Source organism: Dermacentor albipictus, unplaced genomic scaffold (genome assembly GCF_038994185.2).
Source record: "Dermacentor albipictus isolate Rhodes 1998 colony unplaced genomic scaffold, USDA_Dalb.pri_finalv2 scaffold_19, whole genome shotgun sequence".
Taxonomy (NCBI): Eukaryota; Metazoa; Arthropoda; class Arachnida; order Ixodida; family Ixodidae; genus Dermacentor; species Dermacentor albipictus.
In genome coordinates this window covers 4,637,429-4,709,517 of record NW_027225573.1, presented here as the reverse complement: position 1 = coordinate 4,709,517, position 72,089 = coordinate 4,637,429, and the positions used below count along the sequence as shown (strand labels likewise).

The window sequence follows — 72,089 nt, the reverse complement described above, 5'->3', positions numbered from 1 at the left end:
GCGTTTGGCAGGTATTCTCAAATGATGAACTGCAGGTTTCTATCACCCCTCAAGAGAAAAGTGCATAACAGCTGTGTCTTAGCAGTACTCACCTACGCGGCAGAAACGTGTAGGCTTACGAAATGGATTCTCCTTAAATTGAGGATGGCGCAACGAGCTATGGAAAGAAGAATGATACATGTAACTATAAGGGGGGGATAAGAAGTGAGCTGATTGGGTGAGAGAACAAACGCGGGTTAATGACATTTTGGTTGAAATCAAGAAAAAGAAATGCGCATGGGCAGAGCATGTAATAAGGTGGGAAGACAACCGTTCGTCATTAAGGGTTATGGACTAGCACGGCCGCTCGATCCAAAAGCACAAGGTGCGGCCCGCTGCATCGCACCTGAACGGCGTATCGGGCCTAGTTCTCCGTGCGCCCGCTGCGGCTCCACCACTCGGGGATGGCTGCTGATAGAGAGCGCCTTCACAGCTGCGTCGGCACGCGAGATCTCCACTCCAGTCAAGGCGTAAATAGCGCTTTTCATAGTTGGAAATTGCAGACAAAATCTTTTAAGACGTCATTGGAAGGCTGATTACGCTACAGACGCCAACAGATTGTTACAGCGGTGGAAATCTGTTCTATAATACGACTGAACGCTATCCATGACGGTTGCCCGTACGATGCACGAACGGGTGATGCACTTCCATCGAGAGGTTCTGCTTGAAGCAGTCTATCAGTACTTTTGATGTAGTAGTTCTGCGGAAACCCGCAAGGTGGAGATAAGTAATGAATAAAGGGAAAATCAGACATCCACCCGTTCGTAGCAATTGCTACAAAGGAAACCCATATGGGTTCCTCCAAACGAAAGCCTCATAGTTGAAGAAAAGGCCCGGAAAGGCGGTGGTCCCGGGTTTGAGTCCCGGACCAAGACGAATTTTTCTTCAACTATGAGGCTTTCCTTTCGAGGAACCCGTATGGGTTTCCTTTGTAGCAATTGCTACGAACGGGTGGATGTCTGATTTTCCATTTATTCATTATCAGTACTTTTATTCACTTCTCGTGAACACGTACGCAAAGTAAAAAAAATTACATAGGGAGAACTTGTACGAGTTTCCCAAGTAATTCAAACTAACATAGATTAAATAAAAACGCTTACCATTCCAAATAATCATCAGTAGATTGTTTCTCATGAAAACGAAGCATATTGAGTGATGCTAGAGGTTATCTTAGGAGTGCGTCCCGTTTAAAGAAGCTTCAAAAGGCCTCTGCTTCGAACATGCTCATACCCTTTATTTGAGCACGCATTCTATAAAACACATTCCCGCAGGATTCTTTCATTGTAGGCAGGTTTATTTTTCCCTGAAGTGGCACTTGGTTGCTGATAAAAACAGCCGGCTTTGCCTCCTTTTTCCGTTCCTTGTAATACCTGAACAAAGGACTGAATTTTGTTGTTGTTTTCATAAACTAAGAGGTGGTTTTTCATTTCGTCCCTTTCGGACTGCAATTTTTTCAACTCTTCTCCTTAACGGGCAACTTTTCTTTTTCAACCTCGTGACTTCTTGCTTTGACTGTTCTAGGACGTCCACAATATCTAATGTAGTTTGGCAGGCCTGGTCAACAGAAAAACTACGTTCAGAACATAATTCTAAGGCAGTCTCTGGAACTAGAGTTTCCACCTCGTCGCTGAGAAGGCACTTTCGATGTTGGGGCTTTCTAGTGAGATGCCGCAATTACCGCTTGCCTCAACTTCTGTGTGATCAGTAAAGTTTCTTCGATGGCGTTTTTTGGGCTGCACATTCTCTTTTTGCAGGTACTGTGGATATTTGCAAAACACGGTCGGTACCGCATTCGGAAGCAGGAGCCTAAGTTTCGTGTTCGTTTTATTGTGACTTTCTGTAAAGTGCAGGCAAAATAGATAGACCTATCGCTCGGTTCCCACTTGCTTGCTTTTTCGGACACTCCTTGGCGAGAGATATTTTTTGCCATGCTTCTGAACCCTCCAAATCGCAGGGGAACTCGTGATATTTCACATCGGGTCCTTTTTAGGCATTTGTGTCGCAGAGTGGCACACAACAGTTGCGCAGCATCGCGCCACATGAACGAGGCTGGCTACGGCACACACGCACACCGAAGAGCGTTAACAAAGCACAGCAAGCACAGGCAAACTTGCTCACTCACACGCACGCGAAAAAGCACGAGATTAGCGCATAGAGCACGAGGCAAACACGTTCTGACGCGAGAACCAACACCCGCTTAGCCCCGCCGCGAAGTCGCGAACGCATCCCCGAGCAGTGGTGCCCTCACCAAGAAAAGCGGTCGCAACTGTAAACTCGGCCGAGACGCGCCAGCCTATTGTCCGCGCTGCGACGTAGCTGGCCGCACCTTGCTTTGCATAGAGCGGCCGTGGGACAATATTCCAAGAGAAGGGAAGCGTAGCAGGGGGCGGCAGAAAGTTAGGTGGACGGATGAGATTAAGAAGTTTGCTGGAACAACATTGCCACAATTAGCACATGACCGGGCTAGTTGGAGTAGTATGGGAGATGCCTTTGCCCGGCAGTGGGCGTAGCCAGGCTGCTGCTGACGATGATGACGCTGATATATATATATATATATATATATATATATATATGGCTAAAGCATCTGAAGATGACGAATGTAATAGAAAAATATATGAATACATCACTAAGGATACCCAACAAAAATAAACTGGAGACCCTGTTTTCCTCCTGGGAGACTTAAACTGCCATATAATGGAGCTTGAAGGCAAAGAAAAGGACGCAATGGGCGTCCGCAAACTAGTGGAACAATGCCACTTGTCTATAGCAAACCTAGACCCAATCTACCAACGCACCTACACGTGGACACGACACACTCAAAAAGCAGACATTGACTATGTGTTATACAACTACGCCCCTGCACTACACAATCAAATGAAAGCAATGCACATTGACAAAGACAAAACGGACAGTTGTGGTAGCGACCAGGGGCGCTATAACGTAAAACTATTTCAAACTTTTCTATTCCAATTCTGCAATCAGCCCTCCACAATTGGTCCAAAACTTGTTTGGACCACCCCTCTTCAGCTGTCTGTCACGCGACGTCATGAAAACCGCGATAGCTCTCCGTCTGATATGACGTGTACACACTGATTATGCATGAACTGACCGAACAAAATAGAAATAGTTATTTCTGATTCGATGCCTATTCGCGATTAGCCCTCGGCTATTGGCCAAAAGTTTTCGGGCTGCACCCACTCCACCTGCCCGTCACGCTACGTCACAAAACCGCGAATACTACCTTCGTCATGACGTGATCCGTTCCGAAAGGAATAAAAGATGGCTGCCGCTGATCGCTCAGGCACTGGCTACTCGCACCATCCAGAAAGCATGGGTTTATTTGCGTATTATGAAACTTCTTGCCTGGCCGTGTAACGTGTTTCAGCACTTTCGGCACCTTTATGACCTCGCCCTGCCAACTATTCTTTGCTGAGCATCCGTTTTACCGCCATTAAGCTTCCGTTGCATGCCGCTGCGATATTCGACCAGCCGCCGCAAGCTAAGTCAGGGAAAATGGACCAATCGCAGATGCCGGCACCGCCCTCTTCAACCGGTTATCAATTTTCAGTGAACTGGCTCGGCCCCATGGAGTTCCTCGCTACTTAGGCATGCTCCTTGCCTCTTGCCAGACAATTAGACAAGCCAAGGCGCAGAGTGTAGGAAATGTTATTCGTTTATTAAGCAAACAAAAGTGACCTCCTATGAACGAGGAGAGCGTTTGATTGGTCTGCTCAGACAACCCTGGGGGTCACCGCCAGATGCTTACGTCAGCGGTTACGCAAATTTGACGTCAGGAGATTGGAATAAAACCATATTGGAATAGTTTTACGTTATAGGGCCCCAGACTACAAATAAAATACTTCTAGGTACCCGTGCACCTCACACACAATACAAAAAAGACAACATACACAGCAAGGCACTGTAAGATGAGAGACAAAGACATATTAGAGCAGTTCGCATCACAGCCTAAAAATAGAAAATATCCAGTCCTATGGAGAGTTCATAGAAAAATGTCTACAAGTGGCAGATAAAACTCTTGACAAGACAAAAGGGATGAGTCGAACACGACCAACACACTGGTTCGACAAGGAAGTTAAATAAGAAATATCAAAACGCAAAAGACTATCCAGACTACACCACCATACAAATGATAAGAATACCACTGAAAAAGCCAATGCATGGCAAGCCTACTTAAACCAGAAACAAAACGTTAAACACTTGATAGCCGCAAAAGTCGACACTACCTTCAAGTAACAAGAAAGCCACATAATAAAGGAATGAAAACATTACAGTCCATGGTTCTAGATGTATATCGACTCCCTGCAACTACAACGAAAAGTAACCACAGCGAAAACAAGTGCTCTACACACTGCCTCTGGGCTTGTCTTTAAAACACAGGAAGAGGTGGAAACATACCAGGCGTCACATTTCAAAACACTCCAAGAAAATCCACAAGATCCCACACCGGAAGATTTAAACACAGCGACTGATAAGGTGAAGAGGACAGAGAAAGAACATTGCGTACTGAACCCAAAATCCACAACAGAAGTGAAACGAAGCATCAGCTACCTTAAAACCAAAAAGCAGTAGGCCCCGACGATACCCCTACGAATGCCTAAAAGCATTAAAGATAAAAGCAAGAGGGGCACTATAACACTACTTCAACAGCATCCTTGATTTAGGTCAAATCGCATCAGCATGGAAAGAGGCGAACGTGACCCTCATACACAAAGGCAAAGAAAACCAATTGAACAACTAAATTCTTACTGCCCGATATCTATACTGAGCAATGTACAAAATCTGTTCAGCGCAATTCTCAACCGAAGATTACATTAGTTCTGTGAATCAAATAACATACGCACAGAGTCTCAAAACTGCTTCAGAGTAAACCGCACAAGAGACTACATATTCACTCTCACCCAAGCTATGGAGATGAAAATTAAGGAAAACTCAACGCTATATCTGGCCTTCCTTGACATTGAAAGAGCCTATGACAGTCTTCCCCACTCGTGGCTTGGGTAAAAGCTACTGAACATTGGACTAGATTGTGAAAGCATAGACCTGCTCAAGAACATATACACGGATTGCACAACAGTGTACACACTACAAGAACTAAGGTGGAAGAAAGTCGAGCAAACGATAGAACTAAAACAAGGACGCCCTTTGTCCCCAACATTATTTAACATATACATCACACAACTCCTCCAAACATTAGACTATGAGGGACCCGGCCTCCGCCTGTCCACGATAATGACTGACAAGCAAGAATAATACTCCAAAATTTCATGTCTGGAATTCGCTGTCGATATTGTGCTGCTAGCAAAATCAGCAGCTGACCTCAAACACCAGCTAGAAATCTGCTCCCATTTGAGTTAGAGGAAATGACCAGCTAAGGTTCAAGATTGACAAAACACAGTGAATGGGAATAAACACAAGCAACACTAGCAAAGAATTCACCCTCCAAGAAGACCTCATCAAAAAAACCTCTGAATACAAACACCTCGGCGTAACTCTCATCGACCAACCAAATTTTCTGGATCCGCATCAAAACGCTTTAGCAAAAAATCTAATATCCTCAAAGGCCGCATCTGGCACTTGGCCAGACATTCATACGACCCATACACTGTCGGACGCACACTGTGGAAGGGAGTAGCAGTACCAGCGACTACATACGCAGATGATGTGCTGGCCTACTACAGTGAAACCATAAAATGCCTGGAGCGTCGCCAAAGTGAACTAGGCTGCTTGCTGCTAGGCGGTAGCGTAGCCAGTGTAAATGCAGCAAAAAGCGGGGAAATAAGCTGGTCCTCGTACAGGGGAAGAGAGGCGAGGTCCAAATAACAATACGCCGACAGACTCAAATTCATGGCAAACAAAAATAAGTCGCAAAATGTACCTACACCTAAGGTATAAAAGGATCAAGATGGTTTGGATTCGGAAATACACGTCCTTGGACAGGAAATACAACCAAAATTCCAAACACAACGACACTAAGAGAGAGTCAGAGTGGCACAAGGCAATCATCAAGGAAATCAATGATATTGAATGAAAAAAAAAACGATTTCGCGCAAGACAGTGAAAAAAACGCAAAGCCTGGCACTATATTACCACCAGAAGTCGGAACCATGCCCATCACCGCGCTACCGAGTAGATAGAGGCAGCGTCCCGCTGTTTCAAGCGCGCACTGGCGCTCTCCTCACAAACCAACACCGCCACGAACTATTCGGCGTGAATCCTACGTGTCGTCTGTGCGGCACACCAGAAGAAAGCCTTCTCCACGTGCTACAACCATGTCCGAGGCTTTCACCAGACCCCGATCGCGTCCCCGGGCCAAGAGCCTGGCGCCGACTAGTCTTCCCGAGGAGGACCGAGCTGCACGCGCAGAGACTGCGAAGACCCGGCTAGAACAGTGGGAATGAGGGGGCAGGCGAGCCGAAAATTTGGAGGAAAACCGCAGACAGACATCGCCCGACCAGAGCCGCTCAGTTACAGCGAGTGGCCGCCGACGCCGGCCACATCAGCTACACGAGCTACTACGACAGATCACGGCCGACTAGGCAGCAATGCGGCTGGGAAAAGGTATATGTAAACTGGTAGCGAAGGTTGCCCACATGTCAAGAAAATGGGATGGATGGATGGATCTTATGAGTGTCCCCTTTGGAAAGAGGTGGTTGGTTTCACCACCAAGCTCTTTTTATTATGCTGCCTAATGTCCTACCAATACTAAACAATAAAAAAAAAGCACCATGAACTTCCACGCCCAAATTTTCTTATCCCCTATTGCGAACTGTGCCTTTGTACGTCTCCGTTTTTTGTCGTTTCCCTATTTTTCTTCAACGAATCCACCAATCACCTCTTGCTAATGCCTATTGCGGACATGTTTGCTTTACCACTGCTCCCTCTGAACCGATGGGCTTCAAGGAGGCCAGTGGTGCCTGAGTCTATCGCTGGGTAGACGTCTTCACATTCTAATAAAACATGCTCCATAGTCTATCTAGCTTTCCCGCAGCAAGCACATGCTTCTTCCTTCTTATATCTCGCTTTATAGGTGCGTGTTCTAAGGCATCTCGACCTCGCTTCGAAAAGTAATGAGCTTCCCTTTGAGTTATCATAAATTATTTCTTTCCCGATTTCGTTTTTTCCTCTAAAGTAGTTCCTCATGGCAGGTTTCTTTTCCATTGCCGCCACCCATGGGATTATTTCAGCGTCTCTGGCTTTCCGCTTGACCTTCTTTGTTGCTGTATTGCCCGCCCTACAGGCCGTATACTTGCTGGTAAGCTTCCTAGTTTTTTTCCCCCACTGTGAATCAATGTTTTTCCTGTATGGATACCTGAACACTCTACCAGCCCATTTACTTTGGGGCTGGGGCTCGTTGTAACCGTCACCATCTACGTATCGTGGGGACAACTAACAGCGAGCAAAAAGTAAAAGAAAAATGACGTCACAACCGGAAATGGCAGTGACATGGCAAGATATTACGCTGCTCGGCGCGAATGATTGAATTTCTATAGCGTCCGGCATTACGGCCGCAGTTATTTTTCTTTTGAGGCTGAGGTGAGCTTGCGGCTCGCCTCAGCTGAAACCCCAGCGTGTCCTTAAACTATGAGAAGTGGCGTATGTCTTTATGCGAACGTAATTAGACTGTTTTTGACGGTGACTGCTCCAGTAGCTTTCTTAGGAAGTTGAGCAAATAGTATGGAAATAAATGACACTGCCAAAGAGTTTTCAAAATCAGCTTCACTTTTATTTGTCTTGAACAATGTAACCAATTTACCTGACCAAGCAAAACATGTTTCAATTATGAAAAGTACTGCAATTAGCACACAGTCGTAATGCATAGCAACCTATGCGAATACTTTTCACATCATCATTTGCGATTCCGTGCCACACCATGTATTCATATACTACAGTTACCAGAAAAGACAACATTGCCCCACATTATCATTTAGCTAAGCATTCGACTTGCAAATTTTGCTGCCCGTCGGACACTTACACTCCGTTTTACACAGAGTAAACGATCATAGCTCGACGTTTCTTCTTGGGGCGTTCCGCATTTAACGTCATGACGCGACAAGCTCATCGGATGCCGCCGCGTGAACTTGCACGATAGCAAAAAACCTGCACTCACACCTTTCGCCGACGAATGCAATGCGCTCGGTCACGCGAAACTTAAAGCGAAGCGCACTCCGCCATTTGAAACACGCAAGGAAAAAAAAACTCGTATGAAACCATCGCGTTTAAATTCGCAACGCCATTCCTCCTGATCTAACAGCTGGCGTGCACAGCCTTGCCAAGTTTTGCCCCAGAATCACTGGTTGGTAGGGGTCGCCAAGAAAGAAATACTAAATTGTGAAATATAAAAAAAATTGCATGCGTTCTTTTAGTGCAGGAAATATACCTAAATCTAACCATTGACTGGTATCTCAGCATTCTGATCACAAATTTTCGAACATTTTCTTTTTCGCACAAGTTTTCTAGTTTCAGTGCTAGTCCCCCCTCACCTTGTCGCGCTTAAATTGCGCACCACTAACTCATATCCCTGGCGATAGTTTTTGGCACGCTTTTGGTTCCAAGCTTCGCGACCTGTTTACATGGAGCTTGGATGGGACGCGCTGACTTGAACCGGCATGGCTGGCGGATTGGATCGTCTTGGCTTTGGCGAAATCCGAGACAGTGGAGCCTAGAATACAACGAACTGGACCAACAAGACGGACTCATAGGCACAGTCTGTGACAAAATTATGTTTTATGTTCTTTCTCTCCTTACTTTCTACGCCTTACTTTCTTTCCTTATCGTGCTTTCAACATCTCCTGTGGCGCTGACAAACGCCTGCACTGAGTCTAAAAGGACCAAGAAAACTTACTTTGCTGGCTTGGGCGAGCGCTGCATTTTGCACGGCAGGTATAGACCTTCTCGTAAAGCGAGATGGAAAGGGCGCGTGGAGAGCCGTTCCTCCTCTCTGGCTTGTGCGATCCGGTCTGGTGCGGCTTGAAAGTATTGCTGTCGCGTGCTGCAGAACAATTTCGAGATGTTTCAGATCATACTTTGTGAAAATTACGCAATGTCCCTTCATATAAGGTCATCAGGGAACCAATGTGTAGCCCTTCGATACATCGGTAACTACAGTATGCGGAAATATCTTTTTAGGGCGCAAACATGTGACGCGCATTATCAGCCGCGTTGTGTGTATGTATTGTGAACTATTGTTCGAATATCGATTTTATTTCAACGAAGAGAACCGGTGTCTCTGTATTACTAGCATGAAATGGTAAATCTGATCAGCGTCTGATCACTTGGCGTAGCGACTAAAACATCAAGCATATAAGCGCATGCTCGTGTACAGCCAAAATATAGAGGCAACCACGAAACGTCTAAGCGGCAGGCGCTATAAACTAATTGCGATATACCGGCATCGTTTTCACGCATTTCAAGTCTAGTAGGCTTGAGATCACTACCTTTACGCTAGCCTTCCTGCATGAGGCCGATGGCGCTGTTCAGCACAGCGATCACTGAGGTTGGTGAACCAGCCTGATACATGATGTTACGGGAAAGAAGAAGTGTGCGTCAATTTACAGATGGCTTTTGACCGCCGACCCAACGAGCGTAGAGAAGCAATAATACTAAGCTCTTCTTCGTCGTCTCCAAGGCCACCATCAGCGACCTCTTCTTCCAACATTACCGACTGACATCACCCTCGTCGGAAAAAGCACCCTATTGGTGCGGCTCATCGGTCTGAGAAAGGTGAGGTTTGAGGCTGTTGATGTGGATGATGTCAGAGAGAGCTGAAGGCAGGGTGGCATGCAGCGGATGCACTTCTTATGTGACAGGAGTCGCCTGGCGAAGGATGCGGAAAGGGCCACAGTATCGCGAGAGCAATTTCTCTGAAAGACCAACACGCCGAGTTGGATACAAAACTAGCGCAGGAGCACCTGGTTCGTAGTCCCCGTCGTGATGGTGCTGGCAGTAACGGCACTTCTGGCGTGTCTGTGAAACAGAAAGACGAATGTGGGCAATCTGGCGTGCTTGGGTCGCTGTGGCTATGACATCCCGAGTGTACTCTGTCAGCGAGTCGAGTGTGGTCGAAAGGAGAGTTTCGAAAGGCAAAGTCGGCTCACGGCCGAAGAGGACATAGAATGGTGAATAGCCAGATGTTCTTGCGTACTCCAGGGTAGCGTATCCTACTGCTCCCGAGTTGTAGCGACGCCTGCCTATCGAAGTTCGACTGACGTTACTTATTGGGTAGCGTGGCGTTGTCGGCCCGCTGCAGTCATCCGGTAGACCATGGCGACCAAGCAAGGGCGAGACGATTTCTAGTGCGAAACTTGCGCGGTTTATTCAAAGGTAGATGAAAGAAAATGAGAACAGCATGAAGTGATCAAAAGTACATTTCGGAGCCCCTTAAATCGGCTCTCTACAATCGTGGGAGGGATCTTGCTTCCGTCGACGTCCCGTGACCGGCACAGAAAGAGGGCGCTTCCTCCTTTGGTCATATCGAGTTTTTGGTTCCACTGAGTCTGCGGCAAGGTGGAGGTCGTCCCGCCTCCTGGAATTGTAGACGCCTAGCAGTATCTTCTGCGCGTTGCGGGTTCGTGGAAGTTGTCGTCTAGGTCCCAATTCGAGGAAAGGGTATCTCGAAACGCGCGCACACACACACACGCACGCACGCGCACGCGCACACGCGCACACATACACACAAAAGAGGACTGTGCACTACGGGGCTTCCGGCAGACACTCGAAATGGTCATGGCGAATTAGGAAGTCGCGCTTCATTTCGACGAGGCCTGGTGGAAGAAGGTCGGGTTAGAGAAAGCTCTTTCTGCACGAGGTGCCGGACGCCAACAATAGCAGGCGAAGTCACGCCTCATTTCGACGAGGCCGGGTGAGAGATGGTCGTTTGAAATTTCTTTCTGCACGTGGTGCCAGAAGCCAACCATAACAGCATCTCCGGTGGGAGAGGAAGATGCCGACGTGTAGGGGCCAGCAGCCGCTGTGCGAGGAATCGGCGTTTCAGTAGCAGAATTCCCCTTAGAGGTGACCAACCCTTAGTTCGTAGCTGGTAGAGTCCTGGGAGTGGTCCTCATTCCTCGTGGGGCTCTTGTGACTTTTCTCCCTGGTCCGGTCCGGTGAAATTGGTCTTGCAAGCAGGTCTCACAGCTTTTCGTCTCCTGCGTGCGCAAGCAATCACCCCAGAACTATGCTATGTCATCGAGATACCGAAGCGCAAAGTCCTCCATTCCTTGTAGCACCTGGTCAATAAGGCTAGAGAAGCAGTACGGCGCATTCTTCGATCGAAAGCTAAGGACTTACGGACGAAAGGTTCCCATCGGGGAAATAAACGCCGCAAGCCTGCTTGCCCTCTCGGTCAACGGAACCTGCCAATACCCTCTGACTAAATCTAGTGTAGAGATGAAATTAGCACTGCTCACTTTCTCAAGCCTTTCCTCGATATGCGGTATTGGATAAGTCTGGTCCTTCGTGACTAAATTGAGCCTGCGTTAGTCGATACATGGTCGCGGCTCCTTTCCTGAAACCTCAACCAAGATAAGAGGTGAGGTATACTCACTCTCTTCTGGCTCGAGTACACCTTGCTTTAACATATTCTTGATTTCAGCGGTCATGACTTCACGTTGACGAGGCGAAACGCGATAAGCTCTCGAATAAACTGGGTCTGACGTGGTTAACTCGATATCGTGAACGATCGCAGTGGTCCTTCCCGGTGCGTCTGAAAATATGTCTTTAAATTGAAACACGAATTCCCTCAGTTCGGCCCTTTGATTGGGATTCAACGCCGCCTGCTCTACTAACTTGTCAATGGTCTCGTGAATATCTTTTGTCTCTGTCACTGCTGTTAACTATGGAAAGTCGACAGGCATTTCGTCAGGTTGGTTAAGCGACATGTTCACAATGGCTTCCCTCTGCCGGAAGGGTTTAAGTAGATTGCTATGGTACACTTTGGTGGTTTCCTTCATTTTCCCGGTACCGTGATTACGTAGTTTGTTGCAGATAATTTCTGAATTATGTCAACCGGTCCTTCCCATTGAACCGCTAGTTTCTTTTTCAACGAGGGTTTCCGGATCATTACCTTTTCCTCCACTTCAAAGCGTCGCGTGCGAGCCGTCCTGTCATAGTAATGCTCAGCATTGCTTTGTTCCTTACGCATTTTCTGCTCAGCGATCATTGTGGCAGGGCTTACGTTTACTAACTTTCTCCTGCCTTGTGCCTCTCGAGGCATTTCAGGCTCCGGCGCATGCCTGACCTCTCCCTTGGCTGGTGCACTTTCCGCATTATCCCCTATAGGGCTGTCCTCTTTGGTGCTGGCTGACGAATGCTCCGTCAAACCCGTTTCCTCCACCACTGGACATTCGTACACTGCCTTAGCCGCGAGCTCCCTTGCCTTCGAACGAGCTCGGCTTGCACTGTTCTCACACTAAACCCAATTTCCTTGTGTCGTAGCAAATCCTCTGATTTGTTAGAAAACAAATGCGGATACTGCGGCGGGAGATGGGCCGAGACGACGGCTTCAGTGTCCAGTACTCCAAAAGGGCCTTCGATACGAATCTTGGCCACCGGGAAACAAACGCTGGATGCCTCTACGGCTTGCCTTATCGAAGCACATTCTCCTGTGAATTGCCTTTTCCCTACGTACGACGGATGCACCACGTCCATTGTGGCTGCCGAGTCGTGAAGCACCCTACACGATTTGCCGTTTACCACGAGGTTTCCAATGTACGGCTCTAGCAATTTCAGATTTTCCTCTTTACTAGATAGTTACATTAAAACTACTTTGGGATTTTTGCAACCCACGGAGATATGCCCTGTTTGCAGGCAGTTCTAGCAAACTATTGGCTTCTTGGCCTGGAAAGCTTTTTCTGCTCTTTTTGTGGCACTTTGGGCCCGGCCGTTAGACCTCACGCCGTAGGTCTCCCGTCGGGCCGCCCCGTTGAAGCTACTACACACTGGCGCAAAGAATAAGCGTATTCAAATCAACAACTGGCTCATGCACGGAGTAAGACGACAGTCGCTGCAGTAGCTCGCAGTCTTCTTGACAGGACGACCGCTCTGTCTCGGCGCCGCAGTGAATAATTCTGTTGCCGAAGCACTCCAGAGGATTTCACCGGTCCTTGAAACGAAGAACTTGAAAATGCGCAGTATCGTTAACTATACAAAAGCTGCGGAAGCAACTGGGATCCATTGAAAAAAAAATCTCAGTGCCCTTCCCACTCTGTGAAGAAGGATGACCAGTGAAGCTGTATATGTGGGCCCCTTGATGAGGAACTGTACCTCTGTCGCGCGTCGGCCCGGCACTGCATTATATTCGGGATCGGCCCGCGTATGGAGAGTGCTTAACGCCTGCTTCACCTCCTCCATGGGTCGGCCCGGCATTGCACTGCCCACGGGATCGATCGGCTCACGTATGGGTTATGCTCAACGCCTGCTTTAGATATGCCGCGGGTCGAGCCGGTATTGCACGATATTCGGGATTAGCCTACGCATGGGGACAGCCTAACCCCAGCTTCACCTGCGCCGCGGGTGGACGTGGCCTTGTACTATCTTCGGGATCGACCCACGTATGGGGAGTGCCTAACGGCCGCTTGACCTCCGCTGCGGGTTGGCCCGGAATTGTACTATCTTTGGGATCGGCCCACGTATCGGGAGTGCTTAACGCCTGCTTTACCTACACCGCGGGTCGGGCCGCTATTGAACAACCTTCGGGATCGGCCCACATATGGGGAGGTTTATGCTTATCATGTCAACGACACGAAAATTTCCTTGGACGGTAGAGGTATAAGGCAGTGATGTGTACGCACGACACTCGAGGAGCAAGTCAAGGTAGCTATGGGGCTACCTTGAGATTCTTGAGTAAAAAGCTCGCGCTTTCCTTCACTGAAGGCGCGTTTCGGGTGGAGGGCGATTTGTGAAACGAAAAGCCGCCTTCAAGGAGCACTTGGAGTGGAGGGTCGAGTCAAGGCGCGCTTGTGAAAACGGGGGTAAGAAATTCTGCCCTTCTAGGCACAGGTTGAAAAGTGAAACGAACCTATGTCGTCACATAGGTAATCCAAACTTCTTGCAATGCAAAACGCTAACGATGACTGCTACGTAATTGATTTTACTTTTTACTTCTGCAGCATTCATGACCATTCAAAGGTGGTAATGTAATGACGAAAATTAGTCACTGGATTGCTTTCCAGGGTGACCATTTTACGCAGGAAGCATTGAAATACCTTCGGCAGACATAAATTGCAAGTTTTCTACTCGTGGAACAAATGAAGTCCTACCGCTAACATACACAGGAGCGAAAATTTCGGCTACGCGTCAACTGGAACCAACCGACCAATTTGCTTCAGTTTCTTATAACACTACGGAAAAAAAGTACCGCACAAAACCGAAAAGATATTAACTTGAAAACAAGCGCGGCAGATCTTCCGTTTCGTCCTACAGCTGTTTAGATAAGCACAGCGCTTGTTTCGTCATAACGACTGCAGAAAAAGTGGGCCACCATACCTTAACATCCGGGCTTCAGAAAGAGACAAATTAGACTCGATCATCAGAAGATGCTATAAACGAGCACTCGGACTACCCATAAGCACCTCTACTGAGAGACTCCTAACAATGGGAATTCACAATACTTGGCAAGAAACAGCCGAAGCAGTTAAAACCGCCCAACAGGAAAGACTCAGCCAAACATATACAGGCAGAGCTATCCTGAACATGGTGAGGCTGCAGACAGACAGAGGCATGCAAAAGAAACGTGACATACCAAGAGAAATCAGAGAACAGCTAAGGATAGACCCACTTCCCAAAAACATGCACCCCACCTTCAACAAAGAAAGGAGAGAAAAGAGAGCCGAAGCACTGGTCAGACGCTTCAGCGAAATAGATAGGGAGATAGTGGCGTACACGGATGCGGCCAGCGGCAAACTGGGTGCGGCAGTAGCCTCAGTGGTTGATGGCCAAGGCGAAGCAGTCTCAGCAGCAACAATACGCAGCCGCAATCCGGAAGCAGCGGAAGAAGTAGCAATCGCGCTTGCCTGTGTCGGGACCAAGGCGAGCTACATAATAAGCGACAGCAAAACAGCCATCCACAATTACGGAAAAGGCAGAATCGCACCAGAAGCGATACGAATACTAACAGGAAAGAAAATTGACAGAAAAATCAGCCTCGTATGGGCACCAGCTCACACGTCGGTCCCAGGCAACGAGGCGGCACACTTCCTAGCCCGAGATCTCTACTTCCGGGCAGGAACAGAGCCGCCCGCTTGCAAGGAACTAGACGAGAGACTACAGACCTACACAGAAATAATTGAAAACTATAAGCTTCAGCGTAGAACTGTCCCCCCTCCGGACAAGGAGCTCGGAAATAGAGAGGCGAGAGCCTGGCGCAGACTGCAAGCAGGAAACTACATAAATCCAGTATGGGCGTCACACGTACTAAAAGACGACGATATAGACGATAAATGTAAGAGATGCGGGGAGAGGGGGACCCTCGACCATATAATCTGGCAATGCGTAGACTCCCCAGGTGTCAAGGAAGGAATAAATAGTAGAGAAGCCTGGGACACCCTTCTGCAAAGCGCGGACCCCGCCATGCAGAGGAGAGCCATCCATCTGGCGGCAGAGGCCGCGAAGAGTCAACAACTCTTTGCCTGCATCTAGTCGCGGAGACTCCCACTCCTGTCCCTAGGCCTGCGCGCCAGGGACAGGGAGTAGGGTGTCTCCTTCTCTGATGGAAATAAAAGTTTTTGGAACGGAACGGAAGAAAAAGTGGGCTTACCTCTCATCCGCTGGAAAACAGAAACATTTTCGCATTGTGTTGCTGCCCGAGTTGTCACATCACACAGCCGCACAGCAAGCCTTGTATGCTTTCCTCGGATTTTCCGACATTGCCGGAACATTCGCAGGGGCAGAAAGACAGTTTTTAACTGCAGAGCATACTAAAAAACGCGCACGTGCATAGAAAGCCGCAGGCGCAGACGAAGATAATGTCAGCCGAAGGGATAAGAACGAAAGCGCCTCCCGTTGGCGCAATTGTTGATGCAAATCAAGCGAATAAATAAAGATATTGGACGCCAAAAAAGAAAACAACCGAAAGCACACATTATTTCTACAAATAATTGCATCACTTTACTTTATTGCTATGTAGGTTCAAAATATACGGCCACATATGGAAAAGTTAGTGATAATTCCTTTGGCTTCTAGTGCCATGGTGACGCTTTATTTGCCGATTCCGAAACAAGCCCGACTGTCTACCCATTGCTGAGAATCAACTTTAGCTGGTCATGTAATGCGCATGCCCTGCAGTACGGCAACTGCGCAAAATGCATTTAAATTCATGTGCTCTCGTGCTCCCACGCAGTGGGCTCAATGCAATAAATCGAAAGCAGTCCTTAGAATACCAGTGCTTGAAAAAGCTATGGATCATTATTCCGAATCGAAGCGTCCTGCCAAGCATGCTGCGCACGAGGGGCTTAGATCACCGGGAACTGCAAGCTCGTCGAGCAATGTCAGCGACGATTCGCTGGAAGTCTTCAGAGGTAAGCGTAACAGGCTTTCCGCAATAGCGTGGTGCCCTGTTCTTGCTACCGAGATAGAAAGTCTGGAAGGAAAGCAAGTTGCTTCTTTGGTTACCTGTGCGGGTGAACGAGCTGACGACTGTGATTGTTCTTACCCTTTGGAGCCTGATATTACACCCTTACGACCAGCTTAATATGAGGAGAAAAGAGAGGTGAACGGCGTGCAAACTAGGTATGCTGGGGCTTGCTAACTTCGGCGCCCGCAAGTACGGAACAGCACTCGCGAACTGACGTTTAGGCGTTAAGTAAAGATCCACTACGCGCCAGTATTAGTTCAGAATCGTATACAGCGGCGTCTCGCATAGAAAATATCTGCAGTTTCCAGGCGCAAATACTTTGGCGAAATTGATACAGCAAGTGAGAGTCGCGAAAAGAATTCTAATGGCTTTTAAAGTGTTCTTAGCCTCTTCTCGTTAAGTAAACAAAGTGGCTTAGCATGTTCCGGTAACATACAAATAATATACATTTTGCGTCGGAGTCTCTACTCTCTACCTGTTAACATTTACTGTTACCTGTTCGTACCTGTTAACTGGCGAAATTTCAAACTTACATGCGCACCTAAAGGCCGATCCACACGACGGAGCAAATTGCTCTTTTGGTCCGCGGTCCGCGCATCACGTCATAGGATGTCACCAGTTCGTGCGTACCGCCGTTGGCCCGCGCAAGACCGCGGCCCTCGCGGTCCAATAAAGGCCGATCCACACGACGGACCAAATTGCTCTTTTTGGACCGCGGTCCGCGCATCACGTGATAGGACGTCACCAGTTCGTGCGTACCGTCGTTAGCCCGCGCAAGACCGCGGCCCTCGCGGTCCAACAAATCGCCGAGGCTGTTCCCGCTTCCGTTTTTGCGGCGGACCGCATCACCGCAGCGATTTTGGCGTAGCCGACGAATGTTGTCCGGCAACAGAGTGTCTTCAGCCGAATCAGATCTAGTTTGCGGCTCAGTAAAAGCCAGTCGTTTCATGTCCGCCGTTCCGCCTACACGTGCGTGCTGGAGATATATTTTTCAACAGCATGTGCTCTTGGAGTGACGACGAGGTTTTTTATTTTGTGTCCCTCGTTGAGCAGTTCTCGGCTTTGTGGGACCCGAGCCGGAATTATTACAATGACAACGCGAAAAAGCGTTACCTGTGGAATAAGGTAGCTGGAGAGATGAACGAGAACTACCCGGAAAACGGACCGTATGAAGTGGGTAAGTTCTTTCTGCGACAAGGCAGTCTTTACTTATTCATAATGTGAGTTCGCGAGAGTGTCATTTGTCATTGAAAGGCCTTGCTTCTTCCTATATGTCGTAACACTACGTTGAGTGTGGCTGCACGCCGATTTTTTCGAGCCACTGACATTGCGTTCGCGCACAGACAGCAACTTACACGTGAATTGTTGGGAGCACTACCTAAAAGATTGCATACGTGCGGCGTTCGTGAATGCCTGGTGGTTTTACAGAGTTCCCTCCTCACCTTGTCTGTTTTTAATTTTGTTTGCCCACGCGCAGTCCCTTTTATACCCAATCATTTTTTATACAGTGTGTCCCAGCTAAAAGTAGCCAATGTTTTAAAAGCGAAGTGTGCAAAGAGGCTCAAACCAACTCACTGGTGTCGAGTATCGCGTATCGTGGTCTGCGGTATATTTTTTGGTTTGCAAAATGAGTAAGTATAAAGTAATTGCCAAACAGCTTAAATATTGCCTTTGCCATGAAAGTGTCTATACGGAAGTTGTATTCACATTTAGAAATGGTCGACTGAAGTGTTTGCAACTAGGTACCATTGATGGCGCTTCTTGTAATTGCCTTTAAAGAAAGCCGGCGAAATACAACCGCGTGATAGCACCACTATTTCAGCGCTCCCAGACGACTGATCAAGAAACAAAATCCGCATATCTGTACAGCGGTTCCGGGACGGGCTTAGCTATTCCAGTGGCCACAAAGTACACTCCAGCAACTCTCGCTACTAAAATATTTTATCGCGAACGAATAGAACATGGCAACTGCATTTTCCTTCCCGATTAAACAGTTCTGAGGTCAACATTTACTCAAGCCCGAGCTCCTTTCCTTTTTTTTTTTCTTGCCTTGTGTGTTCGGGCGTCATTCCACAAGTGGGCCGAATTATGTTTTTGCCACGTCACGTCGAAGCGCCACATACCTTCATCGCCGCGCTTGCTGTGTGCGCCCGATCGCGGCAGGGTACGCGAGTGAGTCTCGAAAAAAAGACATGCAAACAATGTCCTTTACTGATCGGTGACGCATTTTTGCAGATATGCTGAAGGGCATCTTCGCCAATAAAAGGCGAACCTACAGAAAGGAAAAAAAGAAAGTCCGCACGACAACGAGCGGCCAGCCTGCAAGCGAGGTGTATACTGGCAAGGGGATTTTCTTCGCCGCGATGCGGTTCCTGGATGCTGTTCCGGAGCCAAACCACCGATTTTGCAGCGGGGACTATGGCAGCTCGGCAAGTTCAGCTATAGAGGTACTGTATTTCTGTGCATTGTTGTCTCTGCGCATGTAGAAAGCGAAATTCCAGGAAAGATCAGAATGTTCCCACGGAGTGCCCCATGCCCTAAAAACATTGTTTCTGCAGGCCCTCGTGCGAGTTGCGAACAAACCCAAGGTTGACGACTGGGCGTGTTGGTATAGCATATCAGAGGCTGGATTGCGCAATATTTTGACGAGACACACAGAAGAGAAGAGAGTTTGCAGCGAACACATTTTGCTGCAAACCGTCAGGCAGATGTTCACTTGTACAAAGGAGGATTCTTCGCCTTTTTCACTGCACAAAATGTGGAGAATGCAATTGCAACTTCGAAAAAATTTCTTATTTACTGTGCGTATATTGCAGGCTGAGGCACAAACATTGCAATATGCTGCGCTGTTTAGACCATGGCTTTTGCTTCACTGAGTTGTAAATGGGGCAGCGACATTTGTCACAAGCTGGCTGGCTGTCTTGTTTTTTTTTGCATTTAGAATTACAGCGATTCTAACTTTTTCCATAATTATGCGACTTCGGTACATAGACCTGACAAGTAAGTGTCAGTTTGCGTCTTCTGACAAATGAAATAACTGTCGTCGATACATGGCACTGCGCACGCTCGTACACACTCGCGAGATGAGGATTGCATTTTTCCCCTCCTAGACTGTTTTTTTTTTGAACGTTCGCCCTCGGCACGAGCGTTCTTTCGCTCCGCCCCATTGGAATGCGGCTGGTAATCGAATCCGCGACCTCATTCACACCAGCAGAAAAGCATATCCACCGAGCTTCCCAGGCGGGTGAAGTCCCGTATATAGCACTGCATTTATGAACAGGCAAACGCCTGGCTTTCTGTCGCCCTTGCACCGTCGCATAGAGCGCTCACGCACAGTCAAGGTTCACGCGTTCTCCGGTTGCATTCACTTTCTCTGCTCTCGATCCTCGCGGATTATTCAACGTTTCGCCCCTTCTTTGGACGCGCTGGAGCAAGCCTTTCTATGCATGCCTTCATTTGCACTTTGTCAGCTTAGCAGTGCAGAGAAAGGATAATGGGAATTGTAATGCGTTTCTACTTAATGGACAAAGTAATTTCTCACTATAGTCCATGACTGGTGCACCACGATCATGGCTCAGTAAAATAAGACATACCCAGCGATGACTAACTACAAAATTCATAGCGCTGTGTGTTGTCGCCCCGTTTTGTGGTCCCGTCATATTATATATACACCAGTCATTAACATATACACTCCTGCAGTGTACTTTCCTTTCTATCCCGTGAGCGTCGACGGTGCGGCACGTAGCAGCGATATCGGCAGCACTGTGAGCATACGCCCAAGTCTTTACCAGTTAAACTGCTGTCTGTAACGGTCTTCGCTTCGAGTGCACGCGCCGTGTATTTGTATTCCGCGAGACCGCATTGCGCACTGCCGTGCATACCGAGGCCACGCAGCTTCGAGTATTCGCAGTCGTCATCTCTGCCTCTTTTAGAATACCTCGCGTGTGCTAGTAAATAGGTTTGTTTTGTTCTCATTCATTTTTTCGCGCATGAGCGTCTTGTAGTAATACGCAGACAAACCAAATGGCAGACTGAACTGCGGTTGCCATTTACATAATGCGAAGCATTCATTATTTCTTGACCAGTGTTGTATGACTAATGCAACTGTTTTGTAGGCAATGGTTATGCGCAGATGATAGACAGTATTGGTTATGTTTATAATACGGAACGTTTGCAATGGCAAGATAAAATTGCCAGCCAACTAAAACCCAGTGGCACATACCTATTTACTCCTGTAGCACATAGTTTCAGACTACACTAACACCGGAAATGGCTCACCAAACCGGCGCTATGCTCGCCCGTCATGAAGTGACTGGACTAGAAAGATACTTTGCATTTACAATTAACAGCGCATCACAGTTTCAACCTTATTCTACATCTATTGATGCACCACGTTCTCGGAAACTGGACGACGCGGATAACCCTGGCAGAACGTTCTATCTTCAGGATGTAAACAGCTCAGCATCTTATCGCATATTACGCATATTGGCACGAATACTTATTTATCCTTTCCTCGGTGAGTGCATTACCCCCAAGTGGGGGTAATGCCTCGCGCTGAGCGGTAACTAATTTGGTAGTGGGGGCCCCACTACCAAATTAGTTACCGCTCAGCGCGAGGCACGCCCGCTTGATTGGAACTTACTCGAATGTTATAGTTTATATTTTGTTCTCGCCGAGATTTGTGTCGGCAGCTTGTATGCTCGGCACAAATTGTGTAGTTCTTTCTTGAAGGCGCGCGGGCACCAGCGATTACGCTGGATTGTTCGAGTCTTGTGTAAAGGCCGACAGGCCTGACTGTTGCAGCTCGAGGTGGTGTTTCGGGCAGGCATCGACGAGTACGTCCAGTGGTTGGAATGAAGGAACAACGGTTGAGTTACACTGGTTCCAGATACGGAAGCCCACTTCATGCAGGCGTATATTGAACGTCAGAGTTCACATCAAGACACGGCAGCCCTCCTCACTGCAAGAAAGGACTCAACTTTTAATACTGTAGTCATGCCTAGGTGAATAGAGTAGAGAATCTTACATGTGTAGTGACCAATCGCAATCGTCGAATCGGTCGCAATATCCCACCCATCATATCGCATCGTTCCGCCGCACCCCGCCTACGACGGTGCTAAATATGCGGATGCATATTTAGCCAGCGCGCAGCAATCTGGGAATCTGAGGACGAAGCCGTTCCCACGGTAGCATTCCACGTTGGCCCTATTCATCATTAGTTGAGGCTGTCAGGTGAAGACAGAGGGGCCTTTGGGGACACATCGGTGTCAACGCTGCGTTGATTTCGGTATAGGCGCAGTTCAATGGGTGGGGTTGCTTCGTGGTAAGTGTCTAATTATGATCCTTGGCTGCGTTGAGACTATAATTAGGGTCGGTCCACATGACATCCGGTGTACACCATTTCGCACCGTTCTGCCCTATCTTGCGATAGTTTAAGGCGCAGATTAAGCTCAACCCGCCGTGGTTGCTCAGTGGCTATGGTGTTGGGCTGCTGAGCTCAGGGTGTTAGTGCTGTACCGCCGATGCAATTCTGCTGCGTACGCCGATGAACTACCGTTCCCGCTGCAGTTTGTGCAATTTTAAATTCCCTAAGCGAGCTGCTTGGAAACGTACAAAGCTAAAGACTAAAGAAAGGTGCCACATGATATATTTAAAGGGAGAGCAGCGCCAGTCAAAGTAGATGAGCGCTGGCGGCAAGGCCCAGTTTAGTCGTCTGCAGCGTAAGTATAAGAAAGAATTCAGTTGAGTACAAAGCTCACGTGCAAGAAGGGACTACGTTGTGAAACAAACAAATCACTCGGCGTGTTTAGTTTGCTCAGGCTGCATCAAAGTGTGATGACTTCCCAAACGGGACGCGAACTTTTCGGCGAGAAATGAAACAAAAATACCATATGCAGCAGCTATTAGCAATTCTCGCCCTCAACTACCTATTTTCTAAACACATTTCCAAAAACGCAAACAATATCTAAGATGCCCTCGGGCGAAAAGAATAAAGCTGTTAAAGAAGCACTTCCTTGGTATCATTCCGATAAGACACAGCGTGATTTATACCCTTTACAAACAAGGCGGGGTGAGAACTTCGCAGCTCAAAAGAATCGACAAGAGTTATGCATGGAGCAACTAGCAACAGTTAAACATGTGCGAAACCACGCATAAATGAGACGTAAAAAGATGAAGTGCGTGACAGCTGGTGCAAGGATTTACCGCGCCACATGAAACCAACGATTTCCGTTTTTGCAAACTTCAGTAGCTTTAACATACAATGCAATGCGCTCGTGCAGTCGTGTTGCCTAGCTAGCGCAACGCGGTAAAGAAGCGGAAAACAATATAAGCTGCAAACAGCATTCCGAACTTTAGCGAAATACCTTTAAACCTCATGCTGCTCTGCAGAAGAACTTCGTTGCTCACGCGTCTAACTATGATCGAGAGGAAAAAAATACCGACGAGACAAAGGAAAGGATGAGACCAAGAAATTTCTCTTCGAAGCGACGATCCGTTTTTGCTACCGTTGCTCCCGCTGATGAGGCTTTGCCGGGAATGATTAGAACCGTATCGCCGGCACCTTTTCAGCGGCATTTGAGCCCCCCTTCCTGCAACAATTCTCCTTCGACATTCCCTGAAGCTTTGGCCACCCCGCACGTGTGACTGGTGTTGCCTATCTTGCTCTGAAAACGGTAATAAGACAGAGAAGCACGACCAACGACACAAAAAACTACAGCGCGCGCCAGGCTCCTCTTCCGCGTGTTCTGCGCAAGACCGCCACCATGTGGCGCGTCCGTCGGCGTGCACGGCGCCTATAGAAAGCCGCCAGTTTTCCTAGCATTATGTCTCCTCCATCATTGATTAAATTGTCTTTTATTCCATCCTCTCCTACCGCTTTTCCCCGTTTGATGGCTTGCAAGGCCCTTCTGACCTAAGCTCTAGGTATAGGAGGAGTTTCCGTATGCTGTTCATTATTGTTTCGAATAGAATACTCCTGAGTCTTCTGGGTAATGTACATGTCAGTGCAGAATTCTTCCGCTGCTTTTATTCTGCCTTCGAAATTGCTGATGATATTACCCTGCTTATGTTTCAGTGCATATATTTTGGTTTGTCTCATGCCATGTTTCCTTCTCAGCTTTCAGGCTGCTTCCATTTTTCACAGCTTCTTGAAGGACCCTGAAACGAGTTTGACGATTTTCTACAAACGCACAGAGTAGCTAGACTAGATCCTTCTGATCAATAATTGACACATCTAAGTGCTCCGCGTAAATCGTGAAATCTATTATAAGGCTTTAAAAATGCACATCGCTGCCGATCGCAGCACACTGATCGGCAGAATCTTCAGCCACTTCTACCCACATGAAACCCGCCGTGGTTGCTCAGTGGCTATGGTGTTGGGCTGCTGAGCACGAGGTCGCGGGATCGAATACCGGCCATGGCGGCCGAATTTCGATGGGGGCGAAATGCGAAAACACCCGTGTACTTAGATTTAGGTTCACATTAAAGATCCCCAGGTGGTCGAAATTTGCGGAGTCCCCCACTACGGCGTGCCTAATAATCAGGAAGTGGTTTTGGCACGCAAAACCACATAATTTAAATTTTTTTACCCATATGAAGGAAATCACCTATATGACGACAGTGGGGCGAGCTATTCGATTGGATGGCCTGGGCGCGCAATCAATAATTTTTCCAACTTTATTATAAACAAATGATGTTCGCAATAGTTGGAATTTAGTTGATTTGTTTTTACAAAAAAGAACTAAGATAAAGAGAATGCACAAAAACAATTTTTCAGTACACTTAGGCACGTCCGGCACACAGCAAGTGTCGTCTGCTTGTGTTATAACGTGCTCCGTCTTTGACGAGAGCTCCGCCGTCAGTGTCGGTCTGTTTGTTCGCAAGCGATATGATTCGACTTTGTTGCGTTGTAGACTGCAAACGTAGCGACTGGCAATATGTCAAGCTGCGACATCATGTCCCTCTGCAAGCCAGTAGACGGGCGGACTGGCTGCAGCGCATCGGACTGCCGCTATCCGATCGGCGCCAGCATTTGCGCGATTGCAGCCGTCAATTTACACTGGAAGATTACTAACGCAAACGCGTTTCGCGAGTTCGGCATTAGGGTAAACGCAAGCGCAATGGCACAGGGCCTGGCCGTGTCCCCTTGCGTATCGTTTAAGGGGATGAACAGAAGAGCCAATGTGAATGGTCTGCACGGTGCAGCCACCTGGTGACAGAGTTCAACCAGACACAGTAGCAGTAACAAAATGTTTTCTTCTTTGCTGCTGGTGTAAATTTTTCGCAGGACTGTAATCATTACCTCGTAGTTTTTATAAATGTTTAAAATGTTTTACACTTGGTTAGATCAATATTAGCTCTTTCTTTGGCTGGTTAAGCTCTGCGCCAACGGGTGGCTGAACCGTGGAGACGATCTGGAAGCTCACGTGCGTCTACGCGAAAGTTCCTTCATCAACTTGAGTTTATGCCTCCCCTATTTCGTCAAAACGTTCAGCTTGTGTTCGATTACCGGAATACAGAACACGTTCGGCGCTACGACAAAATGCTTGCAACGCAAGCTGCTTCGATAGCTCTCGCTTGGGGTCTACGACAAAGCGGCTAGCAGAGAGGTTTCGCGCGGGCGGGGGCAGGCTCCATAACAACCGTAAGTGGACGATGGGACGCCGCATCGTGACGCCGAACCAGTCGAAGCGGAGCTTAGCCCCGATCGCTCGGCGAACAATATGAGGAGCAAAAGCATGGCTAGGGAGGAGGGTAACTTCTAATTGCTTGTAGCTCCATTAATATGTAACTTTTCACTTAAATTGTGGTGTGAATGTTCTACTAAAGATGTATCCTACGCGTCTACAAAATTTGTCCGAACCGTTTCAGCGGCTCTTTAAGTCTTTCTCACGTTATAATTTTGAATATCACTTATTCTCACTGTGTTGATCAGTTTTGACAGTTCCGCGAATTATATCTTATCTCTTGGGTCGGAGACTCATTCTTTGTCGTTTTTTATTAGGTCCTTTGTTACTTGAGAGAGCTTGCCTACTGGTTGCCTTGGTGCCTTGCCTCCCACTTCAATTGCTGCCTCTGAAGCTAGCCTCGTTTCGATTTCATTCATTAGCTTTATGTCGTCAACATCATCATCATCTCTGTTCTAAGGCTGCATATTTGTTAGCAAGTACTAGCCTAAATTCGTCTGCTTTTACCCGTACTGCCTCTAAACTGACTTGTACTTTCTTGAACAATTTTACTCTTTCTCTCTTCAAATTCAGGTGAATCCTAGCCCTCACTAACCTATGATCACTGCACTTTACCCTACCCATCACTTCTACATCTTGCACTATGCTGGGATCGGCAGAAAGTATGAAATCAATTTAATTTCTTGTTTCACCATTAGGGCTATTCCAAGTCCACTTTCTGTTGCGACGTTTCCTGAAAAAAGTGTTCAGTATTCTCAGCTTAATGCTTTCTGTGAATTCTACCAGCATCTCTCCTCTAGCGTTTCTAGAATCGACGGCGAAGTTGCCAATTTCCTGTTCACCCGCCTGCTTTTTCCCCACTTTTGCATTCAAGTCACCCATTACTACTGTATACCGAGTTTGCAGTTTTCTAATAGCTAATTCAACATCTTCGTAAAACTGATCTACTTCCTTATCGTCGTGACTGGGTGTTGGAGTGTAGGCTTGTACTACCTTTAATCTATACCTCTTATTAAGTTTGATTATGACTACTGCTACCCCTCTAGTTAATGGTGTAGGATTCGTTAATGTTGCCCGCTATGTTCTTATGGATTATGAATCCTAGCCCGTATTCCTCCTTATCAGGGATACATCTAAAGCAGAGGACATACCCGTTATTCAGGAATGTGTAAGCCTCATGAGCTCTTCTAATCTCACTAAGCACGATAATATCCCATACAATGTCTTGTAGTTACTCAGTCCTGGTAAGCTAGCCTCAGGGTTTTGGTGTTAAACAGTGCAAGGGTCAGTTTCCATTGGCGGTGTTTGATCCGCACCGATGGCACCGGCTGTTGGAATTTCAGCGCGGCCACCAGCTGTTGGAACCTCAGTGCTGACACCCGTTGTTGCAAATGGGTCGCAAGCCCCAAGGGTAGCGTTGGCCTGGCGGCCTGGGGCACACTGGAAGCATCCGAAGGTCCCAGCAAAGCATGAGGCGACTGCTAACAGAACAACTTGTTTATTCTAGCATCGCAAAGAGCGGGCGGTCAGGTCGACCGAAGTAGAGAGACGGGAGAGCACGTTACTCAACAGAAGAAATCGGAGCCTCTCTCCTGGCGTCCGGGGGCAGCTGCTCTTATACTCTCGGAGTTGAGAGCAAGAGGGAAGGTCATGGGACGACACCACGTGACAGCGGCGACGGACGGACTGATAGACACGTTGGGACAAGGAGGTGACGCATCAGCCGGGCCGGCGCCGGACAGACCTCCTCGCTTCACACTGGGGGAGCTCCTCTCCCCGGCTGCCGCGCTTTGACAAGCGTGGGCACACACACACACACGCACACACAAAGACACGTGGCACTGAACATGCCGGGACGCGCTCGGCGGGGCGCGCTCGCGGCCGCTCCGAACGGGCCAAAATGTCCGCCGATTGGAACGAAGCTCCGGCGTGCGTTGCATCCGCGCTGGCTTTACCGCGCGTCGTAGGCGAAACGTAACAGACCGCCCCGCCGGGGGAGGGAGATCCCGATGGTCAGGGGACTGCATCCGCTGTCCGGAGGGATGTCGCTCGATGATGCTCATAACCGAAGTCGGTCGTCCCTCGGCGTTTCTTGAGCGCAGCGCACCGAGAAGGCCTCGTTCTCACGTTCAGGTTCACAGAGGACACTGCAAAGTGACTTCGGGAGAGTTCTCATTTTTCTCTCGTTCCCAGCAAGCGTTAGAACTACGCCGAAACTCAGCCGCTCAGTCAGCAAGCACGGCACAACCCTCACTAAGCCATGCCAGGCTCTTTCCCCTTTAATACTACTGCCTAGTTCCTTACAGTAGTCTAGCAGCATCCAGAACGCGTCCACAAATCGAAAAATTGCACTAGAAAGCACGTCATCACTTTGAAACACTACACAAAAGCAATATGTTAAAAATCCTGCCTCAGGAAGAAAAACATCAATAACAAACAATTTTGAGGCTGATTCCCACGTTAGGGGCTTCGACTTAAGCCATCGGCGTTACCGTTGAGACTCCCCTTTTTGTAACGCACCTCAAAAGATAGTTTTTGCACAGCAAGGCTCCAGCGCAGGAGGCGGCCATTTGTGAAACAGATAGTCTGCAGCCATTGGAAAGGGCAGTGATCCGTCTCGAAGTATGCGAAGCGGAGATCGCAGCGAGCGACCGTACACTAGCTCAGCTGGCGAAAACCCCGTAGCCGCAGGCGGCGCGGTCCTCCATGCAAACGTCACCCCAGGCAGAAACAGCTCCGAGTCAGTTTCCTGTTCAAACCACAATGCTCTCCACACGCGCTTCACGACGGAGTGGAGCTTCTCAACGGGATTCGACTGGGGGTGGTGCACTGAGCTGTGCAACAGCTTTACCCCACACCTTTCGAGAAAGGCCGTCGTCAAAGCGCTAGTAAACACTGTGCCCTGATCTGGTTGGATTTCCGCAGGAAAACCAACTCGCGCAAATATGGACAGTAGTGCATTGACTATCTCAACTGAGCTGAGTTCTTTAAGCGGCACTGCTTCAGGGAACTTTGTCGCTGGGCAGATCACAGTCAAAATGTGTCTGTACCCCGTGGCTGTTACCGGCAGAGGTCCCACTGTATCAATAACGAGCCGTCTAAAAGGCTCCGTAATGATAGGTACCAACTTCAACGGCGCCCTCGATTTGTCCCCTGGTTTGCCCACCCGCTGACAGGTGTCGCATGTCTTCACAAAGTGGTCTGCGTCCCGAAAACACCCTGGCCAATAGTACTCTTGCAAGAGACGGTCCTTAGTTTTCTTAACTCCTAGGTGTCCGCACCACGAACCCCCATGCGACAAGCGCAACAGATCCTGACGATAGCACTGAGGCACGATCAGCTGATCGAACTCCACTCCCCTGCGGTCTATATACTTCCGGTACAGGACCCCACCTCTTTCCACAAAGCGAGCATTTTTCTTGGCGGCACCTTCCTTGACAATGCAGCGTATGTTTTCTAGGCTGCCATCCTTCTTTTGCTCGGCTATCAAAGCCGACCGGCTGACTTTTAGCAACCTATTAAGTCCGTCTGACGTAGGCGCGATGAGCAAATCTTCAGATAGCTCTTCTAACTTTCCCGTGTCGGGCATTTCCTCTCCAGTATCTGGTGCCTTTAACGCTACAGGCACAGTTTCATTCAGTTCGGACGTGCTCTGAATATCAGCTTGCTGCGCCTCTGACCCTTTCTCATCGTTCGACAACGTCGGCCCCGCAACTACCGCCTTTGCAGCGAGCTCCCGAACCTTCGATCTGGTTAAGGCCTGAACGCTAGCCTCACCAAACAAAAGCCCCTTCTCGCGCAGGAGGTGATCGGACCTGTTCGAAAATAGGTACGGGTACTGAGGGGGCAGCATAGATGACACTGCCGCCTCCGTCTCAAGTGCTCCGAAAGGACCTTCAATGAGCACTTTTGCTACGGGCAGACACACGCTATGAGCTTCCACGGCTTGCTTGATCCATGCGCACTCGCCCGTGAACATATCGGGTTCTACGTAAGAAGGGTGAACTACATCCATCGTAGCTGCGGAATCGCGAAGCACTCGGCACTCCTTCCCGTTCACGAGGAGGTCTCGCATGTAAGGCTCGAGAAGCTTCATGTTCTCGTCAGTGCTGCATAATGACAAAAACACTACTTTTGCTTTTGTTTCCGGACACTGCGCCGAAAAGTGACCCGGCTTCTGGCACGTATAACACACGCGCGCTTGCCTCGTCTCGAACTGCTTTCTGCGTTCGGCTTCGGCTGCCGCCGTCTCCTTACGTTCGGTCGGACTGCTTTCACTCGCATCCGCACTACGTGTGTCCCCCTTTGCTCTCATGGGCGTGAACTTCGGCCTCTCAAACTTGGAGCCAAATTCACCCTTTTGACCGTCCTTAGCTCCGCGAGCCCGACGCGTCACAAACTCTTCGGCTAGCTCAGCGGCTCTAGCCACCGTACTAACGTCTGGCCTATCCAAGACCCAGTAGCGCACGTTCTCAGGTAACCGACTATAAAACTGTTCTAGCCCGAAACACTGCAGAACTTTCTCGTGGTCACCAAACGCTTTCTATTCTTTGAGCCACTCCTGCATGTTTGACATTAGCCTGTAGGCAAACTCTGTATATGACTCACTTTTGCCTTTCTCATTTTCTCGAAACTTCCGACAGAACGCCTCCGCGGACAGCCTGTACTTTTTTAGCAGACTCGATTTCACTTTGTCGAAATCCTCTGCCTCCTCTCTCTCCAAGCGAGCGACTACGTCGGCCGCCTCGCCGGGTAACAAAGTGAGCAAGCGCTGTGGCCACGTTTCCCGAGAGAACCCCTGCTTCTCGCACGTTCGCTCAAAGTTAACCAGGAACAAACCAATGTCCTCTCCAAGCTTAAACGGCCGCATCAGGTCAGTCATTTTAAACAATACTCGTTCTCCTGCACTGTGTGCCTGACTTCCATTACGAGCGCGTTCCATCTCCACCTCGAGACGCTTCATTTCCAAAGCGTGTTGACGGTCACGCTCTTCTTTTTCTTTCTCGTTTCGTTCTTTTCGTTCAAGCTCATCTCTCTCTCTCTGTTCTTTACGTTCAAGCTCATCTCTCTCTCTCTGTTCTTTACGTTCAAGCTCATCTTTTTGCTCTTTAAGTTCGCGCTCCTGTCTTTTTGCAGTCTCCCTCTCCTCAATGGTCTCAAGGCATTCCGACAGCTCGTCATCCTCAGCTCCTAACTCAAGAATAACCCTTAGCAGTTCTGGTTTTCTGAGTTTGTCTGAGACATCCAGACCCAACTCTCTTGCAAGCTCCAACAATTTCGGTTTGCGCAACGACTTCAAATCCATGGCTGCTCTGAATGCTGCTTTCTCTACTGCCTACTATTGTCTTGCCGCAACTAACCCGGCAGCAACGACAACCACAATTACCAGCTCTGTTTCTGACACTAACAAAAGCCTGGCAAAACTCAGAAGAAGAAAGTCCCGCACTCACCAAACCTCGCAGCCAAGATTTCAGCGCAGTCGTTCCGCTGCAGGCAACCAGTCATCACACAGGGCTCGTTGCACTGCTCCCGGATGGTCGTTGTGCTGCTCAGCATACAGTCAACCGCATTTCTTCGCTGCTGGCCTCCGTTGTCGCGATCTCACCGCTGGCAACCAGATGTTTGAACCGCACCGATGGCACCGGCTGTTGGAATTTCAGCGCGGCCACCAGCTGTTGGAACCTCAGTGCTGACACCCGTTGTTGCAAATGGGTCGCAAGCCCCAAGGGTAGTGTTGGCCTGGCGGCCTGGGGCACACTGGAAGCATCCGAAGGTCCCAGCAAAGCATGAGGCGACTGCTAACAGAACAACTTGTTTATTCTAGCATCGCAAAGAGCGGGCGGTCAGGTCGACCGAAGTAGAGAGACGGGAGAGCACGTTACTCAACAGAAGAAATCGGAGCCTCTCTCCTGGCGTCCGGGGGCAGCTGCTCTTATACTCTCGGAGTTGAGAGCAAGAGGGAAGGTCATGGGACGACACCACGTGACAGCGGCGACGGACGGACTGATAGACACGTTGGGACAAGGAGGTGACGCATCAGCCGGGCCGGCGCCGGACAGACCTCCTCGCTTCACACTGGGGGAGCTCCTCTCCCCGGCTGCCGCGCTTTGACAAGCGTGGGCACACACACACACACGCACACACAAAGACACGTGGCACTGAACATGCCGGGACGCGCTCGGCGGGGCGCGCTCGCGGCCGCTCCGAACGGGCCAAAATGTCCGCCGATTGGAACGAATCTCCGGCGTACGTTGCATCCGCGCTGACTTTACCGCGCGTCGTAGGCGAAACGTAACAGCGGCCTCTCCGGATCAAGAGATTCTTAGCACCCTCTGCTTCGTTACAAGTCTGACCACCACCTTGGTCAGCTGTTCCGCAGCTGCTGGGGACTGAGGGCCATTGGTTAATTGAAGATATATGCTTGAAGACTGTATGCTTATTTATTGCTAAAAAATCAAGCTAGTTGTTGATGATGCCACCTTTTCACTATAGTGCAGAACCACCAGTTGGCCGAAATAATAGGATTAACGTAACATATTTTATCTAAAAGCAAACTACTGTCTTGCACAGCAACTTGAGTAAACTTTCTTTCGGCACAATAGCAGGCTTAGGATGTTCGGTTAAGATTAGATCGCTTAAAGGTGTGCCACGTCGGAGGACATGATTCTTGCTCTTTGTATGCATTCTAGCATTCTATGCTCTCAGTGTCAATTTCCATGGTATTCACAGTGAATACATACTAAATAGATGAAGGACAGGCAGAGGGTGGAATTTGCAGCATGCAAAATCGAATCAGGGATACGCAGTGTGCTGAAGAGGACAGCGTTTTATCACTCTGTTTATTGCTAATTTTTTGGTATATGTGCGCTATGAACACAATTAAACTGAGCTGTTACCAACATGACCAAACTTCAGCTCTTCCGATCGGTGTTTTGTCCACAAAATGCCCATGTCAGTAGTAGTTCTGATGTTATTTGCATGTATGAAAAAGAGCATTATTGATTCCAGAACAATTTTATTTGTTCTACACATGATACTCAACTTGCCAGTCTTATATTAAACGCGGCATTGGGTAGAAAGCTATTGTGGTATTTTGTATGGTGCCCTGTTGCATTCAGCTTATGCAGATGCATCAAGCTTGTATTTCTTGTCAAAAACTGGGCTGAAGCCATAGGAGGAGAGTTGTAAAAGTGTAATGATGGCCTCCTGCTAGATATGCTGAGGTGTGCTGCTATGGACGCCCATTGGTTAGCCCTACTGGGTAATGCTGTTAGGGTTATGGCTGATTTTACACGGTAGGGCCAACACGATGGCTAGCATTGCAAAACACATTAAAACGACTAATAGGGTGCATGTCGTGCTATGGTATCATAATTGGCCCACGAAGTGACCACCTTTGCTTACACTATGTGGCAGTCTCGTCCAGGTTACTTGACCTGACTGCCTTGTCTACCCGCCGTGGTTGCTCAGTGGCTGTGGTATTAGGCTGCTGAGCACAAGGTCGCGGAATTGAATCCCGGCCCAGGAAGTCGCATTTCGATGGGGGAGAAATGCGAAAACACCCGTGTACTTAGATTTAGGTGCACGTTAAAGAACCTTAGATGGTCAAACTTTCCGGAGTCCTCCACTACGGCGTGCCTCATAATGAGAAAGTTGTTTTGGCACGTAAAGCCCCATAATTTAACTGCCATGTATGCATGAGGTGGAAGACGTAGGCAAAAGAAGGGACGTTCAAATAATGTTTTTGCACAGATGGCTCATACGTTGCAAATTTATTATCTGGCAGGCATTGTTACACAAAGCTTTCTATGGGCGAATGTCAGCATTTCATTCCTATTTATACCTAATAAGAATTGCTTTGTTCAGTGTCACATTTTATATTACACTCTTGTGACGCTAAGCTCACTTGTTTTAACGGAAGTGTGTCTGGGCGTGCAGAAAAAGTGTAAGCAGACTGCTGTGTTGCTGCTCAGTGCTGATCTCCAGGTCTGAGTCGGTCCCACAACATTCAGGCACCACTGTGCTTTGACAACGTAATATAATATGAACACCTTGCACCTCAGTATCAGTTTTAAGTTTCAGTTTTGATAGATATGTAAGAAGACACAAGGGTTCGCCTTGGTGATACACTCATGTGCACTTTTTGCAGTGTTACTCATGGACATGTTTTCAAAGGATGCTTACACCCCTTAATTGCAAACTGCCATGGAGCGTATTTATGCCTTAAAGCAGCACTCTTTCACAGAAAGAGATCCTTATTTACCGCACAATTCGTAAGAAAGGTAAGAAGGTGACAGGACATACCACAGTGTAACAACCATCAAATTTTACTGCTTGCAGAGCAATATCAAGCGAGAGACGAAAGGGCAAGAACAGATAAATCGGCAATGTATGTTGCTCGCACAACTGCGAATGTGACATGTGGCATGGCTACTATGACACTTGTTTTACGATGATAAATAAGCAGTCTCGCTATCTTGATAATCCTCTGGAGGGGAAGCCAACTCGCAGAATCCGGGTCATACATATAGGGAAAGCCTCAAAAATTTCGCCAGACCTCTAGTCCTTATAGATTGCCACAGTTGCACAGTTTCCAAACAAAATAATACAAGGTGAAACAGTTTCTGGAATTGTGTAACATTGAGTGGAATTTCTTTTTCCTTCCAGGTACAATGATCGACTAGAGGTCCAGGAGTCATCACGAGAAATAATTTTGAACATAAACGAAGGATATCTGACGTGTTTGTGATGACGAAGCAATTATGTCATCATGAAATACTTATTTAAAAAGGCTTCTTTTTTTTCTCTTATTGGCACTGTATATATAAAGTACTTGACTTACATCAGCCTGAATTCCCCCAAACACTGCGACATGTATACATAGTGCGTGCCACAGGACAAAGAACAAGTTTGTTGCTTGGCTCCCACAAGAGTTCTTCTCAAATAAGTGCATTCGTTGCAGCACTTTCATGCTTTCTTTTTTCATGCTAGTCATGGATAGCTGTGTTATTAGCTGCAAGCACTTCGCTCTCTAAATTCCTCATTAGATAACCTAGCTAACAAAAATGTGACCTCACACTAAGTTGTGGACTTACGTGTGTTCTGTTCCTGATATTGTACCTGTCTTCTTTTTTACATATTTAGTTCTAAGCAAAACTTGTTAAGGAACGAGAAAGCAATGAACTCTGAGAGGCCCAGCGTTCGTCGGTCACAGCCGCATGAAGTTCATGCAAGTTCATGTGTTATGCTTGTTTCCCATTTTAAAAGCTGCAGGTGCGAATACTGCCTATATGCTTTTGTAGTTCCTGTCTCCGTTTGTCTTTTCCATTTTACTGTCAGAGCTTGGTATATAAGTCCTCGTTCTGTGTTAAGAAGCTAGAGTGAAACTACGCTGTGCACTTTGTTATATTGTAAATAAATCATTCTCCTTTGAAAAATATGTTCTGTGTCAGTCTGCATGAACATGTCTGCATAAATGTACAGCGTGCTTTCACATTGCGTACACAGATGAAATGGACATTCCGCTAAAGCATCCTTCAGGTGGTAAGAGAAAAACATGCTTTGAATTAACTCTGTATATGGGTGCAGTTGATATAACAAATATAACGAAAGCAGAGGCGCTAAACTATTGTACACGACACCTAAATCTTGATTCAATCGGGCCTTCGATATAATTGCGTATGCAAGCGTGCAGTCAGTTTCACCTGCTTGCAATCACTGCCTGGCACACCTTCCTTTGCATGACACAGCACAATAGCGTCGTGCCCGCTTATACAGCACGTCCACTTTCATACAGTTGGCATTATCTATATATATATATATATATATATATATATATATATATATATATATATATATATATATATATATATATATATATATATATATATTTGAGAAAAAAGTGGGTTATCCTTCGTTTATTACATAACGAGGGTCTCGAATCCGGCTACATGGATGCCTTCAGGCAGCATCTGTGGGTTTATTGACCGGTTGCCTTTACCCAAAAAATCACGTTCTCGGGACGCCTGCGGCAAAAAGGACGTTCCACATCCACCGGCAAGGTTTCTGAGTGTTGGCGCTCGCTAACACTCCAAGGGTTCTACTAGGAAATATAAATACCCCAGAAATTGGATGGAGAAATGGCGCCGCGGTCGCTCAGTTGGTATAGCATTGCACGCGTAATGCGCAGTTTGTGGGATCGTTCCCCACCTGGGGCAAGTTTTTTCATCCATATTCATTTCCATTAATTGATAATTTCTTTATTACATTTATTAAGCAGAAGTAATTTCTCCTGTGTTGTCCTTGGTGTGAATGTTTATAGGCTTCTTATAATTTGTGCATGAGGATGGCTCACCTTGTGCACAGAAAATGCCTTGCATTCCAGACAGCAGAAAATGCTCATTGCGGTGGTGCTGATCATACAAATGTAGCACAAGACAACAGGCAAATAGCGATTATTCAATGTTCATTCTGCGGCGGAGCCATCGACTTCAAAGGCTAGAAATGGAGCCGTTATCAGCTTCGATACGCAGGCGAAATCGCGCCTCGTTATGTATTTTCAAACAGCTGAATCATTTTTTTTACGACAGTTGCCGCGGTAATCTGGTGGTCCTAGCGCTTCGGCCTCGCCTGTAGCATTTCGACGGAAATGCAAAAACACTTGTCGCCCTTTGGGTGTATGTTGCTTAACCCCAGGTGGTGATAATTCCTCCAGAGCTCTCCATTAGTGCGTCCCTCGTTCTCCGCAAGAGTCTCGGTATGCTAAGACCCACAATGTAAATTCTTTCACCATACTCTAATTACTTTCCTTCCTTCCTTTTTTTAACACCGGCAGTACTGCAGGTATGGCCACGGTAGCTATGCTGACATGCACCTGGCAGGTAAATAGGTGAATCAAGCTAGCGTGTGCAAAGCGGTGGAGCATAGATATTTACAATACAGTTACGTTAGGCTCATGAACGGAGATGATGACGTGCATTGCTGCTTCAAAATAAACACTGAATCAAGAACTACAATGGAACGGCATAAAAGTAATGGTAGTGAGAAGACCTATATCTGTGAGTCCTACGGACGGTGCATCCTTGTTGCGGCCAGCGGAAGTGAGCCGAAATATTCGTCGGTTCAACAAGCTTACAAATGTTCCGGCATAATCACGCCCGTTTATTCGACTACTCGGGTTGGTGTAGCCGTATTACAGGTATAACCTCGAGGCAGCGCATCTTTGAAGCAAGTGCAGTTACCTATATTTGCAGGTGTGAATGTTGGCGGCGGATCATATTTGGTTGAATATTGTGAACGAGGTTGAAAGTTTCTCAGACGAAGCCAAGTTCCCGGTTAAACAGCGACTGCAGTGAACAATCCGCAGCGTAGCAAATAAAGACAAAACACTGAAGAACAAGCATTCATCTGGCGAAAGTTTGTTTTCGCGCAGCTCCCGTGCTCGGTTATCTTAACCACTTTTAGCCTTTCCGCCACACATGGCAGCTGTCGAAAGCGTATACTGCTACATATTTAAATAAATCTTTACTATCACCAACCACATAAACATCGACAACAGTTGCACGAAATATGTATACCACATACGATCGCCAACCGTGACAAATGGACATAAAAGGGCAGCCTCAGAAGCTCAAATGTATGCAAAAATAGTTATGTGAATCCTCCATCCTATGCGTCTCCTTTACGCTTCCTGCCGGCGCAAGCAACACACTCCCGTGTTAACACTCTTGGCAATAGCTCGTCGTGTTTTCGACAAGCGTATGTACCGAAATAAGGTGTATGTTGACGCAGGGCCAAACAAAGCATCACAAACTTGTCCCTCTAAAATTCAGTATACGCGAAACTAACTCACCATGGCCGGCTTGCTTTTTTGCAAACCGCTTCAAGACCCCAGGTGCGGCCAGCATGCCTCAAACGTATCCCAGGAAGTTACGAAATGAATTACAATAATTTTGGAGGTCATAGAACGCGTCACGAACTTCTCCCAGTAAGATTCGGTACACGCGAAACTAACTGCGGCACACAGCCGAGCTGCTTTTTGCTAACAGCGCCACTACGCCGAGTGCGGGCACTGCGCGTGAAAAGTACCCCGAAAAGTAGCGAACTTAGTTGCAATAACGTCTGGGATCAGAGAAAGCGCCAGAACTTGTCTCGGTAAGATTCAGGTCACACGAAACTGCGTCACACGGCCGAGGTGCTTTTCGTCACAAAGCCAGGTGCGGCGAGGGTGCCCAAAAGCTACCGAAATAAGTTATAGTAATGCTTGGGCTCATAGAAAGCGTCGCAAACATCTCCCAGTACGAATAATTAACTCATATTAACTAGGCTTGGACTGCGGAGCTGTTTCTCGATAACTGTCCCTATATAGGTTGTTTTGTGCAGTAAGCCTAAATGTGCTTGAAGGGCGTTGCAGGCTCTCAAACAAAATTCCTCGCCTTGCTGTAGTCCAGTAGTGCAGCGGTGCCGTGTCGAAATGCATACGGAAGGCAAGCAAACGACGGAGCCCAACTAGCGGGCTACATCCAAAAGAGACGGGTCACCGAGCAAGCGAGCTTCACATGCCTAGCCGGCCTCGCTCGCTTCGGTGGTATGTCTGGCGAATCACGCATGTATATGGCGCATGTGGCGTGCTGCAAGCTTGCTGCTAGTTGATGCAGGAAAAATAAGTCGCGAAGTATCAGTTCATTTAAACGCGAAACTTTCTACTTTTAGCGGGAAGGAATAAAAAAAATTAAACGTTGAAAGTTAATTTCACTACCTTTTTTTCCGATGCTCGCGTCAACTAACGGGTGGGGTTGAAACTAAGCGTGACGTGTTTCCTGTTGCCAGTTTTCGCCGAGTGTCCCTCTTGTTGAATTTCTTTCTCTGTGGTTCCGCCACAGTGGTCGCCTGCGTTCATAGCATTCGCGGTGAGCGCGTCCAGGTAAACATTACGGTCACATACGCTCCAGTTTCCGGGAAGCGTGAGAAGTTAGGGATCTTTGAATACCATCGCGTTCCACCCTTAAAGGCGAAGCTTAAGCATCCTCGAAAATTACCCTACATAATTTGAATGCGAAAGCATCACGACCTGTGTAATTGGTTACGTCCTTGATACGTGACATCATGCATGATGTCACGTTTCCTTTACATGTCCAGTTTAGTCCACCCAAATTCATCATGCTCTTATTTGCACCGAACTTAATCCACTTTTCACCTTAATTTGCTTTGGTCCAGCTTGAGTCACCTTACTCTAACATCTAACCTTAATTCAATCTAGTTCACCATGGAATTTCGCAGTGTGAGCTGTAGCAGGTCCAGCGCCAGAGATGTGACGTCATCACCTGGTGACGTTTGTTCCGGTACCGTCGGATGATAAAACCGGACGCTCGCGCGATTTTCCGCTTCATGGAGCATATAATGCTTTCGCAAGAAAAAAAAAGCCGGAAAGCGCGGCTTGGAGCATACCATTAGCCGCAAGCGTTTCCTGGTAAATACTATGGGTGCATAAATTGCCGTTGCCGGGAAACGACAACTCTAGCATAGGAAGCAGGGAGGGACATCGGAACGCGTTCTTATGTAAAAACCCGCGTAGCAACTGAACTTATTTGTGTTGTGATATAGCGCTTTGGAAAAGCCACGCACAGTTACGACGCCAGAAGAGCACCGCGAGTACGATTAGCGACGAAAGAAACAGCAACATCTATAGTTTTTGAATTGCTCTGGTTACTTTTGGTTTCGGAGGAGAATCAGAGATTTAGAATTTCGACAAGAGTAGCGTTTGGTTACGCGCTCGGTACGTGGCAGTGGTGAAAAAGCCGATTGAAAGCAAAAAGCAAGCTTATTTGGAAATGAAACCTAAAGGAATGCATTTTTAATTCAGAAAACAGAAGGCTTGGAAATGTTTGAAATACAAATAATTAGGTTATTATTTGTATGACTTTATTCTGCCATTCTTAAAGGGCCCCTGAAACGGTTCGGACAAATTTTGTAGGCGCGTAGGGTACAGCTTAAGTAGAACATTCGCCCCACAATTTAAGTGAAGCGTTACGTATTAATGGAGCTGCAAGCGATTAGAAGTTACCCTCCTCCCTAGCTATGCTTTTCTTCCTCAACTCGCTCGCCGAGCGAGCGGCGCTAAGCTCCGCCTTCACTGGTTTAGCGTCACGATGCGACGTCACATCGCTCACTTCCGGTTGTTTAGGAGCACGCCCCCTCCCGCGCGAGACCTCTCCGCTAGCCGCTTGGCCGTCGACCGAGAGCTATCGAAGCAGCGTGCGTTGCGAGCATTCTGTCGTAGCGCCGAACGTGTCCGGTACTCCGCTAAAAACAGGCAAGCTGGTCATTTCGGCAAATGACTGGAGGCATAAACTCAAGCTGATGAAGGAACTTTAGCGTAGAAGTACGTGAGCAGCCTGATCGGTCTGCACGGTCCAGACACTTGCTGGCGCAGCGCTTAACCAGTCAAACAAAGCGCTAATATTGCTCTAACCAAGTGTAAAGCATTTTAAACATTTATAAATCAACGTGTTGATGATTACACTCCTGCGAAAAATACACACCAGCAGCAAAGAATACACTTCGTTGCTGCTACTGTGTATGGTTGAGCTCTGTGCCACCAGGTGGCTGCACCGTGCAGACCGTTCACATTTGCCCTTCTGCTCATCTCGTGGCTCATCCCGGCACAGTCAAGCGGCCAGACCCTGTCCCCTTGCGCTTGCGTTTGCCCTAATACTGCACTCGCGGTTTGCAGGTCGCTAGGTTTGCAGTCCACAAGGCAACAAAGTCGAATCATAGTGCTCGCGAAAAGACTGAGACCGACTCTGACCGCGGAGCTCTCGTCAAAATGGAGTACGTTGTAACACAAGCAGACGACACTTGCTGTGTGCCGGAGGTGCTGAAGTGTACTAAAAAACTATTCTTGTGTATTCTCTTTAAGTTATTTTCTTTTTACAAAAACAAAGTAACTAACATTCCAACTATTACGAGCATCATTTGTTCACCATAAAGTTGGAAAAATTATCGACCACGCGCCCTGGTCAGCCAATCAGATAGCTCGCCCATGTGACGTAATATGGGTTATTTGCATCATATGGGTAGGGGCGGCTTAAAATTCCGCCGAGCAGTGCGCTGCGATCGGCAGCGATGGGTATTTTTAAAACCTTATAATAAATTACACGCTTTACGCAGAGCACTTAGATGCATCAATTAATGATCAGAAGAACCTACTCTAACGACTCAGTACGTTTGTAGAAAATCGCCAAAATCGTTTCAGGGTCCCTTTAAGCCAGAAGGAGAGGATGTGGGGCGTTCACAGGACGGTGACGCGAGTGCAGCTAGTGTCCTGCATCGACTTTTGTCCCTTTGCTCAAAAAATGCCGAATATAGCTCGGAACATAGCAAGTTTGCTCTGCAAGCAACTTCCCTGAGCGATACGAGATTTGGACGGCTGCGGCTTGTAAGAGTTCGGTTCAGGCATGTAACAGAGGTAGCTGGCCTAAGCCGTCGTCCGACTACTCTACGCTAGGGACGTTGTTGAAGAGAGGAACTTGTTATCGAGAACGAGGAGTACGGGATTTATTTACAATATCTACATGAAGGGTGGAGAACGTGGGATTTCATCAGTCTAGCGTAACTGAAAACTAAGCACAATGGAGAGCCAAAAGTGGCTGTTTCACCCTCTGTCCTACCTGCCGTCCAATCTTCGTCGAATCGGAGCATTCAAATTCGTCGAAGGACCCACCTTTGAGGGTGAGGGTTCACTCACTTCCGCACTTGTTTCACTGAACACACCGGAGTGGTGCCTCGTAGACAGGGTTTGTCACGCTTGACTCAAGCTAGCGCGTCTCGATTCCAGAGCTCCCTCCGCAATTAGCTGCCGCGTATGTGAAATGACCGGATTCTAGGGGTAGGGCCATAGGACATCCTTTTCCGGGAGTTTTCTTCCTCCAATCCATGCGTGAAGGCGACAGCGAACCAGCTGACAATACTAGGTCGGCCAAGCGTGTCTAGCCTTACTGGCGTCGTAGGGCTGTCCGAAGTGGGCGCATTGTTGGCTTCACAAAAGGCATCGTCGCAGCGGGGCCGGTAGGACAGAAGGTCGCTACCGCCGCTGGCCGATCGTAACGTGCTCGTATGCCTTTCGTGGCTATCGCGCGACTGCTCGTCGCCCACTCGAGCCCACGAAGGCGGATTTGGAGCCCACATTATTTCTCGAGTTCAAGCTCTTTCGCTTGGCGCCAATGCAGTGACCCAAGGCTGCCTTCCGTTCTGCGCATGCTGAGTTGTGGCCCGCTATCGTCTTGGGACCGCAAGACGATTGGGGCCCCAATTTTAAAACTTCCTGATATGCACAATGGCCGCATACGCAGTCTCGGCAGGACTGAGTTCAAGGCTACGTCATAATGGTCTACCAGATCAGGTGTTACCACAGCTTCGCTTGCCAACCACCTTCGCCACATCGTGGACTGGAGCAGAATTTTTTCACATATCGCGGGATTTGGTTTTTTATCGGCAAAGACAACAATACATAATTTAGCAAGGAAGAAATGCTTGGTCTACAACTTGATAATTAACAAGTTAGAGATTCCAGCATTATTTAGAAAGTGGACGAAATAAAAACAACATTTAGTGACGAAAGAATACTGCCAAGGTCAATATTCTCGTCACTGACCTTGGTCAGTATTCTCATATTCTTATTAATCGCACCAACTGTCACTACTGTAGTTGGTGCGATTTCTGTAGCGCTGTTGGTTTTGAAAAATCTTGCTCCAAATTATCTCGGACACACGGTATATGCTGGCACAGCTTTAAGAATCCACGCCTGACTTGCATTTAGACATGGACCATAATGTACGGATTGATAGCATCTTGCATGACTTTTCCAAGGTGTTCTAACGTGTAGCCCATTTCCGCCTGATTTCAAAAGCAAACGCACTAAGATTAGATACGCTGACGCTAACTTGGCTCTGGATTTTCTATTTGCCCACAATTTACAGTTGTTAACTATCTTTCTTCGCGCTTTGCTATGTCACTTCTGGCGTGCCACAAGGTAGCGTTACTGGGCCACTACTATTTTTAATATAGATTAATGATCTTCCCGATAACTTAGCATCTGGAGTGCCAATGTTCGCAGAAGACTGCATTACTTACCGCCCTAACCAGCCCCGATGACCACCTCCTTCTTCAAGACGACCTTCAGCTTATTTTGTATGGGTGTAACACTTCGTTGATGACTCTTAATTCATCTAAACGCAAAGTAATGCCCTCCACTCGTAAACACTCAATCTCTAATTCCAATATCACGTAAATAATAAGCCAATTTTTCCAGCTACTTCATACAAATACTTAGGCAATAATGTCATACGAAACCTTTCGTGGACTCATCACGTTCCTACTATATGTGCTAGTGTTTCCAACATCACTGGGGTACTTACGCCGAAACCTGTGTAATTTTCCCTACAACATTAATGAGCTAGCTTATGAGACATTTGGTCGCCCCAGCTCGAATTTGCCTCTCCAATCTGGTCACAGCAACATACCTTAATTTGCTCTTGTTAGAATCAGGTCAAAGTAGGACCACTACGTGTATCTCACATAACTACACCTACAATTCAAGCATCCCACAAATAAACCTTGATATTTCAATTCAGCCCTTAAGTACTCGACGTGATTTTGTATTCATGTCATTATTTCACAAGTACGCTCATACGGCTAAAAAATATTCTTTACGGCTTCAAGTCGCACCTTGCAAACTTCGCAGAATATGTGTCACCTCACCTTCACACGCATCTACGGGACCCCTCATGCATTCAATTGGTCGGCGTTTCTTCGTGCCATTCGGTTCTGGAACGCTCTCCCGGATTTCATCGTATCTGAAACTGATCCCGATAAATTCCACCAGCACATCAGTTCATATTACACTGCCGAACTTCAATAAAATGCATGGGGCATTTTCTTTTGTTTTCCAGTTAAGTGCTCTCTTGTTTATGATATCATTATTTTGCTCATTATTCTTGTATTTTTAATACAATTTAGTATTTGTATAGAGTGGCTATATATTTTTACATTTTTTTAATCGAAAGAACTGTATTGTTTGTCTTTTCTCTGATATGTACTCTACCGGTCCTAATATTTTTGCGCAATGCTTTAATGCTTGTATAAGATGTGTATACATTTCCTACTGTCTATTAATAATGCATGTATATTATGCTTGTTTATATGCCCAATATATATACTAGTTTAGTCCTTCTGTGACGCCGCCCTCACCCAATGCCTCATACGAGGCCTGTAAGGATATTTTAAATTAAATAAATAAAGAAATTGAATTCTGGGGCTTTACGTGCCAAAACCACGACTCAATTATGAGGCGCGCTGTAGGGGGGGGGGGGGGGACTCCGGATTAATTTTGACCACCAGGGGAGGGAATCTTTAACGTGCCCCAAATGAACGCGACAAGGACGGGACCACCCTGGTACATTCATAAATCAGGTACAATCGTAAATCACATGATTGCATCTGTAGCATGGCAGCCGCTGTGACATTGACCCTTCATTGCGCCACAGCCTTCGGGACAGGATTGACCCAAGCTGTAATTTTCCTTTATCTTACGTACTTGCCATTATGTATTTTGTTTGCTAACCTACTTTGTATAGACTTCTTTAACCCTCGCCCTCATCCCCCCATACACAATGCCTCTGTTGATGCTTGCAAGGTGTATGTAAATACAGGAAATTATTTCACTAAGCCATCTGTTCACTGCTTGCCTGCAGATGAGAGAACGGACGGGGAGCAGGTCACGCATTTCTGCTATGAAGCCGTCGCCGAGCCCGCGGGAGAGAAGGAAGAGGCTGTTCTTGCTGGGGTATGTATGTGCAGCAGATAAGGGTATGTGCGCATAAGTTTCACGAACTTGAGTGTCTATCACCACTGAGGATGAATATCGAAGTTGCGAACTACATATATCATCATTAGCCATCGCTGTCTATACCTTACCGCAATGTGCGATGGCTGCGGTTCCCCCATCAGCCTGCTTCAAGTAGGATTGCTTTAGATGGTATATATCCGTGAAGTCTCATTGAAAGTTCAGAATGTCTGCCTGGTATGATAATGATGACACATAGAATTGGTGCGTTTGCGAAAATGTTTTAGCATACGTTGTTGCGCATTCTATTTGATATCAAGGGGGTCAATAGTGGCTCCGTGCGGCTTTCATGAGCTACTTCGAGTACCGATTCCAACAGCTAGTATGGAAAGTTCTCGGCGAGTGTCATACTAATTAACTTTCAATTTCTTTCTTATTGCATCCACGCAGCCACAAAAGGGGTCTTTAGGATAAATATGACCGTTCCTTACAAATAAGTGTCATTCTTGAGGATGTTTGGAAAACGTTTTCGACGGTCATCCTCTTCAAGTGAACCCTTGGAAATAGACGAGTTCTCAAAAGTACGTGATGTGCCCTTGCGAGCGAATGTCTGCAGACAACGTAATTTTTAATTTCTGGCGTGTCAGGGTAACCAGCAGTCGGGTACTTATACACTACATTGGCCCAACACTCGCTCTTGCATTGTACGTACCACTCGACTACCTGCTGCATTTGTGCGCTGCGCATTCTTTTATTCGTAGTATCATTGACTTTCAAACAGTTATTAGAGATTCTAGAAGTTGTTTAGCAGATTCATTCCATTCGCTGTGTTTATTACTTTCGTGTGCTTTGATCCTGGAATTAGTCTGTTGCTGTCAACTCATTGCCATGAGCTCTTCCTTAAGTTAGTTTTTAACAATTGGCTGTCTAAAAAACCGACTTATCTGTCAGCAATTCCGTTCTGTGGCTCCACCCATCCGACAGACAGAGGGGAGACGAAATTCTGAAGGATGAAAACACCCCTCTGTCAGACTAGATCAGCCTGATCCATTGCCACTAACACTATAACAAAGATCAGTTTCACGCTCTGTATTCTCACAAGCATGGCTAACATTTAGATGCTTTGTCGCAGAGGTACTTCTACTAGCAGTAGGGGCGCTGTGCTCGATTTAAAAACGTTTCTCGTGTGCTGTGTACTCTGTGAATGCGTTCACTTTCTTGAGGGTACGTTATATGGCAGCACGTTAGTCTGCATTTCACAACTTGTTTTGGAGAAACCATTCGAAGTTCCTTAAATATGGCGAAGATGAGCGCTTTCGTCTGAATTGCTTTAACACAGCAATATACGTTTTCAGATTGCTCGATTTTTTATAGTATACATTATTTCTTATTTACAATCTTTTCAACTGAAAGAATCCAGAGATGGATTGGAAAAATGTCCTTCAATTTTCGAGATACAAAGTGTTCGTGATCGTTTCCAGCTTTGCAAAAACTAAGCTGGCAATTTCGAGAAGCGAACTAGGCAATTTGCGCTTAAAAGTGTGACTGTCATGCTCCTGGAAGTCGTCCATGTGTCAGTGTTTCCGTCTTGACACGCCACACAAATATGAGCGAGCTATTTTGTGCAGCCACGGTCTTCCTTGTCGGACACATTGAACAGACAGACAGACAAAGAACTTTATTAATGGTCCTGAGGAACCAGCGTTAGAGTACCTCCCTTTTCAGGGAGTCCCCGTAGCCGTCGCGGGCCGCACCCACGTCGGGGTCGGAAGATCGTGGTCCTCCGCGCTGTCGCAGGCCCTCTGGACAGCCCGTAGTTGCTCTGAGAGGTCGCCGCTCTTAAGGGCTGCCTCCCAGTCGGTTAGAGTGGTTAGCGATGAGCTGCGTAACGCAGGGCATTGCCAGAGCATATGGGACAAGGAGCAGTACGCCTCCCCACAGTCTGGACAGTGGGGTTCTACATTAGGCGCGAAGGGACTGAATCTGCCCCTGGAGGGAAATGACCCCGTTTGAAGCATGAGAAACGCCGACGATTGTGGTCTATTAAATTTAGGGTGTGGTAGCGGAAAGGCCCGCCGAGCAAGTTGATAATGTGTCAAGATTTCATGGAAGGTGAGAAGCGAATCCCTGTACAGCCCTAAGTCGCCGCCCGTGACTCCACCTGAACCGCCGCGGTGTGTAAGACCTCGCGCACAGTCATGGGCCAACTCATTGGCGTTAACAAGCTCAGAGTGTACGTTGATTACCATATGGGCCGGGAACCATTTGATGCTATGAAAACCAGCAGCCCCCTCGCTGCCGAGGATGGCCGCCGCCTCCTTTGAGATCGAGCCAGAGGCGAAAGCTCGGGCTGCCGATCTGGAGTCTGTAAAGATATTGGAACGTAGAGGGTCCTTCAGTGATATAGCTATAGCAACCTGCTCGGCTACTGTTGAAGAAACCTTCCGCACGGATGCTGAATTAATGAGAGTGCTATAGGAGTCAACCGAAACTACGGCATAGTGATCAGAGCACTCGTACTGGGCGGCGTCAACGAAACATGCAAGATTCGGAGTGGCAGCAGCCGCTTTTAACAGGGAACAAGCCCTGGCTACCCGGCGCCCTACATTGTATTGAGGGTGGACGTTACGTGGCATGGGATCTACCTTGAACGTATCTCGGACCATGGGTGATAGGGTCACGTTGCGCTCCGTGATTTCCTGGTGACCGCATCCAACGGACTCGAGGATGCGTCTCCCCGCTCGCGATGATGATAGTCGAATTATTTGAGCCACTCGTTGGGCCTCGATCACCTCTGATAGGGTGTTGTGCATGCCTAGTTGCATGAGACGCGCGGTGCTAGTATTGAGTGGTAAACCCAGCACGCTCTTGATGCTTTTGCGCATGAGGGCGTCGATTTTGGCCTCATCCCGTTTAGAGCAGCGCAACGCGGAGGCTACATAGTTAACGTGGCTCATCAGAAACGCGTGGTAGAGTCTGACTAGATTGCTCTTGCTTAAACCCCCTCTGCGGTTCGAGACCCTGAGGATAAGCCGAAGCATATTCTCCGTCTTCGTAGTAATGCGGGCTATAGTCTGTGAGTTGCCCCCGCGAGATTCCAGCAAGAGTCCGAGGACCCTGATGGTATCCACTCTGTGAATTTGTTGTCCGTCCCTCGTATAGAGGGCTATGGGAACCTGATCTAAGGGAGTGGAGCACCTAACCCCCCGTCGGGTGGGCCTATACAATAGAAGTTCGGACTTGGTTGGTGACAGACTCAGGCCCGTGTCTAGTAGGAAGTGTTCTGTGATGTCGAGCGCCTCTTGGAGCGCACTCTCAACTGCAGCGTCAGACCCTCCCATGCACCACACGGTAATATCATCCGTGTAGAGGGCGTGACCCGTTCCTCTTACTGTGGCCAGTCTGTCCGAGAGGCCCTTCATGGCGATGTTAAACAGTAGGGGAGAGATGACCGCCCCTTGCGGGGTGCCTCTCGCTCCCAATGTAAATTCCTTCGATTTGATTTGCCCTATTTTGACAGGGTCTTGCGATCCCTGAGGAACGAGCTAACGTACGCATGTAATCGTGGCCCCAGGCCCAGATCTGAGATGGCGTCTAGTACGAACCGGTGCGAGATGTTATCAAAAGCCTTGGACAAGTCTAGAGCAACGGTGCCCCGAGTGTCTCTAGTGTCGACATCAATGATTTGCCTCTTTATAAGTAACATGACGTCCTGTGTGGAGAGTGCCGGCCGAAAGCCGACCATGTTGTGAGGGAATAACTCCTTATTTTCTATATGCCTAGATATACGGTTGTGAATGACATGTTCGGCCACCTTACCCACGCAGGACGTGAGTAAGATGGGCCGCATGTTCTCCGGCGCAAGAGGTTTGCCTGGTTTCGGGATGAGCACCACTGAGGCTGTCTTCCCGGAGTCAGGGACTAGGCCCGTTTCCCAAATTTTATTGACCTCTCCGGTGAGCAGCACAACTGATTGTTCGTCCAAGTTCCGGAGGAGCTTATTGGAGATGCCATCCGGGCCCGGTGCAGAGCGACCGTTGAGCGTTTGCAGCACCTCCCAGATTTCGGATTCCGTGAAGGGGGTGTTGAAAGTCGCAAACGAGCAGCAAACATTGTTGCACCCGTGGTTGGGGGTTCGACGACACAAAAGAAAGGGGGAGCCGGCGAACGGACGAGAGGCGCCCGACTGCAGCACGTGCCGGCCGGCGCATCTACCAACAGCCTGATCCGTTCCACCGCTTTTCGGCGAACCGCCCACTCAGTGCGAGGCGCGGGCGCCCCCGACAAGGACGAAGGCCTCGGTGCGGCCAAAAGAGAACGTGGACTTTTTGTTTCTTCTCCCTTTCCCTTCTCCTTTCTTCAACATCTTTTGTAAATAAACCAGTCTCGAAACGGATCCCAACGAGTGAAGTTCCTTCCTTCGAGGCTCCTGCGTGCTCGGCCGACGCTGTCCACCTTAGTTAACAGGCAGCAAAAGTTAGCGGAGTCGTCCAAGAGCGACAGCAATTAGAGTCAGTCCAAAGGCGCGAGCATTGATTTACATTTTTCTGGTGCCGAAACCCGGGAATACTTCGCCTGCTGACATCGAAAGCGCTATGGAACGACTGCAGAAGAAGCAAGCTGCCCTGCGACAAGCAATCGAGAAAATCATCGCAGCGGCCAGCGACCTACTGCAATCGCCAACCATCAAAGTCGGTGAGCTTGAGGAACGCCTCGACCTGCTCCTTGAACAAGCAGATGAATTGAAATCTGTTAACGAGAGCATCGAAAAGAAGATAGATCTTCAAGAATTAGATCCAGAATTAGAAGCTTGCGCTGCATACACGGAGAAGATCTGCTCCATAAAAACAAAGATCAAGAGAGCTCTCAGGAGTCAGACAGCCAACGAGAGCCGGTCAACAACTCCGTCAGTGACAGGTGACGCATCAGAGCAGGAAGTATACCACATTGGTTCCATCCCACCTGCGACATCCCAGCCACTATCAGCAACCACCAAGTTACCCAAGTTGGAAATCGCAAAATTCAGCGGGGACCTGCGCTCGTGGCAGAAATTTTGGAACCAATTTGAATCGACTATACACAAGAACAGCACCCTGCCTGCAATAGCCAAGTTCCAGTACCTAACAAGTTACTTAACTGGAAAAGCCGCCGCTGCCATAGAGGGGTTGCCGATCAGCGATAGAAATTATGACATCGCAGTGAAGACCCTCATTGATAGATTTGGGAAGGAGGACGTAATAATTGAGGACCACATGTCGCGCTTGCTTGACGTCCGCCGAGTGCACGATCTGCGGGACATCGAAAGGCTGAGGACCCTCTACGACGAAATCCGCTCCGGAGTCCGAATTCTAGAGGCGCTGGGAGTGTCGTCGAGCACCTACGGAGCGCTGCTTCTCACCATCCTTCGCAAAAGCATCCAAAGTGAGCTTTGCTTGGCGTACTTCCGACGAAAGGCCGCCTCACCTGAAACGCCCCAAGACGAGCTTCTCGGTTTCCTCGATTTCATAAGAGAGGAGGTCGAGAGCAGAGAGAGAGCCCAGAGTGCACTACGCCATGGGCACCAGGACGCGCTATCAGACAGAAAGCACCTATCAAAGGGGACGCTCGTCCTCAAAACCCATCGGCGTCTGTCCTCAGCGTAACCGATGGCGAGGCGCAATGTGCATTTTGTGGTGCAGAAGGGCATCAACCAGCGAACTGTGTCGCCCCCGTGCCCATGGGCAAGAAGAAGGAGGTGATCTCAAAAGAGAGGCGCTGTTACAAGTGTGCGAAAAAGAATCACCGTGCCGCTGAGTGCAGAACTGCAAGGTGGCTGAAGTGTGCCAAATGCTCTGGACGACATGGAACTGGCGTCTGCGAGCTCAATCAAAGACCGACACGCCCTCCTTCAATCGGAGATGCTGCACCAGCAGAGACAACACTACAATCGTCGCTTCAGGTGGGACCAGCACTGGGAAAGACCCGTGTGCTTCTACAGACTGCATGAGCGTATGCGGAAGGCCAGCACAAGAGCGCTGTGGTGAGAATGCTGCTTGACGGTGGCAGCCAGAGAACGTTTGTACGACAGGAGGTTTCCCGGCGCCTTAATCTTCACGTCATAGGAGGGGAGAAGCTAGCTATCTACGCCTTCGGAAGCAAGAGACCGTCTGAAGAAAGAAGGTGTAATCGTGTAGAATGCTGGCTGCGAAACTGGCGCAACAACACCAGAGTCCGGATCGAAGCATTAGAGGTGCCCGAGATCTGCGGAGACCTCCTCCCACCACCTGACGACTCCATGGCTAGCATCGCTCGTGAACAAGATCTCCAGCTTGCTGACACCTTGCCTGACGGCTACCATCCTGGTGTTGGAGTTGAGCTGCTTATCGGGGCCGATCACTACTGGGATATAGCAACAGGAAATGTCAAGCGCCTCGGTGAGAAGCTCGTGGCCATGGAGACTGCGTTTGGATGGACATTGCATGGCACAGAGTCTACATCGTCCGTCGCAACCTTTCTAACAAGCACCGGAGTGATGCGGGTAGGTGTGACCCCAGAACCCGGCGAAATTTCTCGTCAACTGAAGTCATTCTGGGATCTGGAGCACCTTGGGATCGTCGACGATGCACAGCTGACCACCAAAGACGACAGCGTTCTTCGGGCCTTTGAAGAAACCATCACCCAGAAGAACGGTAGATACCAAGTAGCTGTCCCATGGAAAGAAAACGCGTCAGACTTAACAGACAACAAGAGCATAGCATCGCACAGACTTCACTCCTTAACGGCGAAGCTGCTGCGACATGAAGATACCATTCTAGACTACGATCAGGCAATCAGGAACTACCTGCAAGCTGGACACGCCGAGGAAGCAAACGAACTGGGTGAGTCCCCGCTGGGGCCCATTTACGACTTGCCACACCGAGGTGTTGTCCGGCCTGGCAGCGAAACTACCAAGTTGAGAGTCGTATTCGATGCCTCCTCCAAAGCGGTGAGAAAGCTGTCACTGAACGACGTCCTCTTCGCAGGACCTAACCTAAATCCAAACCTAGCGGACATTCTGATTCGATTCCAAGTTCATAATGTGGCCATAATGTCCGATATAGAAAAGGCTTTCCTTCAAATCGAGCTTGCAGAGGGTGAACGCGACGCTGTCCGCTTTTTGTGGTATCAAAGTACACCAAGGCAGGGCGACGTACTCCCTCCAATCAAAGAGTACCGCATGACCAGGGTGCCACTCGGCGTTACATGTAGCCCGTTCCTCCTCGCAGCTACCTTAAGCCATCATCTCAAAACGGTACAGGAGAAATTTGCTCGCACCGCTAAGATCCTGAGTGACAACCTGTATGTAGATGACTTGGTTACTGGTGCCGACAGTGTAGAAGAGGCAGAGCGCATAATCAGGGAATCGCAGTCTATACTCAAGGCTGCAGGTATGAACCTCAGGAAATGGCGATCAAACTACCCAGAACTGATTGCATCGTTTGCCGAGACTGAAAGCGCCCAAAAAACTCTACCGGAGCTCGGCCCCACAAAGATTCTCGGTGTAGAGTGGAGGCCTGACACAGACGAATTCGTTTTTGAGAAGACCGCCCTGATTGGATTTTTGGCAAGTCGGCAGGACACGAAGGGATTCATATTACAGGCCTCGGCGCGCATTTTTGACCCATTTGGCTTTCTCTCGGCCATTACCATCACGGCGAAGATCATGTTCCAGAGCCTCTAGGAGCGGGGTACAGCGTGGGACGAAAGGCTTCCTTCAGATTTACAGGAGACATGGGATAAATGGTGCCAACAGCTTCCTCAACTTCGGCAGATATCAGTCCCAAGAATATTGGCTAGTAACCTAAGACATGCCCGAACGAAATCTGAGCTGAACGTATTTTGTGACGCTAGCCCGAAAGCATACGGTGCAGTGGCCTACATCAAGGCGCAAAATGAAGAGGGTGAAATAACCATAGCACCATTAATGGCAAGGGCCAGAGTCGCTCCACTGAAGCGACTGTCACTGCCGCGGCTAGAGCTGATGGGAGCGCTGATTGGTGCACGGCTCGCAGGCTACCTTACAAAACAATTGAACGTAGACGGCATTTCCGTGCACTGTTGGACAGACTCAACTGTCGCACTCAGTTGGATCAGGAGTTCTGCGCAAAGGTGGAAACCCTTCATTTGCAATCGAGTGCAGGAAATTCAAACGCTAACAGACCCAACTGTATGGCAACATTGTCCTGGCAAAGAGAACTCGGCGGACTTGTTTACCCGTGGCATATTGCCTGCGGAGCTAGTCGGACGCAAGGACTGGTGGACAGGCCCGGAGTGGCTTAAAAGGGAAGAGCGAGTCATTGCGGTACCAGATATCCGGGAGGGCGAGCTTTGCATGGCTGAAGAGCGAGCGGTCCATATTCTTCACACCATCACAGAGAGCACACCGGAACCACTAATGAACCTGGAAGACCATAGCTCACTAACGAGAGTGCTCCGCGTAACAGCGTGGGTGAGGCGTTTCATTCTAAACTGCCGAGGCCGGTCGAAACTTACGGGCGAGGTGACGGCTGAAGAGGTAGCCGACGCGGAAAAGCTTTGGCAAAGAACCTGTCAATTAGATGCGTTCGGCAACGATGTTTGCGCGCTGCGTGCCGCCAGACCACTCGACCGGGCATCGTCGGTAATAGCGTTTAACCCATTCTTGGACGCCGACGGTATAATGAGAGTTGGCGGGCGGCTTCAGTACAGCACAGCAGAAGAAAGCGCTAGGCATCCCGTAATATTATCACCGCCTCATCCGTTCACACGCTTGCTCATTTCTTGGGAGCATAGACGCCTACTGCACGCCGGAGTACGGGACACGTTATCCCAACTTCGAGAACGCTACTGGATTATTCGAGGCAGACAGACCATCAAATCGGTCATTCGACGCTGTCTTCCGTGCCAGAGGCAGAGTTGTCGAGCTGCACAAGAGCCCACTGCACCGCTTCCCCCCTACAGAGTGACCCAGGCCTAGCCATTTTAGACGACGGGTATCGACTTTGCGGGGCCCATATTCTACAATGATAGCGGGTCCGAACACTCCGAACACAAAGCTTATGTTGCTTTGTTTACTTGTGCGACAACACGAGCCGTTCACCTGGAGCTTGTTAGTGACCTCTCGGCGAAGTCATTTCTGATGGCGTTTAAGAGATTTGTGTCAAGGAGGGGAATCTGCAAGACGGTTCTGTCCGACAACGCATTGACATTTAAACGGGCATCTAAAGATCTGAACCAGATGTTCCACGCCATAAAGGGAAGCGAGGTCCAGTCCTTTTTAGTGCACAAAATATCAATTGGAAATTTATTGTTGAGAAAGCGGCGTGGTGGGGTGGCTTTTGGGAGAGAATGGTGAGAACCGTGAAGGCCACCCTTCGCAGAGTGCTCGGAAGGAGCTGCCTTGACCATGACAGCCTCTCCACGGTTCTAACCCAAGTCGAGGCGACCGTAAATTCTCGTCCGTTGACTTTCGTCTCTTCGGATGCGGGGGAGCTTATGCCCTTGACTCCAGCACATTTCCTAGTCGGTCGCAGGCTAACGAGCTTGCCTCCCTTCCGAGAGACCACCGAAGTCAAATCGTCAGCACAGACACTAACACGCCTATGGAAGAGACGCGCCAGGCTTGTTGACTCATTCTGGAAATGGTGGAGACGCGAACACCTACTGCAGCTTCGCTCAGCGCATGTTACAAAGCCAGGCAGAGGAAGAGGCATCGGTGAGGGAGACATAGTTCTCCTCGGGGATGATCGGGCTCCACGCCAGATGTGGAAAATGTGTCGTGTTTTGCAGACTTTTCCAGGAAGAGATGGCCGAATACGTGCTTGCAAGATCCTTCTCCCGAAGGATCTACTGCGACGACCCGTACAAGCCTTGTACCCACTCGAGCTCAGTGAGGCGCCAGCCTGTGCTAACAATGGTCGCCGGGAATGAGCCGGCGCTCATTGCGGGGGAGGATGTTGAAAGTCGCAAACGAGCAGCAAACACTGTTGCACCCGTGGTTGGGGGACCGACGACACAAAAGAAAGAGGGAGCCGGCGAACGGCGAGAGGCGCCCCACTGCAGCACGTGCCGGCCGGCGCATCTACCAACAGCCTGATCCGTTCTACCGCCTTTTCGGCGAACCGCCCACTCAGTGTGAGGCGCGGGCACCCCCGACAAGGACGAAGGCCTCGGTGCGGCCAAAAGAGAACGTGGACTTTGTGTTTCTTCTACCTTTCCCTTCTTCTTTCTTCAATATCTTTTGTAAATAAACCAGTCTCGAAACGGATCCCAACGAGTGAAGTTCCTTCCTTCGAGGCTCCTGCGTGCACGGCTGACGCCGTCCACCTTAGTTAACACGCAGCAAAAGTTAGCGGAGTTGTCCAAGAGCGACAGCAATTAGAGTCAGCCCAAAGGCGCGAGCATTCATTTACAGGGGGCGTCGAGCTCCCCCACCGCTGAGCGTAATTGCTATTTGGTAAGGGGCACTAGAAGTCTAAAGGCAATACGAGTGTAGTGTAATTTTTAAAATGTAAGCAAAAAAACCTACTGATAGACGTTGACAATATCGGAGGAAACAGCTTATTTCATTACTTTCTTGTACTTTCAACCATATCTTCTGAAACGCCCTCTGTATCTACGATAACACATGGCAACTACAATGGGACGGCTTATTTTTCGACTCCAAATCGCGAGCAAGGGGGACGCTCTTATTTTTTTCCTGCACCTTCACAGCAACATGTTTCCTTCCCGGCGGCCCTCACCGAGGAATTCTGGGGCGTGGGGACAGCGACGCCACCACCAGCCCTGTATTCAGCCCGGATGCACCTCAAACCACCAACATGGGCTGGAAGAACGTTAAGGAAGTTTCTTGGCCTGGTATGTATCAGCACTAAAAGCTCACACTGTATGCACCTGCAGGTCGATAACTTTAGTCGGCTCCTGCACTAAGCAATTACCCCGAATTTCGGTCAGTGAATTACGCGACACCTCTTGCACCTCGACTTTTCATTCCTTTCCCGTTAATATCCCTCTTCTTTCTACTTTGCAAACACACTCAATAACGCTCACTGTTCTAAAAAAATGCTATTAGGACTTGCAACAAATATGGAGGAACTCTGGATGACATGGCGCCATCTGGTATTCATAGTCGCCACAAAACCCGCCGTGCACTCCACTATGCTTTTCTTCTCGCATTTTCACTGTACCTTCCTCCTCCGCTTCTTGCCTCATGCTTCCGCTGCACCGTCCTCCTGCGCTTTCCTCCTCGCGCTATCTTCCCTATCAGCGTCTTTTATTTTACATTGCGCTCCGCGTTCGTACTGATCCTTAGCTGTGCTCGTTTGCTGGGTTACGAGGTTGGACTTCAACGTTCGTTACAGGAGTGGAGCTGCGCCCTGTAATAACTTTCATATCGTGGTACCGATGCCACTACTCACTTCGTAGTATTATCGATAACACCAAAGCCTATAGGTAATTACGTTGCTTCATTTAGTGTCCCTCCTTTCAGTATATTTCAGGTGGTATACACATGCTAGTTGTAGAAGTGCCCGCGGCTGCTGGAGGTTACGAACGCGCCGAAGGCATGAGTACCGGAGCCGTTCCTTCCATTGCTTTGTTTGGCACAGTTATTGCACCTGCAACTTTCCCATGGTGCCCACTGTGGGCACCATGAGAGAGATGCAGGTGCAATAACTGAGATGCAGGCTCCGGTACTCATGCCTTCGGCGCGTTCGTAACCTCCAGCAGCCGCACAAGTTTCGTTGTCGCCGTTTCGTTCGCTTTAGACAATCGTTTCTTTTTTCGTTATAACTTTTCAAGAATACAGTTTCATTATTAATACCCTGCCAATTCTGTCCTTTTCTTCTCATGAGGCCAAAGAGGAGACGGAGACATCTATGGAGGAGCCCGGAGAAAAACGGACATCACAAGATTTTCTAAATGATATGTAACTGGTGTTTAGCGACGGATTCGCGAAAGCATCGCTTGACTTTTTAATCGCCGATCTCTAGCATATACTTTATATATTTTTAAATTTATTTTAACTTTGTCGAATTTATATGCTTGCTTTGCGCAAAATAAATATTAATGCCTCCGCTATGTGTAATGCCCAGTCTTTATTTCCATGCTAGAGATCTTCAAATCTGGGACGAGAAAAATAACAGGGTCTTTTAAGATCTCTCGTAAGAGGTGAACGGCGAAAGCCTACTCTTCCTCCTGTTATCATTCGCCTCTTTCTATTTGCCTCTTCTCTTTCTCTTCTTTCTTATTGTCATTACTGCTCACTAGTAAGCACTTTTATTCATTTGTAACCATTTGTGATCATTACAAGCCGTCGTTAGACATGTTGGTCATATCGTAGTTTTTAGTAGTCATTACAAGTTATTTCAGTCAGTATTAGTCATTACTGCTCACTACTATAAGCATCTGAGTCATTTGTATTCAATTGTCATTACAAGCCGTTGTTGCACATCAGTAATTTTGTTGTCATTAGTAATTACAAGCCATTTCAGTCATTATTAGTCATTATTTCTTTTAGTGCAATAAAGGCTTGCCCTTCAGGCATAATTCTTGGAGCGTATACGTGTATTATATGTGTGCTGTGAGGCCTGTGTTGCGTATGAAATGAAGCAGTGTTTTGTGGAATCTGTTGTCATGTATCCAGCGGTCATAGCTGGTTGTCACACTGTAGCGGAGGCCGGCTTGCAGTAGGAGACGCGAGCGTTCAGATTGTAAACCCGTACATGTCCATATTAGGTGGTATGCATCTGATTCCACCACAGGAACGGGGCAGTATGGACACGTAGCACCCAGTGGTAAATGCTAGCAGTTCCACCTTGAGACAACAGCTGGTGTAATAGCCACCCCGGCCCGAAGCCTCCTAAGCACAACTTCCTCCGCCCTATAAGGTGAAAGGGGAGGGAGCAGACACACGGTGGGATAAGAGCGCGTGTGTCCTGCCGGAGAACATTTTTACGGGCTCGCAGCGAGCTACGGGGTTGGGGCGGGAGGGGAATAGGTGGAGGATCAGGGTTAGGAGGGCAGTGTGCCTGCTGGTCAGCAGCAATGTTGTGAGGGTTCGCTGAATGGCCTTGAATCCAGTGTACCTTGACACAAGTAGCTGTCTTACTATTCATAGTGTGTATTCTCTCGCAGATTTCCATCGCCTTATCAACCTTCTTGAGTTCCTGAATAGCCGCTAAAGAATCTGTGAAGATATCTAGTTGCTTGATGGTAGGCAGCTTAGATGTCGCATCTTGCACAGCGTCGTGGATGGCTTGATGTTCCAGTACTAGAGCGCTGGCTTCTGTAGATAAAAAGCGCTGGTGGCCGCTGATGAAATTATGCGTAGTACTCAGGAATGATGTCCTTCCGCCGTCTTGGAGAATGGCAGCATCCGTATAGACTTTGCAGGTGTTAACGCATGATGCATCGACGATGTTGTGTTCGTCAATAATACCTGTTGCATCGCTGCGTCGTAACTTCGTTGGCTTATTAGTTGTGATGCTGGTGAATTCCCAGGGATGCATTGGATAGGGCTGATTGTCAATCCGAGAGCCGCGGTGAAAATGAGCATGCAACGCAGCGACAGCCGGAATAAGTAGCTTTTTTATTTCACGTGCTTTTTCACGTTGGAAAATTTGCTCTGCAATTGTGTTGAGCTGAGCATGTTCCTGTAAGGTTGGTATCGGAGTGATGCGGAGCAGTGCAGTGATTGTGCGCATAGCATCGCGATTAATCGTCTCCAACTGTGCCAGCTGTGCCAAAGTCAGCCGTTGAAATTGTGCTTGATATAAAATTCGTGGCTGCAAGACTGCGCGCACCAACCGTCGAGCTACGTCAGTACGAGCTCCAGCTGCTTTTGCGGCAATGCGACGAATAAGGTGAAGTGTTTTTGTCGAACTCTGTCTGGTTTTACGGAGCCAGTGTGCACCACTGCCGGTTTGGTGAATATCGACACCTAGTATGCAGACCTCAGAAGCCTCAGGGATTGTCACTGCGCCGAGTCCAAATGTAAAGGGGTGCTGCGTGATTCTTGTGCGTCCTTTCTTGTTGGCCACCACAACATAGCTTGATTTTTGGGCGGAAATGTGCAATCCTGCTTTCCGAGCGTAGTTCAGCACATCAATGGCTTCTTGAAGCTGTTGAGTTTGTCTAGATATATCTTTATGCACGGAGCACAAAGTGACATCATCCGCATAGATTAAGAACCTCACATCTGGAAACCGATGTAGTTGCCAGGCTAGAGGTATTAGAGCAACGTTGACGAGAAGAGGAGCCAGAACCGAACCTTGTGGGACTCCTCTGTTCGATGTGAAGTATCCTTCTTGCCTTCCATCTACTCTAATCGCACATGTGCGATTCTGAAGGAATGAGTAGATCAATCTTATCACCTGCAGTGGAAGTCCCAGGTCGATGAGGTTGGATAATGATTCCATGGTCTATATTGTCATAAGCTTTCGTTATGTCTGTTGCTATTACCGTGCGCACAGCGTGACTGTGTGGAAAAACCTGTACAACATCGTCTGACAACATAGAAAGTCCGTCTTCAGTTCCCAAGTAAGAACGGAATCCAATTTGAGCAGGATGATATTTATCGTGGCTTTCAAGCCACCAGGAAACTCGTGTGGCCAGCATCTTTTCAGCCAGTTTGCAGACAGTTGAGTTTAGTGAAATTGGGCGTAAAGACTGCAGGCTATTTGGAGACTTTACTGGTTTCGGAATCGCGACAACAATTGAATGCTTCCAATCAGGTGGAACGTTTCCAGTCTCCCATACTTTATTAATAGCCTGAAGAAGTGCGTCGATAGCTGCTCCTTCCATGTTCTTGAAAATCTCATAAGGAATACCATCGGGACCAGGTGTTGTTCATTGCTTCGAAGTTTCAATCGCCGCTATTAGTTCGGTCATGCTGAAAGGGCTGGATATTTCGGATTTGGAGGTTGTGCCAGACTCATCAATTTCGGGGCAGTTTATAGGTGACGCTTGATCGCCTTTCAGGAAAAACGCTCTAGCACCGTGTTCTGCAAATTGATGTGGCAAACTCTGCATCGCTAACCTAACCTAACCTCATGAGCGCGTTCCATTGACCGGAACGTACGCCAAAGTGCTCTGTTTCCAATGCCCGATTCAAGATTCTCGCACCACTCATACCATTGTCATCGAGAAAGTTGCTTTTCGTGCTGACGCCCCTTCGCCGCTATATGGTTAGCACGTGCACGGCTACCTGGTGCATCAGGATTCCTCGACGCATACAATTCTGCCTGACGTCGCTTTGCCCAATGTTGCAAAAGGGTGAGGTCCGGTTGAGGTTGTTCCGCGTCAACTGTGGTTACAGTGGTGTTCCTCCGTAGCAGTTCTTGCAAAGCGGGAAGAATTTCTGAGGGCTCTGAGGGTACTTTATCAATCGATGATTCCCGAAACTTATCCCAATGTGTGACTGTTACTCGTCGTCGAATTTTCTTTATGCACGTTCTGTGCAAACCAATCATTAATGGCATATGATCACTGCCCCATGTATCTTGTTCCACCCGCCATTGCGGCATTCCAGGACCCAACCACCACGTGAGGTCTGGAGCGTTTGTTCTAGATACTGCGGGTACAGCACAGGTAGCCACAGCATGATGGTTCAGCAGTGTAAAAGTGGCACCGCTCATGATGTTTTTAACTTGGTATCCTCTTCGCGAGTTGTACTTGTACCCCCATTCTGTATGTGGCATACATGTAGCTTAATGTATTGAAGCTTGGTTTTAATTTCTCCTAACTTGGAGTTTAGGCCCCGACAATACCACTGTAGAATTCTATCCTGTGACAGCTGCTGCAGAGAATTAGCAATGATGCAGGCAATTCTGAATGAGTAACGTTAGTTTAACAAGTTGATCTAAAACTGCTGTCCGAACAGCTTGGTTACCGTCATTACAGTCAATACAGTCATTACACAGTGGTTAGTCATTACTGCTCACTACTAAGTATTTTTAATAATTTCTAATGAATTGTAGTTGTTACAAGCGGACGTTAGACATATTGGTAATTTTGTACTCATTACTAGTCATTACAAGTAATTTCATTGGTTAAAACACGTTGGCGGGCTACTTGGTTAGAATCCATGGTAGAGTGTATAAGCGCGGCTGCACGAGGGCGTAGGAAGAAAGAGGTACACAGACACAGCGCTTCACCTATCATGCAGAAGCGCTACCCTCCGTGGTTGCTCAGTGCTTATGGTGTTAGGCTGCTGAGTACAAGGTCGCGGCATCGAATCCCGGCCACGGCGGCCGCATTTCGATGGGGGCGAAAACACCCGTGTACTTAGATTTAGGTTCCCGTTAAAGAACCCCATGCGGTCGAAATATCCGGAGTCCTCCACTACGGTGTGCCTCATAATCAGAAAGTGATTTCGGCACGGTAAAACCCCATAATTTATTTCTTTTTCACTTAATGCAGAAGCGCTGCGTCTGTGTATCTGTTTCTTCCTACGTCCTCGTGCAGTCGCGCTTATACACTCTACCATGAAAGTAATTTCAGTCATGGTAGAGTGTATTAGTCATTACTGCTCACTACTAAGCATTCTTAGTCATTTGTAATTCATTGTGGTCATTACAAGCCGTCGTTAGACATATTGGTCATCTCATAGTTATTTGTAATTACAATTCATTTCAGTCATGGTTAGTCATTACTGGTCATTACTAAGTGTTTTAGCCATTTTGGTAGTCGTTGTAATTTGTCGTTAGACATATTGGTCATTTCATAGTTATTGCTGGTCATTATTAGTGATTACTGCTCACTACTAAGCATTTTTGGTCACTTGTAATCAGTTTTTTCAGACATTTTTTTTTATTCAATACTGCAAACCTTGTACAGGTCCAAGCAGGGTGGGCCAAATGACAACAAAACAATAAACAATAATAACAAAGATAAAGCAACATCAAAGTGTGGCGAAAGGCAATAAGGAATCATTCCAATCGGTTACCGTGCGAGGGAAAAAAGAAAATTTGAATAAATCTGTTCGCGCAAAATACGGTGTCAGGGAATTAGGATGACGGTGGCGTGTATGCCTTGACGTTGAAAGCGACAGATATGGAGAAGGGTTAATAGCTAGATAGTTATTCCAAAGCAAGAAAAGAAATTGCAAACGTAAATTTTTTCTTCGTTGTTCAAGACATTGTATACCGTTAGTCTGCATTAATTCAGAGGGTGAGTCATACGGGGAAAATTTAGAGTAAATAAACCTTACAGCTTTTCTCTGTACCTTTTCTAGGCGGGTGATATTGTGTTTATTAAATGGGTCCCAGACAACGCATGCATATTCAAGTTTAGGTCTAATTAGTGAATTGTAAGCAAGTAATTTTACGCTAGGGGGAGAACTTCTTAGCTTATGTCTTAAAAAGTACAGTTTACGGAATGCGGAAGAACAGATGTTATCTATATGTAAATTCCATGATAAAGTATTAGTTAGTGTGACACCCAAATACTTATATTTAGTTTCTTCCAGCAAAGGTGACGAACCAAGTCTGTAGTTAAAAGAAAGCGGAGCTTTTTTGCGAGAGAAGCGAAGAAAGACGGTCTTATCTGTGTTAAGTTTCATGTCCCACGTTTCACACCATTCAAAAATCTTAGCAAGAGAGCATAGCATATTCTTAGCATATTCGTCATGTCGTAGCCGCTAGTAGTCGTTACAAGTTATTAGTAGTCATTTTAGCCATTAATACTAATTACTAGGCATTTCTAGTCATTTATAATCAATTCTACTCATTACAAGCCGTTGTTAGACATATTGGTAATTTCGGAGTCATTAGTAGTCATTGCTAGTCATTATTAACCTCTACCAATCTCTATCATAATGTTATCATTCACTAACTCTCACTTTCAATAATTTTTTATTCTTTAATCTGTCTTTGATCTGTCTTCATATGCCGTGTTGACGCTTCGGCGTACACTCCGGCGGTCAGGTTTGCTGACTCAATATTCACCATGAGCCTATAAAGGTTTTCGTCTTAAAAAGGCCGCCCCATGAGAAATGCTGCTGGAGGCAAGCGAATAATCGACGTGAACACCAGGCATCTGTCTGTCTGCTTGTCTCGTGCGGCAAAGTGTACATAGGGCAGACAGGCAGATGCCTCAATGACAGGCTAGGGGAACACAAGCAAAAACTGACCTGTTATCGGGATGGACATGCCTCCGTGCATTGTGATGATTGTGGGTGTAAACCACTGTTTAATGATTGTGTAGTTGGTTTAGAAAGGCAAATATAAATGCGAGCAAAATTGTAGACGCAAGCCTAATTGCAAAAGGTGCTAAGTGCATCAGCGCTCCCTCGATTACTCTAAGAAAGGAAACTGCCTATCTGGAAAATGTTGGGTTGCGCGTGCGATGATTGACACTTGTTTGAGCCGGTATAAGTACCGCGCTGTTCTTAATCAAAATTCAGTTGATAATTAGCGCACGTCCTATCATCGTTCCTGTCCGTGTCAATCTAGCGCTGGCAATTCAATTGAGTTTGTGGGCTGCGTACCATACACCACGCCTTTGCTTTTTCAATATACGTTCAACTTGTCTCCGGTCGTTGCAAAGCTTTCAGGCCGAAGTGCTGCCAACATGCCTAGGCCTGCCACGGCGTACACCGACTTCCAGCAGCATAGTAGTATCACGGACCGATCCATGTAAAGTTTAATTGTCTTGTGAGCCAGTTCGAGTTCCCCTCCGACTGCTGAATCGACACACACCATCCCTTGTCTTCAATTCAATGAGAGCTTCCAAGCTGCAACTACTCAATATGTCTCACTAGACACAGGGATATAATTCCTTGAGGCTTCTCACCTTCCGCACCTCTGAAGTACCATCGTGGACACTGCATAGGCCACAGGTGCAGCTTCACATACTAGGGATTTCAAAGAAGTCGAGTATTCCTTCAACTGAGCCTAAGCATCTCACTTTGGCTTATTTGGCTACCCCACGATGGCTCTGTGCACGTATACCCAGACGGATCCGTTACTTTATGCGCATCGACCGCCGCCTTGGTGATCCCTCAGCTGGACATATCCCACCAATACAAATTGGACCACAAAGCGTCTTAAACAGCTGCAGTGCTTGTTGCAATACGGAAAGATGTCCGTTTTGTCTCCTGCCTAACACAACGTACATGAACTATACTTTCTGACGCAAAATAAGCGCTGCAAGCAATTGCTCCTCTTTCCAGGAAAGGCCAATATTACGTGCTAGCATTAGACATGCTACAAATATTTGATCTCGCTCAGAGGAACGGACATTCAATTACCTTCCAATGGCTACCTGATCACTGTGGCTTGACCGAAACGAGCCAGCTGATACCGAAGCAAGAAACGCCATCTCGAAGCCATCAAGGTACAGATCACATACTCGCGACGCGTTGAACCCTTTGGTGACCGCGGCCATGCGAGATTGCATAGCACATTATTGTGCTCAACCAGGCCATCGGTACAGGCGCTTGCGGAAAATAGACTTCGTCTGGACTTTTCCCCTCCCGGATAAAGTCAAGCGATATCAAGCGAGCCTGCTGAAAGGCGTGGAGACATGAAATCTTGCGTTCATGATTTCTTGATACAAGCGTTGCGTACCGCTTCAGGAAGCACGATGCACACCGCAGGATTCATATATACCCCATAAATTTATTATCAGTGGGCATGCGAGCAGCACTCGTTGCACTATGCCTCATGCGCAACTTTTCTTCGCTCCACAGATTTTCCTGATGCTGGCCCTTGTTTCACCTTCTGCGCCCATCCGGACTTGCCCTACCGTGGGCGAACGCATGGATGCTGTTCAAGATCAAGAGCCCGTCACCGGCACGTGTGGCCTCCATAATCTTCCATCCTTCCTGGATGTACCGCTAGATGGACACCGCATCGTTTCTGGGACGACGTCACAGGCTGATTTACCGCCCTTTCCCAGCCCCTTCAAAAGCAACTTGCTGATGAACTACTCCTTCAGTGGGCATGCGAGCAGCACTCGCTGCACTATGCCTCATGCGCAAATTTTCTTTGCTCCACAGGTGCGTAACAATTTGACCCTGTATGCTAAACGGAGTGATAATCGCTCACTTTTGTTGCTCCCATGCCCACTTGTCTTATATGCTACTATGTGTGGTTCTCTCGACGTGGCGCTGTTGTTGCAATGCGGTGCTGTCGAGGAAAACCCGGGGCCTCCAATGGTGCAGAGGTCGGCTCAAGATGACTCTGCCTCGAGTAGTCTTCCCGAATCCCAGTCTGATCAAATGGGTACCGTGCTATTAATGCTAAAAGACATAAAGAAGTCGACAGTCGAGCTTACTAAAGGTCAGTCCGAGTTGAAATCAGATATGAAAAATGTGAAAGCCAGCCAAAACGCAATCGAAGGCAAGCTAACTGTTATTTTCCGCCGTCTTGAATCACTTGAGAATAAATCTGAAGCTCTAGACACATTTTGCAAAGATATCGCCATACTTCAAGAGAGCGCTGAACGGTCAAAAAAGCAGCAAGACACCATAGTCTCGCGCTTAGACGACTTGGAAGACAGATCAAGGCGGAATAACTTGGTTTTTCACGGCATACCCGATTCCCATGAGTCATGGCTGCAAACTGAACAAAAAACCGTGGATGCCCTGTCGTCAGCTATGGAAAATGCCTTGCCACCAAACTCAATTGAACGGGCGCATCGAATCGGGACTTTTCCAAACACAAAATGTCGTCCGTTTATAATGAAACTAACAAACTTCAAAATTAAGGAGAGCATACTTTCGTCGCGCAGCCAGCTTAAAAGTAGTAACATTTAAGTAACTGAGGACTTTTCGCCTGCGACAAGGCTCGCTCGAAAAAAGCTCGAATTTGGTAAAAACCAGCCTAATTCCCCCTCATTTAAACTACGTTTGAACAAGCTTTTCATTGATAAACAATGTTTTATGTATGATTCAACAACTGACAGCGTTAAGCAAGCTAAAAGTAGTGTTCCAGATCACGCAAGCGCACCTGACAATCTGCGTCATCATCCTGCTACATAGCAATGCGCAAAGGGCAATGGCGTATCTTTAACACCACAAGTCTCCGTGCTTGTTGCAAACGCTAGAAGTGTGTTTCGCAAACGCGTGGAACTAGAATCGCTCATCGATAGCTGTATGCTGGTATCATTGCATTAACAGAAACGTGGCTACAACCCCATGTGCAAGATTGTGAAATTTTTGACTTGTCTCGATTTCGTACCTTCCGTTGCGATCGCACTAATCGCAAAGGCGGAGGCGTACTACTCCCTATTTCAAAATCCCTGCAAGGTCATCAAGTCCACTTATACTGTAACCCGGAAGCTGTGTGCGCGTGCGTGGATATCGGTTACCTTAAAATTACGATTGTCTGCTACCGCGCTCCATCCTACCCATCCACTTTCACCACTGAGCTTCACGATGTGCTTAACACCCTTACTTTGCGGCATCCTTCGAACCCCATTATATTATTTGGGGATTTCAATTTCCCCAACATATGCTGGACTACTGAACCTCCGCACTGTTATCCACTTTCTTCGCAAAGTAACGACTTTCTTGATTTCTGCTCTTTGTTTTCTCTAACACAATTAGTATTAGAACCAACGAGGATATCGGAAAGCGCTGCTAACCTACTTGACTTAATATTACGCTCTCATCCTTACATAGTTTCCAATGTTTCATGCTTACGGTGATTAAGCGATCACCTGGGTCTTTCTTTCAACATATCTCCTGTGATAAAACCAATTGTTGAAAAAAAAATATTTTACCACTACGATAGGGCTAACTTTGACGATATTAATATTCATCTAGCTAGTTTTCTTGATCCTTTCCTAAGCCAATTTGATGATCGCACGGTTGATTAGAACTGGACCGTTTTCAAAAATAAGATACATGAGCTCACCGACAAGTATATTCCATCAAGCGTAATATCCTGCAATGTAAGAAACCCTGGTTCAATTCCGAGTTAAAAAGGCTTTCAAACCGAAAAAAACGACTGTATGGAATAGCCAATAAAAGTTCACTGGCATCGAAATGGGACGCTTATAAGGAGGCAAACAGTACTTACACAGAAGCTATTAAACTTGCCAAAAAGATATTCCAAGTACACACTTTGCCCACAATGCTTGCGAATGACCCCAAAAAGTTTTGGCGTGTTATTAACCCTTCCAAAGATAATTCAATCACGTTGATTGATTCCAATGGTTCACCGGTACCCGAAGATGTATGTCCCCATATCCTTAACTCTGTGTTCTGTAACAACTTTATCGTATGTAGTAACCCTGTGCTTCCAACTCTCGAGTCTTGCAATTACGCACCTATGGACTTTATTATCATTGAACCTCTTGGGGTCGAAAATGTAATTAAAGGTCTCAAGTTGTCATCAATCCTGGTGCTGATTTGGTTAACGCGAAATTCCTGAAAAATACTTTTGTTTATTCATCCGTTCTGCTTTCGAAAATTTTTCAGCAATCCTTAGATACCCGTCGGCTACCTGCAGATTTGGAAGGTCGGGAAGGTGGTTCCACTTCATAAGTCCGTTAGCAAACATTCGCCACTCAACTACCACCCCATTTCCCTCACAAGCATTTCTTGCAAGGTTCTTCAACATATTCTGTACTCACATTTAGCAAAGCACTTACACAACAATTCATTTTTTACAAAAGCACAACATGGTTTCCGAAAAAACTTCTCATGTGAAACCCAACTTCTTTCTTTTACTCACAGCCTTCATCTTATTCTCGACAAAGGTTCTTTCGCAGACTGTGTTTTCTTTGATTTCGCCAAGGCCTTCGACAAAGTGTGTCATAAATTACTTCTATTTAAACTTAGTAAACTTAATCTTGATCCTCACCTGTTTGCATGGCTTGAACATTTTCTCTTTAATCAGTCGCAGTATGTTGTGTTGAAAAATCATATGTCCCCATCTAATCTGTAGACTCTGGTGTGCCCCAAGGATCAGTTATAGGTCCTCTTCTTTTTTTAATTGACATCAACGATTTACCCGGCCCCGAGTCAATCGAGGCCGGGTACATCAAGCTCCGAGTAAGACCGTATGTGCCAAATCCCCTGAGATGTTTCAAATGCCAACGTTTTGGCCACAGCTCGCAGAGTTGCCGAGGCCGCCAAACATATGCAAAATGCAGTGCCCATGAACACACGTCTGAAGCTTGCGCGAACTCCTTGCATTGTTTAAACTGTGATGGAGAGCACGCCGCGTACTCGCGGTCGTGCCCATCTTGGAAAAAAGAAAAAGAAATTGTCACGATCAACGGGAAAGAAAATATATCATTCAAGGAGGCACGTAGGTGGGTGGCATACCTGCCTAAGAACACATTTGCCGAAGTGGCGCGTCAGGGGGCAGCGCCACAACGGCTTCCGGCGGCTGTCCGACCCACACCGAGTGAGGCGGCAGTGACGCCATCCGCCCCCTTGGCGGCTGCAGCTAACGCTGCTACGCCAACACAGCAGGCGGGGCCATCGACCCCGAAGGTGGGCGCAGCCGAGGCTACCCCAACCTCCCCGGGCCTATCCAGCGCTGGCAACAGCCGGCGCAGCCAGATCCCTCAGGGAGCCCCATCGACCTCCGGGCTGGTGGGCGCAGGGGTCTTGCCTTCTGAGGCCGGACTTCACAGAAAACTTCTCGCTCGCAAGAGCATGTGTCCGGCGCCTCGCAAGATGCAATGGACACTTCACCTGTACTCACGGCGCGCCAAGCGCCTAAGGAGCGGCGAGGCTCCCTCGAACGCTCCAGAAAGGGCAAAACCCCGATTACAGGGCCTCGAAAGAGCTCTGTAATCTAAGGCATAATTTCCATTTCTGTACACACAGCACTAATTTACTTTTAATATGGATACACAAATTATTCAATGGAACATCAGAGGTCTCCTTAGAAACCTTGATGATTTGCAAGAACTCATCCACAAACATGATCCAAAAGTGCTGTGTTTACAGGAAACACACTTAAAATCTATACACACACACTTTCTCCGAAAGTATGTTACATTTCGCAAAGACCGCGAGGATGCTGTCGCATCATCTGGCGGTGTAGCCATTATTGCTGACAGAAGTGTAGCGTGTCAGCATTTAAAGCTCCAAACGGCCCTTGAGGTCGTGGCCGTTTGAGCCATACATTTAAGTAAACTCATTACCATCTGCTCTTTGTACATACCACCACTGTATCAGCTTCACAGACGCGACTTACAATCATTATTAGATGAGCTCCCAGAACCCTATATGATTTTCGGTGATTTTAATGCGCACAGTAGTTTGTGGGGCGATCCACGCTGTGATGCGTGAGGTCGCGTCATTGAACAGATGCTTTTCTCTTCTGGAGCATGTCTCTTGAATACAAAGGAGCCCACATATTTTAACCTAGCCAACAAGTCCTACTCTGCCATAGATCTTAGCATTTTATCGCCGACGCTTTTATCATATTTTAAATGGAATGTGCTTAACAACCCATATGGGAGTGACCACTTCCCAATAATCCTAACTACGCCGAAACAAGATCAACTTCCCCCGCAGGTCCCTCGGTGGAAGATTGACACAGCCGATTGGGAACGGTACCGAACTCTTACACACATGACCTGGTCTGAGATGTCCGGTATAACCTTAGATGACGCTGTTGCATATTTTACAGCTTTTATACTTGATGCCGCATGTAAATGTATTACTCAAGCGAGAGGCATGGGTTCCAAACGGCGTGTTCCCTGGTGGAACGATGCATGTAGGCAAGCACGGAGGGACCAGAACAAAGCGTGGGCGATGCTTCGCGATTCTCCAACAGCAGAGAACCTGGAAAACTTTAAACATATCAAATCCCAGGCGAGGAGAACGCGCCGACAAGGAAGACGAGAGAGTGGAGCGAAGTATATATCAAGCATCAACTCGTACACAGATGAGAGCAAAGTATGGAATAGAGTGAAAAAAGTCAATGGGCAACAAACATATTGCCTGCCTCTAGTAAATAGCCACGGAGAAAGCCTGGAAGATCAAGCCAACTTTCTCGGTGCACATTTTGAATACATATCGAGCTCTTCACACTACTCCGAAACCTTCCTAAAGCACAAAACACAAATAGAACAGCAAAAATTTGAAAGAAAGTGCTAAAAGTGCGGCGTACAACGATCCATTCTGTATAGCAGAACTGTAGGCAGCACTAAGCTGTTGTAATACATCCGTTCCAGGTTCAGACCGCGTAATATATGATATGTTAAAACGACTACCACCCGAAACAGAGTAAACCCTCCTCTACCTATACAACGTTATATGGTCTTCCGGCGAGATCACCTCTGTTTGGAAGGAGGCTATTGTAATTCCTATTTTGAAACACGGGAAGGATCCTTCCTCTGTATCAAGTTACCGACCTATAGCGCTAACAAGTTGCCTCTGCAAAGTATTCGAAAAAATGATTAACTGTCGCCTACTACATATCCACGAATCAAATAAATTCCTCGACCCATACCAGTGCGGATTTCGCGAGGGTCGATCCACCAGTGACCATCTCATACGTATCGAGGCACGTATTCGTGAAGCTTTTCTTCATAAGCAGTTTTTCTTATCAGTATTCTTAGATATGGAGAAAGCTTATGATACTGCGTGGCGGTTTGGGATATTGAGAGACCTCTCACACTTAGGTATACATGGCAATATGTTTAGTGTTATTGAAAGCTATCTGTCTAATCGCACATTCCGTGTTCGAGTGGGCAATGTTTTGTCACAGAAATTTGTACAGGAAACAGGAGTGCCGCAGGGTGATGTGCTCAGCTGCACTCTCATTATAGTAAAAATGAATTCTCTTCGTCTACACATACCACGTAACATCTTCTATTCAACATATGTTGACGATGTGCAGATAGGATTCCGATCAAGTTCTCTTGCAATCTGTGAGCGACAGGTCCAGCTTGGCCTTAACAAGGTCTCCAAATGGGCTGACGAGAACGGGTTCAGACTGAACCCCCAAAAAAGCACATGTGTGCACATGTGCTTTATGTGCAAAAGCACATAAATTTTTAGGCATAATTTTAGACGCGCAATTAACCTTTGTACCGCACATAAAGTACCTTAAAATCAAATGTATGAAAACAAAGAATATCTTAAAGGTGCTCTCACGCACAACCTGGGGCAGTGATAGAAAATGTCTCATGAACTTGTATAAAAGCCTCATACGCACACGAATAGACTATGGAGCCATAGTTTACCAGTCGGCTACTCCAACTGCTCTGAAGAGGCTAGACCCTGTCCACCACTTAGGAATTCGCCTGTCCACAGGTGCCTTTAGAACAAGCCCAGTGGAAAGTCTGTACGTTGAATCGGATGAATGGTCACTTCAACTGCAGAGAACACACTCGTGTTTCATGTATTTTCTTAGAGTAAACGGAAACAGTCAGCACGCCGCGTATTACACCATAAACGATTTGTCCAGTTGTCAACTTTTTCGCAACCGGCCCACAGCGGCAAAGCCTTTCCCACTGCGTGTCAGAGACATAGCTGAAGAAACAAGTTTTCCCCTGCTTCAATACCACCTTATGTCCCCTGCTATACGGCCCCCACCGTGGCAGTGGCAACCAATAGAGTGTGATACATCCTTCATAACTGTTACAAAGCGCGCTCCTCTCGCGCATATACGAATGTACTTCCTGGAATTACAACACAAATACTCCTGTCCTGAATTCTTTACGGACGCATCAAAGTGTAATTCTGGCGTATCTTTCGCAGCAGTCGGTCCATCCTTTTCGGATACCGGCGTTTTGCACATGAGCACAAGTATCTTTACAGCAGAGGCCTACGCCGTATTGGCTGCCGTTAAACACATTAAAGAATTGAATATCCCAAAGGCAGTTATATATACAGACTCTTTGAGCGTCGTAAACGCATTGAAAACTGAAGAAATATCAAAATTCTATAATTGTATCTCTCTATTCAGCATTATGCACCACCTATGCGTCCAGGCAGCATACCGCAGTATGCTGGGTGCCGGGGCACCGCGAGATTGAATGAAACGTGTTGGCTGACCAGCTAGCCACATCCGTCCACGTGAACGCTGCAGACATTTCCACGACTGTCCCTCTATAATGGACCTTAGGCCCTCCATAAGGAAAACGCTCAGGGCTTTCTGGCAGTGGTTGTGGGATAAAGAAACAGAAAATAAACTGCATGTTATCAAGCCATATCTTGGCAACTGGCCGCCGGTATCAAAGAACCGCTACACGGAAGTAATACTTTGCAGACTTAGAATAGGACACACCTACAGTACACACGCATACCTCTTGTCAGGTGGTGATCCACATATTAGTGATAAGTGTGGTGAGCCACTTACCGTGCTTCACATCCTGATGCAATGCAGAGAATTAGATGCAAATGGGAAAAAGCATTTTCCATTACCTCACCGGCAACAAATTCCACTTCATCCCCAAATGATTATAGGAAGGGAACCTCTCTTTAAACATCAATCACTGTTTCAATTTTTAAAAGCTGTACATAGTTTTCATACTATAGGCCCAGGAAATCCGTAGCACAGCCTCTTAACAGAGGTTTCTGCTGCGGGAGCTGCATTGAAAGAAAGCACCCAGCCTTTGGGCTCAAAGGCTTTAAGGAGGCATATGTGCTATTTCCATATTCATGCATTTTAGCCACATGATCACTTGTCACTCGTCCTATACCCAGAGACCACTCCACGTATCACTGTCATAATTTTATACCTATATATCGTTTTATGCTTCTACGATAGCGACTAATTTTAGGCCACTTTACAGCCATGTTACACCCGATTCGATCCCGCCGAGGCCGGGATCGAATCCCGGCCACGGCGGCCGCATTTCGATGGGGGCGAAATGCGAAAACACCCGTGTACTTAGATTTAGGTGCACGTTAAAGAACCCCAGGTGGTCAAAATTTCCGGAGTCCTCCACTACGGCGTGCCTCATAATCAGAAAGTGGTTTTGGCAAGTAAAACCCCATAATTAAATTTTTTTTTCT

General features: G+C 47.6%; 1 protein-coding gene and 1 long non-coding RNA gene across 2 annotated transcripts; both read left to right on the top strand.

The window, feature by feature from the left end:
* The first annotated feature begins 16,335 nt into the window (after window positions 1-16,335).
* Window positions 16,336-56,230, top strand: LOC139052136 (uncharacterized). The gene is made up of 4 exons (XM_070529230.1): window positions 16,336-16,571; window positions 44,064-44,155; window positions 54,866-55,009; window positions 56,005-56,230. Exons 1-4 carry the CDS (start codon window positions 16,370-16,372, stop codon window positions 56,080-56,082), a joined length of 516 nt encoding a protein of 171 aa, XP_070385331.1. The 5' UTR covers window positions 16,336-16,369; the 3' UTR covers window positions 56,083-56,230.
* On the top strand, window positions 17,586-34,730 carry LOC139052160 (uncharacterized). The gene is made up of 3 exons (XR_011509747.1): window positions 17,586-17,804; window positions 18,863-19,074; window positions 33,982-34,730. It is a non-coding gene; the product is annotated as an uncharacterized lncRNA (long non-coding RNA).
* Window positions 56,231-72,089: the final 15,859 nt, after the last annotated feature.

Bases quoted from the DNA above. Each gene is read 5' to 3' on its own strand.
- LOC139052136 (XM_070529230.1), top strand. From the start codon at position 16,370: ATGTGCTCTCGTGCTCCCACGCAGTGGGCTCAATGCAATAAATCGAAA. The intron at 44,156-54,865 runs GTATGTATGTGC...GCACCTTCACAG, and splicing joins AAGAGGCTGTTCTTGCTGGG to CAACATGTTTCCTTCCCGGC. The intron at 55,010-56,004 runs GTATGTATCAGC...TCTTCTCATGAG, and splicing joins TAAGGAAGTTTCTTGGCCTG to GCCAAAGAGGAGACGGAGAC.